Source organism: Salmo salar, chromosome 13, assembly GCF_965601325.2.
Source record: "Salmo salar chromosome 13, fSalSal1, whole genome shotgun sequence".
Classification (NCBI taxonomy): domain Eukaryota; kingdom Metazoa; phylum Chordata; class Actinopteri; order Salmoniformes; family Salmonidae; genus Salmo; species Salmo salar.
In genome coordinates, this window is record NC_138303.1 from 93994677 (window position 1) to 94066765 (window position 72089).

The 72089-nt window shown below is 42.2% G+C and overlaps 1 long non-coding RNA gene across 1 annotated transcript; it reads left to right on the top strand.

Annotated features, from left to right (window-relative positions):
* The first annotated feature begins 27523 nt into the window (after positions 1-27523).
* LOC123726096 (uncharacterized) lies at positions 27524-34732 on the top strand. The gene is made up of 2 exons (XR_006758392.2): positions 27524-27854; positions 33698-34732. It is a non-coding gene; the product is annotated as an uncharacterized LOC123726096 (long non-coding RNA).
* Positions 34733-72089: the final 37357 nt, after the last annotated feature.

Here is a 72089-nt window from a genome sequence, read left to right on the forward strand (position 1 = left end):
CAGATTAGCATTATATAGCAGTATAAGCCTTAAAGACTGAATGTATCACTGAACCAGTAAGACGCTGTAGCCAGTAGAATCTTAATTGACGTAGGTAATCATATGAGAACATTTTTAAGGTCAGAGAATATGCCTGGTACAGTAGATATTCTTGGAGATTTTAATTGATTCTCTTCAAAAGTTTCAAAAAGTGAAAAATGTTTCCTGCCGTCCCTGGGATATTTGTACATGTTTTGCAACACAAAGTTAAATCTGCCAATGTGTCAGTGTACCAAAGCTGACATTGGATATCCCAGCATATTGTCAAACCCATTTGAGCTTGATTATGCTCCTCTCATTCCGTACCCAGCATGGTTTTATCTCCTCAGCCCTTCATTGTCTTCTCTGTCATTATAGTCTCAGAAATGGAAAGATGAAGGTTCTATATCTACATTAAGTTCTCTGTGTGTTGAATTAGAACTATACTGCTAACTGCCGAGCTATCACTAGACTAACTCCTACAGTATGTACCATCATGGGCGATTGCGTTGACATTATACCTAGTTCGGGGTTTATTTGGCCAAATATTATATTTTTGTTGTTTTACTGTAGATCTACTATCAAGTTGTTGAAATTGACCAACTACTTGATAGTTGATCTATGAACCATTCATCTCTCCATTATGAGACAAAAATGACAGAGAAGACAATGAAGGGCTTAGTTGAGTATGGGGGCTCTAGAATATAGAGTAGAGGATAGTGAAAGAGGAGCATGGCAGCCGTCACAGCAGTGAGCAGGACCTGAAAGGACTTGACAACATGAGCTGCAGCACCAGTGCTCTGGGCCGAGAGGGGGTTCTCCCAGCCCTTTACCTCTCCACAGTCATCTGCTCTGGGCACCGATCCAGAGCATGCCTCTCTGCCAGCTGAGAAGTAGGTGAGGCTAATGGGGGGGGGGGGGGGGGGGCTGAAGGGGGTGATGGCGGGGGGAGGAGGAGGAGGTGATGGTGGCGGTGTGAGGGGGGACTGAAGAAGGAGGGGGATGATGGTGGAGGTGTTAGGGTGGCTGGTATTTTGGTATTTTATTAGGATCCCCATTAGCTGTTGCAAAAGCAGCTACTCTTCCTGGGGTCCACACAAAACATGAAACATGACATAATACAGAGCATTAGTAGACAAGAACAGCTCAAGGACAGAACTACATACATTTATACATTTATGGAGGAGGAGGGGAAAAGGGTGATGGTAGAGGTGTGAGTGGGGGCTGGAGGGGGGGTGTAGAGGTGTGAGGGGGGACTGGAGGGGCAGGGGATGATGCTTTGGCAATGTAAACATGTCTTTCCCATGCTTAGACACCGTTGCCCTAGAGCACACAAAAAACGATACATACCTCGGCCTAAACATCAGCGCCACAGGTAACTTCCACAAGCTGTGAAAGATCTGAGAGACAAGGCAAGAAGGTCCTTCTATACCATCAAAAGGAACATAAAATGTGACATACCAATTAGGATCTGGCTAAAAATACTTGAGTCAGTTATAGAACCCATTGCCCTTTGTGGTTGTGAGGTCTGGGGTGCGCTCACTAACCAAGAACGATCCTCAGTGTACAAAGTAAAACACCAAATAATGCATGCAGAGCAGAATTAGGCCGATACCTGCTAATTATCAAAATCCAGAAAAGAGTCGTTAAATTCTACAACCACCTAAAAGGAAGTGATTCCCAAACCTTCCATAACAAAGCCATCACCTACAGAGAAATTAACCTGGAGAAGAGCCCCCTAAGCAAGCTGGTCCTGGGGCTCTGTTCACAAACACAAACATGCCCCAGGACAGCAACACAATTAGACCCATCCAAATCATCAATCAAATCAAATTTATTTTTATATAGCCCTTCGTACATCAGCTGATATTCTCAAAGTGCTGTACAGAAACCCAGCCTAAAACCCCAAACAGCAAGCAAAGCATGTGAAAGAAGCACGGTGGCTAGGAAAAACTCCCTAGGAAAAACTCCCTAGAAAGGCCAAAAACCTAGGAAGAAACCTAGAGAGGAACCAGGCTATGAGGGGTGGCCAGTCCTCTTCTGGCTGTGCAGGGTGGATATTAAAACAGAACATGTTCAAAATGTTAAAATGTTAAAATGTTCATAAATGACCAGCATGGTCAAATAATAATAATCATAGTAGTTGTCGAGGGTGCAACAAGCACGTCCGGTGAACAGGTCAGGGTTCCATAGCCGCAGGCAGAACAGTTGAAACTGGAGCAGCAGCACGGCCAGGTGGACTGGGGACAGCAAGGAGTCATCATACCAGGTAGTCCTGAGGCATGGTCCTAGGGCTCAGGTCCTCCGAGAGAAAGACAGAAAGAGAGAAAGAGAGAATTAGAGAGAGCATATTTAAATACACACAGGACACCGGATAAGACAAGAGAAATACTCCAGATGTAACAGACTGACCCTAGCCCCTGACCCTAGACTCAATAAAGCCCCTTAAATTGAATTAAAATTTAAATTGAATTTCAATTTCAATTTAAGTTAGATTGAAATTGAATTGGTGGTGGAGATATGTGGGGGGGCTGGAGAAGGAAGGGGACGGGTGATGGTGGAGGTGCGAGGGGGGGCTGGAAGAGGAAGGTTATGACGGTGCCAGTGCAATGAGTGGAGCTTGCTCAGGTGTTCAAAAGCACATATCAGATGAGAGCCTAATGCTTCTTATGTAGTTCTTTATCAGTTTTAGTTTAGGAAACGATCTCTCCGCAGAAGCGACAGGGATGGTAAAAACAGCTTGACTGCCATAGCAACATAAGGGAAACATAAGGGAGTGGTCCTTCAAATACGCCACTTCTGCAACATCTTTAATTGAGCCTCTTGCATTCTCCTTAGTTGCCGGCCTTAACTTCTTGAGGGCTTGAACAAAAAAAGTGGTTTGCAATTTCATTCATAGGCTACTGGTGAACCGGTGTTTGAGTTGTGTGACTGCAATATCAAGAGTCCCTTATCTCTGGTATAATTTGGCATGCATCATTCAATACTAAGTTAAAAATGTGTGTAACGCATAATGCACAATGTCTCCAGAAAGACTGTCTGGGTTAGCAATACTCAGTATAGAAAAGAGTCGACCTACAGGCCGTGGTGAAAACATATATATGCATTATTTGGCATTAATAGACGGGTTATATCCACAATAACTTTTTATCCAAGTTGAGAGAGAGCGCGAGGACCGCTCAGTCCGCAATGTTTGAATTACCAACTTTAATTATGATTTGGCATGCATCATTCCAGACTACGTTTAAATTGTGTGCTGCACATAATACACAATGTCTCAGGAAATAATGTCTAGGTTGGCAATACTCTGTATAGAAAACAGTCGGGCCCACAACCTGGACCTAATTGGACCTACTGGTTTTACGCACAACAACTTTCTATCCAAGCTGGGAGAGAGAACGAGGAAGGCTCAGTCATGCAAGTTCAGCTGCAATCTGCAATGTTTGAATTTCCAACTTGAATTACTGAACAAATCATGACATTAGTGCCACCACACAGCAGTATAAACATGGCAGCATTGCTACACCGTTTATAGCTTCGTGAAATTTGTATTTGAATTCATTATGGATCCCCAAGCAGCTACTCTTCCTGGGGTCCTGCAAAATGTAGGCAGTTTATACAATTTTAAAACATTACAATACATTCACTGATTTCACAACACACTGTGTGCCCTCAGGCCCCTACTCCACCACTACCACATATCTACAGTACCAAATCCATGTTATCGTGTGTGGTGTGTGTGTGTGTGTGTGTGTGTGTGTGTGTGTGTGTGTGTGTGTGTGTGTGTGTGTGTGTGTGTGTGTGTGTGTACGTGTCTGTGCCTATGATTGTGTTGCTTCACAGTCCCCGCTGTTCCATAAGGTTTTCTTTATATGTTAAAAATGTTAGGCTTAACATGAGAAAATTATCACCAAATAGGCCTACCAATAAACATGTATCCATTAGTTAAAGGAAAGCTATACATACCCTGTCACCGCAGAAAGTCTATCATCGATTCAATAGGCATGCAGCCGCATAGTCGCAATTTCAGCACGCTGGACAGCGATCAGTAGTCTATAGGCCTACTTTGTGAGTGGCTGTCTGGCTGACACATTCAATATTTATTTATCTATTTTGTGTGGGGGGGGACTACAACCTTGCGGGGTCCAGAGAAACTTCCTTACACCAGTGGGTAGGAATGGTCTTCAGTACTGACTCTGAATCCTGCCTTTGATTCATAAGATTCAGCTGAGTTTTTGAGCGAAAACTGAACTCCAGTGTACTAGGGAACTTCTCTATTTGGTAGACGGGTGGAGAGGATTGTGTAATAATTGTACTATCTATTTGCATGTGTTTGTGGGTGTGCATGTGTGTGTGTGCGTGCATGTGTATGCATACGTTTAAAGATTAATTATCATCTGATTTTATGGTAGAGCTTCAAGTCAAATTTCCCCTTTGAACTTATATGTCATATGAGGCCTTCTGGACATTAAATAAATCCTTTCTTAAAGCATTGATTAAATATACAAGTTATGATCTATTTTCAATGAGAAATTCATCTTTCAACAGTAGAAATTAGGATAGGCACATGTCCACATTGCAGATCACCTGAGATTTGGTTTGGGAACTGAGTTATTTCTGACAGTACATTTAAAGGAAAATATAACTGACTTCTTTGAAATTGTCAGAAAGGACTTGTTTTTCAACAAACAAGTGAAAGGATAACCATCTGTCATTGTGATAGCCTATTACAGTATCCAATTTCCCCCCCAAAATGTAAGGGTAGCTGATACTTGATTCCAAGGTAAAAAATAGTATTAAGAACATTTCAGATCAGGGTTACTTGAATCAATTGCTCTTAATGTCCTTTCCCTTTACTAGCAGATGTTGATGCCTTTTTGTTCCATTTCCACTTTCTCATTCAGAGCATCACAATGACCTCCCAGCAGGTCCCAGTAAAATCATTTCAGTTATCGAACCATCCTGAATGGCTGTATCCTGCTTCACTGACAGCCATGAGCACATCATCAACACAGAGCATCTTTCTCGCTCGCTCTCCCTTCTTCTTCTTCTTCTTCTTCTTCTTCAACCGCTGGTGCAGCCAGGTTGCTTTTCTCTCCTTTTTATCTTGTCAATGAACGACCACAGGAAGTGGCAATGCAGACTCTATCTAGCAGTCCATGGCTGCCAGATCCGATTTTCCATCTGATCATGAAGAATAACCTGCATCATCGAAGGAGAGCCAGTATCATGGGCCTCATCAGCACTGGAGCACGGGCTGCTAATATAAATCCAGATTCATGCATGCTTGAGTAGGCTCTCTCACATTCAAAATCATTGGTAATGATGAAGGCATCGAATGAAAGACATTCTTGATACTTTTCAAACCCAGTGAGGTTTGTCTTCATATAACATTTACTGTTTCAGTATGAAATAACAGACTAGAGTACCTTATGCAAAAATTGCATACCCAATGCACCTGTACATCATACAGTGTGCAAGGCTTGACAATCCTATTTCTCTTACATAGAGAAGTATATGATAGTCTGTATTCTGGTAATATCTTTTGATTCTAAAACTGTTTATATAGACACGTTAGAGAACTTTACAGAAGTTAGACTGCTTGGATCAGAATGTCTTTGTAGAGAGTTGATGAAAAAAGCTGAGCGAGATAGTCAACTCATAGTATGTTGTTTTACAGTATCTGTCAGCAGCCTCTCCCGACAGCTTTGAGCCTGTACACACTGTCATGTACAGTATCTGTTTTGGAAGAATATGTGATGCATACTAATACAGTAGAATCACTTGGGGTAGGTATGAGTTTCACAACTCCCTCAGTAATATCACAGTAACACAATAAGATGTGAGACATACTGCACGTTTCTTCTCACTTCTCCCTTTTTATGGGCAGCCGTGTGGATGCATGGAGCTACCTGAGGGCGTGTGAAATGATTGTGACACTGCGACAGCATGTGAAGTGTGGGGCTTGTGTATGACGGATAGCATAGATTGTTAGACGCCAGAGAGAAGATCTTGTTATTGCATCGGTAGCAATCTCTTTCTCTCTTGAGCTCTGAGTGTGGGAGGAGAAACTCAAAGGCGCAATGATTGGCAAGAAGCAGGAAATCAAGATTTGATTTTGTTTGTGCATCACTCAACGCTACTCAACTCGACCTGCTTTGTTGCTTCCTGCCAGCACATTGGGAAATGTCTAGCAACAGAGACCTCTTTGAGAGTTAGTCTCATGTCTTTCTTTCGAATGGCATTGATATTATCATTATACACACAAAGAAAAACTCTTGCTGTAATAAAGTGAGAGGGTACTGCTAAGAGGCTGCATGGGTGGATTATTCTACAAATAACAATAGTAGTTTAAATGACAGAAATCTATTTCACTCTTCTCTCTCTGTCCCTATAATGAAAAACATCAGTCTATCTCATAATGTCATTACATCCATCTGTCTGTGTTACCTGATTATGCCTGCTAAAGTATGAGCATTAGTACAGTCATGTAATGTAAGTAATTTGCCTTCTAATTCACTGATCAATGATGTGATTACCCCTGAGTGAAATAATGTAGCTGTCAGCTGGCCTGTAGTTTCATATGTTTTTTTTCTCCTTTGTCATACAACAGCTGTGTTTACCTTGCAGCCAATGAGACAAGCATGTAGAGAGGATATCCTATGTAGGCTATTTTGAGTAGCCTATGTGTAATGGTAGGTTCAGTTGGTGATATGGATTTTCTCTATTGAATAAATGCCAACTGCTCCGAATGTTATTTTGTCATTTAGTTTGACAATATTGCAACTAGACTTAGTTGGCATTCATTCAACCAGAATTGTTGATTGTCATGTGGAGCTGCTGTAAACAACAGCACCAGCCTTGTGCAATCCAGGCAAACACTTCAATATCACATCTGAATTTCTGGCTACGAGTGGCGGTAGCTCAATGGGTTAGTGAGGTAGTATTTCTATTTTGTAATTACCTAGTATTCTCAAAACTTAGCCATGACTGCAAGCTGTGTGGTACATTGATTTGAATGCTCAACTCCTGGTTGCAGTTTCCACAAAAGTTCAATTTTTTTTTAATACATCTCAGCAGGAAAATTGAATTAGATGTTTATCTTATGCCCCCCCCCCCCCCCCCCTCCCAAACCAGCATGCAGCACTCCAGCACACATTTAAATTCCCTGTCTGAGAATCATTTTCAGAGTCGAGCCTTAATAGAAGTGAACAGCTGGATTCCTTGTGTGACTCAACTGTAAAAGTATACTGGTTGGCTACTATGAAACAGACATGAATAATCATGAATTTTGAAGACACACCTAGACCTTCAATGTGTTGGTTTTCAACAGATAGTGATTGAATGAAAACAGAGTAAACTCCTCATATGTTGTAGAGTCATAGCGTATTCATTTAATGGGTCTGAGGCAAAAATCTGCATACAAATGTGAGAATTATCTTCGTAGATATTTTGCGTGAACTCTTAGTGGCTGTATTTAGTGGTGGTAAAGGGAAATGAATTAGATCAGAGTTTAATGGAACAGGTTACATCTGAGTTGGACATTTGCTTGCCTTATGTTAATAAAAATGTCTATATTCTGCTTTCTCCACCCTACCCATTAGAGAAATACCAGGAACTGCAGTCGTATTACTTTGTTACTAATTACCTAAATTAGTATTTGCTTTCTGAAAAGCTATTGCATCACTTTGGAAAATACAAAATTATTTTAACTTTGAAAGTTTTAGAAATGCCCTGAAAACGTTCAGCTTAAGAGTAATGTTTGTGTTGCAGTGTTGTGATTTCAAAGATAACTGTTTACACCTAGGCAGGAACGGATTTATTCAACAAATCCTGTAGGAGAGATTCGACAAGGTTGTCATGTACACATTCACCAGCGAGTTTATTAGGTACACCACCCCCAGTTCACAAAATGAATCGCTCCTACAGACAGTGAGTCACGTGGCCATGGCTTGCTATATAAAGCAGGCAGACAGGCATTGAGGCATTCAGTTACTGTTTGGCTGAACGTTAGAATGGGCAAAACGAGCGACCTAATGAACTTTGAGCGTCGCATGATCATGGGTGCCAGGCGCACGGATCCAGTATCACAGAAACAGCAGCCCTCCTGGGCTTTTCACGCACGACAGGGTCTAGGTTTTACCGAGAATGGTGTGACAAACAAAAAACATCAAGTCAGCGGCAGTCCTGTGGGCAAAAACTGCTTATTGATGAAAGAAGTCGAAGGAGAATGGCAAGAAGTGGCACCAGTGGGCACGCGATCACCAACACTGGACAATTGAGGAGTGGAAAAACATCACCTGGTCCGACAAATCTCGGTTCCTGTTGCGTCATGCTGACAAGCAGAGTCAGGATTTGGCGAAAGCAGCATGAGCCCATGGACACATCCTGCCTGCTGTCAACAATACAGGCTGGTGGCAGTGATGTACTGGTGTTGGGAATGTTTTCCTGGCACACATTAGGTCCCTTGATACCAATTGAGCAATGATTGAACGCCACAGCGTATCTGAACATTGTTGTTGACCAAACCCAATAAAGCATCTTTGGGATGAGATGGAATGGGCCGTTCTCAGCATGAATGCACCGCAATCAAATCTGCAGAAACTACGTAATGCCATCCCTGTGGAACATTTCCGATACCTTGTAGAATCCATGCCCCGAAGAATCCAGGCTGTTCTGGAGGCAAAGGGGGATCCGACCCGGTACTAGATGGGTGTACCTACTTAACTATGTATGTGGCCTGTAGACATTGTGGCAATACAGTACTGCAAGGTCAGCTACCACCCACCCACATCAAGGTTCACTGGGTCTTCTGTTCCTGAAGTCCTTTGATAATGCAATGTGCTCAGATGCTGTTGTCCTTGGTCCTGAATTCCAAACCAAAATATGCACTCTGTGGTTCTGGAATTCACATTCACTTATTCTAAACCAACACAAGAGCTTTCCTTAGTGTTTAAATTCACATACATTCAAACTTGAAGGAGAGAAGGTGAAAAGGATGAAAATGAGAAGAAACTGAATAGGCCAAGGCATACATTAGAGAGATATTTGTGATAGTTTATTAAAATCATCACATTTTTTCTTAGTGATACCAACAACAGTGTGTAGAAACCTGAGTTAGTTTGTTTGGTAATATATGTCAATATGAAATATTAATAAGGTTATGGGGTAGTGCTCCTTACACAGGCTCTGAGGTCAAAATGATCCCTGGTGTACTGCTGTAGAGACAGGGAGGAAACCGCAACGGTCATGTGATTACAGATGTCCAAGTGTCTGCACTCAGCTGCCAATCCTGCACACTAACACTTCAGAGAGCTGCCATGTAATGGTAACCTGTTTTCTGCTATCACCGTTTGTGATTAACTATGAAAACATACTACATGACTGTATGAAAGTGGTGGGGCAGAAAAGGTGCTGTTCAGAGCTAGTGTTGCCCCAAAAGACTGTTGTCAACCTCTGCGTAATGGGATGTCGCTACACTCTTTGAAAAAAAGGTGCTATCTGGAAGCTAAAAGGGTTATTCGGCTTTCCCTATTGGAGAACCCTTTGAATAACCCTTTTCTGTTCTGGGTAGAACCCTTAAGGGTTCCATGTAGAACCCTTTCCATAGAGGGGAAAGGGGAAACCCTTTTTTAAAAGAGTGTAGCAGCTAACTGGCAGCTGACTTCAGATTGGGGAGAGCTGAGGTATCGACTCCAGGCATGCAGGGTTGGTATATGAAATGAATGTAACCTAGTTTGTGTAAATTAGATTAGGAGGTCAAAGGAATTTCAGGTAAAGATATTGCATTGGTCTCCCATACCGAAGCCCTATACCACCAACCTGGTCTCATAGACAAGACGTAACATAGTAAATTAAATCCGGTACACCCAAATTAATATGATATGTTACGTTTGGTATGGTTACATATGACAGGTGGTTACTTAGCTTCTATGGGCTACGTGGGACCCACCTGCGGGACACAGCCAGTGAAATATCAGGGCGGCAAATTCAAAAACAACAAAATGTCATAATTCAACTTTCTCAAACAAACAACTATTTTATACCATTTTAAAGATACACTTTTCCTTGATGTAACCACAGTGTCCGATTTCAAAAAGGCTTTACATCGAAAGCAAAACATTTGATTATGTTAGGAGAGTACATAGACAAAAATAATCACACAGCCATTTTCCAAGCAAGGACATGTGTCAATAAAACCCAAAACACAGCTAAATGAAGCACTAACCTTTGACGATCTTCATCAGATGACACTCCTAGGACATTATGTTACACAATACATGTATGTTTTGTTCGATAAAGTTCATATTTATATCCAAAAACAGCATTTTACATTGGCGCGTGATGTTCAGAAAATGTATTCCCACCAAACGTCCGGTGATTGTGCACATCAATTTACAAAAATACTCATCATAAACGTTGACAAAATATATAACAATTATTTAAAGAATTATAGATAGACTACTCCTGGATGCAACCGCTTTGTCAGATTTTAAAATAGCTTTACGGAGAAAGCACATTTTTCAATATTCTGAGTACATAGCTCAGCCATCACAGAGAGCTATACAGACACCCGTCAAGTTCGGGGCAACCTAAACTCAGAATTAGTATTAGAAATATTCTCTTACGTTTGCTGATCTTCGTCAGAATGCACTCCCAGGACTGCTACTTCCACAAGAAATGTTGTTTTTGTTTGAAATAATACATATTTATGTCCAAATACCTCCGTTTTGTTCGTGCGTTCAGAGCACTATCCAAAGGCATAACGCGCGAGTGCGGTACCAGAGACGAAAAGTCTAAATGTTCCATTACTGTACTTAGAAGCATGTCAAACGCTGTTTAAAATCAGTCTTTATGGTATTTTTTATGTAAAATTGCGATAATATTCCAACCGGACAATAGCGTATTCATTCAAGGAGAAAAAGAAGGAGGGGCGCACTCGCGGGATCGAGCATATCCAATCGCTTTGTTGCCAGGCAGTCCACTCAGTAACTGAGCTCCTATTATCTGCCCAGTGACAGGAGAATGCTCAAACCACTTTCTGAAGGCTTTTGACAGCCAATGGAAGCCTTAGGAAGTGCAAAGTAACCCCACAGATACTGTAGTTTCGAAAGGGACTAGAAAGAAGAAATACAATTCTCAGATCCTCCACTTCCTGGTTGACTTTTTCTCAGGTTTTTGCCTGCCATATGAGTTCTGTTATACTCACAGACACCATTCAAACAGTTTTAGAAACTTCAGAGTGTTTTCTATCCAAATCTGCTAATAATATGCATATTCTAGTTTCTGGGCCAGAGTAATAACCTGTTTAAATTGGGTACGTTTTTCATCCGGCCGTGAAAATACTGCCCCCTAGCCCAGACAGGTTAAAGCAAAAACGAAAGTAGAATGTCTAGCAACCCAAAGGTTGCGAGTTCGAATCTCCTCACGGACAACTTTATAATTTTGGCTAATTAGCATCTTTTCAACTACTTGCAACTTTTTAGCAGCTTTACAACTACTTAGCATGTTAGCTAATGCTTCCCCTAACCCTAACCTTACGCCTTTTAACTAACCCTTCCCCTAACACTTTAACCTAACTCTTAAACTTAAACCTAACCTTAATCCTAACCCATAGTCTTGCTAACGTTAGCCAGCTAGCTAATGTTAGTCACCTAGCTAGAATTCGTAACATATCATATGTTTAGCAAATTCGTAACATATTGTACATTTGCAAATTCGTAACAGCTAACGTTAGCCAACTAGCTAGAATTTGTAACATATCATATGTTTTGCAAATTCGTAACATATTGTACGTTTGTCAAATACGTAACATATAATGCAAATTGTAAATCGTAATATAGCATATGAAATGGTTTACGTTCAGAATAATATGAAATGCTCTGAGACCAGGTTGGGACCACAGAAGCTGCAAATTTTGTATAGTGGAAAATGGGAGCATGATATCAAGGAAATACACTATGTGGTATAGTATTGTTACATACCAGAATGACACCTCAGAAGTAAAAAGTTCAAAGTAGCTTGATGCTTGGTAAGCATGTCACCTTTTAGACACCAAATGGAAAACAAATTGTAAAACAATTCTGCACATTCAAATTCTATTATCTGAAGCCGCTTTCAGGATTTTAGGGGGAGACTTGCTTTGATTCTGTTTCAGAGGGAGCCGATGATTTGCGGCTGATGGTATTTGCTTTACTTTGTGTTTGATTTGAATTCTTAATGCACTTCCCCATTTTTGTCTCTTTGAAATGAAATCTGATGCATTTCTTGATCTTTCTCTCTCTCTCTCACTCTTGTTTATCCTGTAGCAGAATGGCGTGGGTGTGGAGGGAACCATGCATTCCCGCTCAGCTCACCTTTAATGGCTGATCCTCTTCTCTCCACTGTCTCCTTCCTTCCTGCCCTCACTGATCACTGTCTCCTCTGTAGGCTCCATTACCTCCCACTCTGTGTCAACATAAAGCAAACCTCCCCCACATTACACATTACACCACCTCACTATGGACAATTTCCACCTTAGACCAATTTATTTTATTATACCATTGTTGGATCGAAGCTAGCATAAAGCAGGATTCTATTAGAGAATCACTCACAGACAGGTAGCAATCTCTTAATTGTAGCTGTGGGTTGAGGTTTGATTTGATTAATTAGGGAAATTACAGCTTGCTTACCAAAGTTTTCAGAACTTGTGGGAGAAGTCTTTCATCAGGTCAGAGAGGCCCTCTTTATAATGCAGTGACTGTGATCCTGGATCTGTGATCAATAAGGACATCCTCAGCCTGTCCATAGATTTGGCTCCTCAAATGACATGAATATCAATGCCCAATGGCACCCAGTCAGCATTCAATAGCTTGACCTCAGCTGTCATTTTCAGCGCTCCGGTCAATCAGAAGTGGCCCCTTTGTCTGAGGGATGTAATATATAATTAATGGACGGACACCGCAGAGCTAATAGATACAGATTATAATTTACAGTGCATTTTACACTCAATTAAAACTTTGCTCACTCATAAACACTTACTTATATTATGGTCTGCTGCCAAACTGGTCACATCATATTCCTCTCTCTCTAACCAGTGGTGAATTACTATGTGCATCTATTTAACTCCTTTCAGTATTGTGCATGATCACACATATACCTCTCAAGAAACAATTATTATTGTCCTTGGCTGCGGTCCAAACACTTAAAAGACACATCCTCCTCCACTTACCCTCGCCTTATGATCTTGGGGCAATCCCCGTCACCATCTTGGAGGGCAGTCCAAATGATTAGCCAAGCAAGGGAAGTTTGCAACGTAAGCCCCTCAGCCCTCGTTTTTAGTCGGCTTTGCAAGTGTACAAGTGTTACGTTCACTCCGGGACCTGAAACTCCCCATAATTCAATTTGCGACGATTGTACATCCGCTAAGAAAAGTCTGTGAAAACTTAAAAACAACATCAATGGAGAAGTCAACATACAAGTGTAAGGAAAAAATGAACGCTAATAAGTTAGAAAAGTAAATACGTTTTTGTTTGGTTATCTTTTGGAAATTGTAGAAATAAAACATTTTCCTTCTTCAGATGTTCCAGCTAGGCAGACTAACGTTAATTAGCTAATTAATTTACTAGCTATCATACAGTAGGCGTTTATTAATAATTATATATTTTATATAAGTAGAAATGCACTCTTAAATGACTGTAGCGGATATAAAGCTACCGGTGGCTGAAAACACAATCATCGCAGGATGAACAAGTGACGAATTTCCGGCCAAGGGTGGTCCATTTAATAATTATTCCTTCCTCCCTCCTCCCCTTGACCTGCAAATGTATACTCGTCAGACGTCATGATACGTCATCAGAAGTGTCCACTTCATTTGAGGGCTGAGGGGATAGGGTGTGTCTTTTAAGTGTTTGGACTGCAACCCTTGTCTCCCAGGGAGGCATACCCTCGGATTTCTCTGGTCCAGCCAGGCCCTTCTGAGTGTGTGTGGAAAAAAGATTGGTTGCTTCCCTGAGGGGAGGCAATCTCCCTGTGGTGTAGTTTGAAAAAAATGGACTTCAAAAAGGAGAGATTTACACAACAAAGGAAGGAATAAGAGGCTGTAGTACACATACTATTTTGCTTCCAAGGGGAAGGGGTTCTCACTTGCAAATTGAATCAATTAGATAACAGAAATTCTAAACCATTTGGCCTTCCTTTTTTCATTTCCAAGATGTAGTGTGTGCATGTTTGTGTGTGTATTTGTTATTATTAGCCCTCACTTTCTGATGCAATTTCTACTGCTGTTTTCTTCCCACCCCTGTTCTCCAAAAATATGCAAATCTACAACGCAGAGTAAGACATTTTCTAGCACAGCAGGCAATGTCAGAAAAAACCCTTCACCCCCTTGCCCTCCGTTTGTCAGCTTTTAAAGACGATATCAATGGAAGTAGATTTAATTAGCAGCACATAAGGGATAGAAGCAGCGTGAGATCACATGGTCACCCTACTAATTACCTGCTTGATACAAGGGGGCGAGGGAAACGTATGGCTGCCGGCTGCGCAGGGACAGGTTCAGTCAAATCCTATTAACTGTGTGCAGAGAATCTGGGTTATAATGGCTCAGCCCAATGATGACCCTGACAGCCCGACACAGACAGAGCAGTGGGGCTCCAGCAGCAGGATGAAGAGCTCAGACCTGAAATCTGATGAAATATTTACTCTCAGGGTGTCTCTCAGAAAGACAAGAACAACTTATATCAACCTGATCCTTAAGCGGATTAGAGGCTAGCAGACTGTTAAAGGTCTGTGGCTATCTCTCTGGTATAGTCACCTCTGAGATTACATTGAAATGGATTCAGGATGCTCTCATCCATGAACTCTCTGTTCTCCAGCTCCCTCCCTTTGGCAGGAAGTTGGAGGGTAGCGAGGTGAATAGGAAATTGACATTTTTGGAGTATTACTGTTCATGGAAGCTGAGGAGACATTCTTGGAAGAAAATTTGTTATGGCTGTGGAAATCCAAAGTAATTTAAATAATGATTCCTGGCAGTTCACGCTTTTTACATATCTGACCAAGTTTATCTTATCTTATTGAAAATAATTGTGTGAACATTTCCTCTCAATAACGCATTGGTATTTCCATCCTGGAGGAAAAAGGCAATGTTTTAAGCTCTCATGAGATTGCACTATCCCCCTAAAAAGTGCACCTCTCTTTCTCTCTCTCTCTCCTTCTCTCTCTCTCCCCCCAAACAAAACAAAGTATGTGGTTGTTGGACAGAGAGTCTCCTAATAAATGGCCCAGGCCTTGACTGGATAAATAATGCAAAACCAATGTATAAAGCTGTTAAAAGGGTACTGTGGTATGGACCATTTATTGAAGAGAGCCCCTGCTTTTCTCCAAGACACCAGTCCAAGCGTGAAGAGTAAAGCAAATCCCGCCCAGCCCCCTGAACATCTTTCAGCTTTTTGATCTTGCAGCATGTTTTATGTTATTTTCTTATTGACACTGAACCAAAATATATGGGGGCAGAGGAGGAGGGGACGATAAGGAAATAGATAGACTTGGACAGTGAACCAGGATATTTGAAGAAGGATCCTGTGGGCTGTTCTGATTCCAATTAACCAGATGCTGGTGTTTGGCTTTAGAATGATATGAGCTTATGAACAGACAAGAGAGAGCCTGACAGAGAGAGACAGAGAAAGAGAGTGTCACGATCGTTATATAAATAAATCGGACCAAGGCGCAGCGTGAGTAGAGTTACACATATTTATTACAGTGAAACTTCAAAACAAAGAATTACATAAGCACTCACACAAACAATATCCCACAACGCAGGTGGGAAAAGGGACACACTAAGTATGATCCCCAATTAGAGGTAACGATTATCAGCTGCCTCTAATTGGGAACCATACACATACACCAACATAGAAATAAACTAACTAGAAATCCCCCTAGTCACGCCCTGACCTAAAACACCATAGAGAACCCCGAGGGCTCTCTATGGTCATGGCGTGACAGTACCCCCCCCCCCCCCCCAAAGGTGTGGACTCCGACCGCAAAACCTGAACCTAAATGGGGAGGGTTATGGTGGGCAACTAGCGTCAGTGGCGGCTCCGGTGCGGGACGTAGCACCCGCTCAGACCGCGGATCTGGCCATGAAGCCGGGCTGAATGCCGTGCCTGGACTGGGCACCGGCGCAGAGGAAGGCTCCGGCCATGGAGCGGGACTGGATGCCGTGCCTGGACTGGGCACCGGCGCAGAGGAAGGCTCCGGCCATGGAGCGGGACTGGACGCCGTGCCTGGACTGGGCACCGGCGCAGAGGAAGGCTCCGGCCATGGAGCGGGACTGGACGCCGTGCCTGGACTGGGCACTGGCGCAGAGGAAGGCTCCAGCCATGGAACCGGCGCAGGAAGCTCCGGGCCGTGGACCGTCACTGGAGGCTCTGGACTGTGAACCATCGCTGGAAGCTCTGGGCCGTGGACCGTCACTGGAGGTTCCGGGCTGTAGACCATCGCTGGAGACTCAGGGCTAGTGACACACTCTTCAGGGCGAGTGTGGGGAGCCGGCACAGGACGTACCGGACTGGGGAGGCGCACTGGAGGCCTGGTGTGTGGAGCCGGCACAGGTTTCACCGGACTGATGACACGCTCCTCAGGGTGAGTGCGCTGTAGAATACACCTAACCAACATCTCTCTCCGATCTCCCTCCTCCAACTGCTCCATCGACTCCCAGACGGTCTCTGGCTCTCTCCTCGGCTCGGCCGACCGCCCCTTGTGCCCCCCCCCAAAAAAAATCTTGGGGTTGCCCTTGGGCTGTTTGTGGCCGTGGACCCCGGCGTCGTCGCTGTCCTCCTATACTCCTCGGCGACTCCCACCAAGGAAGGGTCTCGCATCCACCCAGTATTTCTTCCCATGTCCAACTCTCCTTTACCTCCTGGGCATGCTGCTTGGTCCTGTAATGGTGGGATATTCTATCACGATCGTTATATAAATAATCGGACTAAGGCACAGCGTGAGTAGAGTTCCACATATTTATTACAGTGAAACTTCAAAACAACAAAGAATTAATGAACGTGCAATACGTAGCACACATAAGCACTCACACAAACAATATCCCACAACGCAGGTGGGAAAAGGGATACACTAAGTATGATCCCCAATTAGAGGTAACGATTATCAGCTGCCTCTAATTGGGAACCATACACATACACCAACATAGTTTATTTCTAACTAGAAATCCCCCTAGTCATGCCCTGACCTAAAACACCATAGAGAACCCAGAGGGCTCTCTATGGTCAGGGCTTGACAGAGAGAGAGAGAGAAGAAAAAAAGTTTGATGAGCTTACTGCGGTCTAAATCAAAATCAAGTCAACATTTATTGGTTGCGTACACAGATTTGCAGATGTTATCGCAGGTGCAGCAAAATGCTTGTGTTTTCTAGCTCCAACAGTGCAGTAATATCTAGCAATACATAACAATCCAGTGAAGCAATTGGGAGAAAATGATACAAGGGTAGAGAAACGACAGTAGAGAACAAGGCATGGAGAAAGTATCCTATGAGGCATGATGCATTAAAATCCGCTAGGTAACACAAATAACTCTGAGCCTTACATTACAAGCCCTATACCCTTTCCTTCGCTCCACGTGTCTTCTGTCCTGACCTTATATTCCCTCAGTCAACCCGTCCTTCCTAAAAAAATACAATTATGTCACTCCTGCATCTGAGCAGGGTCACACCCCTGCTGATTTTTTGTCATTCAGTTTCAGAGGCAGACATCCTGCTGCGCCTTTGTCTCCTCTGTGGCTTTGTAGTCCTGAAATGAACACTGAACACTGCACTGCACCATGATACATGCATCCTAGCTTGAAACATGGTCAGTCCAACAGGCAGGGTCTACTGAGAAAATAGAGTGAGAAAAATAGAAATCCACAGACAACCATCCTCTGGTTGTATTACTGTGGGATATCCAGCTGTCTGGTGGTGTGGACAATACATTACATTACAATACACCATAAGTTCACCTAAAGAAAGTCTGTTACTCATTGTAAAATAATTCTAAATTTCCTCTTTATCTTGGCAGAGTCCTTTATGTTTTATCTGTCAGGTTAGGGATTGACTTGAATTGATTTGAATGTGTGACTGCTGCAGAGATGCATGATAACATTAGCATTTAACTTCCCTAGTCAACAGCCAGTGGAATCGCGTGGCGCGAAATACAAATACCTCAAAAATGCTATAACTTCAATTTCTCAAACATATGACTATTTTACACCATCTTAAAGACAAGACTCTCGTTAATCTAACCACATTGTCCGATTTCAAAAAGGCTTTACAGCGAAAGCAAAACATTAGATTATGTCAGGAGAGTACCCTGCCAAAAATAATCACACAGCCATTTTCAAAGCAAGCATATATGTCACAAAAACCAAAACCACAGCTAAATGCAGCACTAACCTTTGATGATCTTCATCAGATGACACTCCTAGGACATTATGTTATACAATACATGCATGTTTTGTTTAATCAAGTTCATATTAATATCAAAAAACAGCTTTTTACATTAGCATGTGATGGTCAGAACTAGCATACCCACCGCAAACTTCCGGTGAATTTACTAAATGACTCTGATAAACGTTCACAAAAAACATAACAATTATTTTAAGAATTATAGATACAGAACTCCTTTATGCAATCGCGGTGTCAGATTTTAAAATAGCTTTCGGCGAAAGCACACTTTGCAATATTCTGAGTACATAGCCCGGACATCACGGCTAGCTATTTTGACACCCTCCAAGTTTGGGACAACCTAAGCTCAGAATTACTATTAGAAAAATTGGATTACCTTTGCTGTTCTTCGTCAGAATGCACTCCCAGGACTTCTACTTCAACAACAAATGCTGTTTTGGTTCGAAATAATCCATAGTTATATTCAAATAGCTCCGTTTTGTTCGTGCGTTCAGGTCACTATCCGAAGGGTGACCATTTTGTGACAAAAAATGGCAAAATATTCCATTACCATACTTAGAAGCATGTCAAACGCTGTTTAAAATACATTTTTATGCTATTTTTCTCGTAAAATAGCGATAATATTCCAACCGGGCGACGTTGTATTCATTCAAAGTCTGAAAGAAAAAAATGGAGAATTCTCATGAACGCGCATCTCCAGTGTCACTCTCCCCAGGCTGACCACTCACAAATTCTCCTGCTGTACTTCGCCCAGAGACAGCAGACACCCCATTACACTTTCTGGCGGCTTTAGAGAGCCAATGGGAGCCTTAGAAAGTGTCACGTTACAGCACAGATGCTGTATTTTCGATATAGATGCAACAGAATGACAACAAATTGTCAGACAGGGCACTTCCTGTATGGAATCTTCTCAGGTTTTGGCCTGCCATATGAGTTCTGTTATACTCACAGACACCATTCCAACAGTTTTAGAAACGTTAGAGTGTTTTCTATCCAAATCTACTAATTATATGCATATTCTAGTTTCTGGGCAGGAGTAGTAACCAGATTAAATCGGTACGTTTTTTATCCGGCCGTGCAAATACTGCCCCCTAGCCCCAACAGGTTTAAGCAGTTCATTAAGGACTGTGGGCAATTAGCTTAAAAAGTCCTCATGTTCATATCACAAAGGCAAAAGATGCATTCTGTGGTGCAGTTTGACACATTTATACCCCACACAGTATCAGTCAGTCAAAGCAGAACATTTGAAAATGAATCAAACTGTAGGGGTTTGGGATGTTTCAGCCCTGAGTAAACAACAGATATGAGGTGTGTGTCTGTAATAAAGCAAACATTCCTAACTAGGACTATAGAAATGAAGATGTGAATTATGACTCTTTGGAGAGGAAGACACCAGAGAGGAAACCATCACCATAATCGTCTCCACGTGTATTATATTTTACTTCTGCCATGTCACACTAAATCAGACATACCTAATAAGATGTTATTACATGTTATGAGTAACGCATTCATTATTAACAATGATGATATGTGCAATAGAATACAGTATATACGCTAGCAACATAGGTGTTTGATATACACCACTTGATGTTTATTTACTAAGGTATGTGGTGTAATAATTTGCATTAAACCCACCACTTAAGCTGTAAAATGAGTAGGACTTCAACTATCAAAGCTCATCTAAATGCTTCAAACAACAATTGTGAAAGACAACATAATTGTCACAAGCGTCGAAAGGATTAGACCAAGGCGCAGCGTGTATAGTGCTCATCTTTGGATTTTAATGAATGCACTTCAACAACCAAAATAATAAACGCTCAACAGTTCCGTCAGGTACAATCACTAAATGGAAAATAAACACCCTTAAAAACCCAAAGAAAAACAGGCTGCCTAAGTATGGCTTCCAATCAGAGACATAGAAAGACACCTGCCTCTGATTGGAAACCATACTCGGCCACACATGGAAAATGAAACATAGAAACAGAAAACTAGAACAAATTCCCCTAGAAACAAACCAACCCCAAAACACACAAAACAATCCCCCTGCCACGCCCTGACCATTCTACTATGGCAAAATGACCCTTCTCACTGGTCAGGACGTGACAATAATATCAAGATTAAATGGAGTGTTCTAGCTATACACTTACGAAAAAAGATTGCAGTCAGCGTGCAGTGTAACTGCAGTATGTTGCAAATACTGTGTCCAAAATAGCACCTTTTTTTTACTGCAGTAATTTTACAGTATTACTGCAGTTAAAGTGCAGTATAACTGCAGTTCAGCTGCAGTACACTGCAGTTATTCTGCAATTACTGTGTCCAAAATATCGCAGTCGACTGCAGTTACTGCACTTTTACTGCATTTTCAAAGCTGCAATCTTTTTTGTGAGGGTAAGACCAATGTTCCCTCTGGTGATGGTTCTATCAGTAGCCGGGAGACTGCCGGCTCCCCCAGGACTGCCACACAGAAGAAATAATAGCCCACAGAGAGAAGCACTAGATTGAACTTCACTCAACTTTCAAGAGCAGTGGTCACCAAACGATTGACTGGTCGATCTCCAAAGCATTCCTAGTGGATTGCCAACATTTCTGTAAAAAAAAAAACAATGATAAAGCCTTGTGTCCCTATTTTTTTAAATTTGTCGTGCTGTTGGCAGTAGGTGCACCCGATTCAGCTGCCTTGCGCGCCGGGTAAGCAACTGTTGCCATTTTGAACCTTTTCATGTGCCTGAAGGTACAAACTCTGCCTTCCTGGCGGGCCTAGAGAGCAAATCAAGTGCACTATAAACCTACCACTGACCAATCGGATGGCTCAGATTGCTGTGTCTGCAGTAATGTAGCAGGCATAAAATAAAGATACACCAAAGTTGATACTGTGAGATTTCAAAACGTTTTAAACCATGACTAGAGAGAGACTGTCAACGAATACAGCAAAGAGCTGCTGTTTTTATGAGTGAGTTCATGTTTTCTTACTCAGCACTGTCAACACTTTGTATTCAACACTTTTATAAGCCATAAAAAGCGTGTTCTTTCTAATATCCACTCAGTGCTACAACAAGCACCACAGCAGTAATGAATGAGTAGGAAAGTGTATCTATAGGCTTGTGTTGTTTTTATTATTAGCAGCTTAGGTCTTTTTTAATATCAAGGAATATTTAACTTGCTCTATTCATAGGAGTAGCAACATGAATTTGTGCATGAGGCAGAAATAATGAGGTGGGATTAGAGTTGGAAGACGGTGTCCCTTTTTGGTCAGTGTCAGTGGAGGAAAGGGAGAGCGGAGGGATGTTGAGAGGTGGAACCTCAGTCTGCTGCTCTCTCCCTCCGCTGAGCCTGACCATCAGATGCAGGCACCATCAGCCCAGTAAAACAAAAATCAAATTATTTAAATGTATGCTCACTCGGCTGTGCCTCAAAAGTAACACAACAACGGATCCATTTCCGGTGTGATCATATAGCCTACCTCAAAATGTTTTATATAATTTTTTAAATGGCTCAAACAACAGGGCAGGGCAATTCAAGCAAAGACAATATGCAGTGATGATTTATTGGGCCTATAGCTTACTGCACAACCCCCACTGCTACAGTACTGTTATTAATGGTTAAAGTTGCATAGGGTTACGTTTTCTAAGTCATGTTAAAAAAAAAGCCAAGCAGTAGATTTTGGCATTCATTTTGACTCAAAGTGATCTTGACTCAGAAAAGGATGGTGACCACTGTTCTAGAGTTTCCCCTGTTAACACTATCAACGTTTCCCTTTACTGTAGTAATTGTGATCTAATCAAAGCAATATTAGCCACTTTCAATGCAACATTAGCCACTTTCAATGCAACATCCGGACACAAAACGAATTATGCAAGAGATTTTGTTGTAGGCAGAACACATCGGAGTAGGATTCTATTGCATTTACACCAGTGGAGGCTGCTGAGGGGAGAACGGCTCATAATAATGGCTGGAATGGAGAAAATGGAATGGCATCAAAGAACTGGAACGTGTGTTTGATGTATTTGATATCATTCCACTTATTCCGCTTCAGTCATTACCACGAGCCCGCTCTCCCCAATTAAGGTGCCACCAACCTCCTGTGATTGACACAAATGACTCAGTCTGTACTCTATACAGACCAGTGCAGCATAAACAATCAGAGCTGCAGTAGGCCTATAGGCAAATAGACCATTGCCTTATATGGATCTGTGCCATTTACTATGAACTTGACTGTGTGTACAGCATGAACGGTCCGTGAGTAGATGCACTTGTTTTGAGATCAAAGCGAGAGCTGCGTGTAGCCACATGTGCACTTTTTATTATATCCTTTGCTAGTTAGTGAGTTATTAGCCCAGTTATAGATAATTTGTAGTGAGCAATTGCTTCCTACAAGAGCACAAAACGTTTACATTTCTTGACAGTCAGGTAAAGAGCTTTCTTTTATCTTAAAGGGGAAATGTTGTATTCTGAGACAGGATTGAATAAGCTAAGTAACCAATAGGCAGAGGGTAGCTCCATTTGTCAGATTCTCTGTAATAGTGGTATGGGAATAATGCATTTTATTTAGTAAATTGTTTTCTTGCATCAAACAACACATTTTCAGTCACCTACTTGTCTGAAGAACAAGTGGATAAACAGGTTAATGTCAAGTCCTGCATGTTTTCTTTTTCAAAAGTCTCATGGAATGTAAGCCTACAATGAACACCACACATTGGCTGGTACTGTAGACTGAATGATAGAACAGCTATTTCTATGTTAAAATGTTATGGGATGCATTTTCTCCATTGCTTTTGATAGTAGACCATTCTGGTAGGCCTACATTATGATCAAATAGCCACAGTAGTCTACTTGGCCACTGTTAAAACTGTAACTTAAGCGGGTACAGCCTCAGTGTTCACAGTAAACGTGTGCTGGAAGTTGCACAGAATTTTCACAACATTCAAGTTTACTCTCAGAAGACCTGCAATTTGCTCAATGCCCCCCAAAATTGGTGGGGGGCAGAAGATGGTGGGAATTAAATGGGACTCAGCCTGTCAAAATCATGTTTCAACTGCACATCTTTGAAGTGGTGATGATGAAATGAGCTTCGAATCGGAGGAAAACTATATATTTTTATTCTCCATAGTTTCTTTTTCCATTGTACAGTATCTCTTCCTCTTCTGAGGGCACCTGCTTGACATGTCACCTGTCAATCTCCGATATGGTCCTTTATTCTTCCTTTAATTCCAACATTAAAGAGTACAATTCTTAATGGCTTTCCATTATAACTAAATATGGAAGGGCTTAAGAAGACAATGGTCTATGTTGTGCGGATGAATCACCTGCCAATATCAGGATTTTACTCTCTCTTTCCCCTAAGTCTCTAAGTCCAGAACAGAATAGAAAAATCCACATTTAGTGGATTTTTTTTTAATCACATTTGGATTAGTTTGTTGACTATTATCTCAAATAGGCCTACGTAACTCACCACAAATGGTGCACAAAGCACATTTTCCTCAACTAATTGATCTTCACAAACTGACTTACAAATTAAACGGAGAAAACCCTCAAGTCACTATCCGACTAATGATCAGTTGAATGAAGCTTTGATAAGGTTTAAATGTAGAAGCAATGATGCAAAGAATCACACAAAATCCCCAAAACAAACTGTCTGGGATCGATGGCCCAACTATTCCCCCTTCTGAGTAGAGTACAAAGCCTGATAGCCAAACAGATTCTCTCAATTCTCAGAGTGATGAAGTGCATGATCCTCTAAGGAGAGAGACCATTTCAGCAGACGCTTCGGTGACCACACAAAATCAATAACGATAATGTGTTAGTACCACCTAAATAAAATGTTTAGGTTAAAAAAAACATACACAATTCAGCTCAATTCTAACTTTGTAACCTGAAGCTACTGTATGTGCTACTATCTTTTTTATTTTCTGAATGAGGATGTGAATCATACATGAAAATAAAAGTTTTTGTATTTCACAGAGAACGACAATGGAGTATACTGTAGCAGCTCTTTGGGAATGCCCAAGAGCTCACAAGTCATTACGTTTCCGACAGTAAAAGGGAAGGGTTACCTTTCCATTCCATACAACTGACACTATCCTTATGGGAGCTCCATGACATCCTGACTGGAATTCACAATGAGATATCAATGCAATCCAATAACCTCAGCAACTTTACAAAAAGGGGATTGATTTATGGAAAGGCATTCCCTGCAGCCTCTCCTCCCACTGGGACAGCAGATCTACATAAAAACTGTGATTAGAGAGAGCAGGAGGAAGAAAGAATCTAACTATGAGGAGGATAGACTGGAACCGAAGCAAATTTAGTGAGTTAATTTGGTCTCCGTCAAAATAGTTGTGCTACAAATGTAGAGTAGAATTCTATTAGTTGGGTGCCAAGGTACTAAGAGCAGGAAATATGTAATATGGATGAACTCCTTTGAAAATCAGGAATCCTTAAGGCAAATTGGTTAGTACTGAACTGGAAACCTGTTCCCCAAGAGAAATAGCTGGCTGCAGAATGATTCAACTGTTATTAATACTGTATATCAGGGTATATGATGATGCGGTTTCTGCTGTTGTTTTTGTTCTTGTTGTTGTAGCTTTACTGTTGTTGCTGTTGTTGTTGCTGCAGCTTTACTGTTGTTGCTGTTGTTGTTGTTGTAGCTTTACTGTTGTTGTTGCTGCAGCTTTACTGTTGTTGTTGCTGCAGCTTTACTGTTGTTGTTGCTGCAGCTTTACTGTTGTTGCTGTTGTTGTTGTTGTAGCTTTACTGTTGTTGTTGCTGCAGCTTTACTGTTGTTGTTGCTGCAGCTTTACTGTTGCTGTTGTTGTTGTTGTTGTAGCTTTACTGTTGTTGTTGCTGCAGCTTTACCGTTGTTGTTGTTGTTGTTGTTGTAGCTTTACTGTTGTTGTTGCTGCAGCTTTACCGTTGTTGTTGTTGTTGTTGTTGTAGCTTTACTGTTGTTGTTGCTGCAGCTTTACCGTTGTTGTTGTTGTTGTTGTAGCTTTACCGTTGTTGTTGTTGTTGCTGCAGCTTTACCGTTGTTGTTGTTGTTGTTGCTGCAGCTTTACCGTTGTTGTTGTTGTTGTTGTTGCAGCTTTACCGTTGTTGTTGTTGTTGCTGCAGCTTTACCGTTGTTGTAGCTTTACTGTTGTTGTTGCTGCAGCTTTACCGTTGTTGTTGTTGTTGTTGTTGCTGCAGCTTTACTGTTGTTGTTGTTGTTGTTGTTGTTGTTGTTGCAGCTTTACTGTTGTTGTTGCTGCAGCTTTACCGTTGTTGCTGTTGCTGTTGCTGCAGCTTTACTGATGTTGCTGCAGCTTTACCATTGTTGCTGTTGCTGCAGCTTTACTGTTGTTGTTGCTGCAGCTTTACCGTTGTTGCTGTTGCTGTTGCTGCAGCTTTACCATTGTTGCTGTTGCTGCAGCTTTACTGTTGTTGTTGCTGCAGCTTTACCATTGTTGCTGTAGCTTTACTGTTGTTGTTGCTGCAGCTTTACTGCTGCTGCAGCTTTACCATTGTTGCCATTATTGTTCCTGCAACTTTACTGTTGTTGTTGCTGCAGCTTTACTGTTGCTGTTGTTGTTGTTGTTGTTGTAGCTTTACTGTTGTTGTTGCTGCAGCTTTACTGTTGTTGTTGTTGTTGTTGTTGTAGCTTTACTGTTGTTGTTGCTGCAGCTTTACCGTTGTTGTTGTTGTTGTTGTAGCTTTACCGTTGTTGTTGTTGTTGCTGCAGCTTTACCGTTGTTGTTGTTGTTGTTGTAGCTTTACTGATGTTGTTGCTGCAGCTTTACCGTTGTTGTTGTTGTTGCTGCAGCTTTACCGTTGTTGTAGCTTTACTGTTGTTGTTGCTGCAGCTTTACCGTTGTTGTTGTTGTTGTTGTTGCTGCAGCTTTACTGTTGTTGTTGTTGTTGTTGTTGTTGCAGCTTTACTGTTGTTGTTGCTGCAGCTTTACCGTTGTTGCTGTTGCTGCAGCTTTACTGATGTTGCTGCAGCTTTACCATTGTTGCTGTTGCTGCAGCTTTACTGTTGTTGTTGCTGCAGCTTTACTGTTGCTGTTGCTGCAGCTTTACCATTGTTGCTGTTGCTGCAGCTTTACTGTTGTTGTTGCTGCAGCTTTACTGCTGCTGCAGCTTTACCATTGTTGCCATTATTGTTCCTGCAACTTTACTGTTGTTGTTGCTGCAGCTTTACTGTTGTTGCTGTTGTTGTTGCTGCAGCTTTACTGTTGTTGTTTCTGCAACTTTACTGTTGTTGTTGCTGCAGCTTTACCGTTGTTGCCGTTGTTGTTGCTGCAGCGCTACTGTTGTTGCCGTTGTTGTTGCTGCAGCTTTACTGTTGTTGTTTCTGCAACTTTACTGTTGTTTTTGCTGCAGCTTTACTGTTGTTGTTGCTGCAGCTTTACTGTTGTTGTTGCTGCAGCTTTACCGTTGTTGCCGTTGTTGTTGCTGCAGCGCTACTGTTGTTGTTGTTGTTGTTGCTGCAGCTTTACTGTTGTTGTTGCTGCAGCTTTACCGTTGTTGCCGTTGTTGTTGCTGCAGCGCTACTGTTGTTGCTGTTGTTGTTGCTGCAGCTTTACTGTTGTTGTTTCTGCAGCTTTACCGTTGTTGCCGTTGTTGTTGCTGCAGCGCTACTGTTGTTGTTTCTGCAGCTTTACCATTGTTGCTGTTGTTATTGCTGTAGCTTTACTGTTGTTATTGCTGCAGCTTTACTGTTATTTATGTTGCTACAGCTTTACTGTTATTTATGTTGCTACAGCTTTACTGTTATTTATGTTGCTACAGCTTTACTGCTGTTGTTGATGGTGATGATTATTTAATTTACACTTTTTTTATTCAGGATAGCACACTGACATCACAGAATCTATTTTTCAAATAAGACAATGATGATGATATTTACATCTAAATATGACTGAAATATGACTATGCATATTCCAACCTTGAAAGGGTTTTAAGGGCATCAGGTTAATCAGTAATAAGGAGGCACTTTAGCCACTCTGTGGCAGCAGGGTTGAAGAGACTCCTGACCTGCCCCCCCCCCCCCCCCCCCACACACACACACTCTCTCTCTCTCTCTCCTTTCATGTGGTTTACGTGACAGGCCATTACAGTCACCCTGTCTCTGGAGACACACACACATGCTCAGTATTCCAGCCAATGTTCAAGGATTCTTCAAAGCATCAGGAGCCCGAGAAAACCACAGAGGTAGGACTGAGGTGCCCAAGCATCGACCGGTTGAAGAACAGAGAACCAGCAGCCAGCAGTCTCAGACAGACAGAAAGAGAGAGACAGACAGACTACTACTGTTCGGAGCCACTGCACGCAACACAATCAACCATCTCCTCAACACAGCACACCCTGCACACACTTTAACATGTATTCCCTTTACATATGATGTAAAGTTGACATCCAGTTCCCACAGTGATATACAGTAAGTGCTTATTAAAACACATTACACACATACATAATTGAGACATTTTCTATTATATAATTCACATTCATAGATGTGTAGTTAAATACTTTTTTTTTCACCAGATATTTTAACAGGCATAACTTTTTGGGGGGCTGGCTATCCTATGTTACAGAAAAATCTCCTACCCCCTTCTTTTCTCACGTGTGAATGCAAAAGCCAGCGAGCACTAATGAAAGCACTGTAATGTTATTTTATATGAGATTCTCTCCTATATGATCCAAAGAGTAATCATGCACCTGGGATGGTACGGTGCCATTAAATGCACAGTGGGATTCTCCTTCTTTTCTCTTTACTTACAGATACAGGCTATACTGTCCACAATTATGGAATTCCTCACAAATTCCAAACCAGGACCCTCCATTCAATAACTGAGAGCAAAATGTTGAATATAAACATTGAGACCGTTATATCTCCTTTATAATGAGTCTAGCACCATGTCAATGTGTCTACAACAGGAAACTACTGATAGTGACTTCTGAGGAGCATGTTTACAACAGCAGTTTTGTTTTCATAAGGTTAGCCATTAGCTCTGTTGAAGGTCACTGAATAAGTATCCTCTCAGGGTTTCGTTCATTTACTCTCGCAGCTCCTCTGAACCTTTTTACTGATTCATGGAAACATCAATGTTCATCGCAGCACCGAGAGAGTGCCTGTGATGCAGGAACATTTGTTTGTCTCAAGTTGTAATGTTCATTCACCCATCACTGTGGAACCAAATCCTTTACAAATAGTTACAGTACTGAGAAGTTGAAAGCAGAGAGCTAAGCCATCAACTGTAAAAGTGTTACTGTTTTTGACAGGTCTAAAGTGCATTGATCTACAGTATATCTGTCAATACTAATCAAACTCAAAAGTACAACATAAAATACTAATATAATTCAATAGACATAGCAGAGTTTCAAGGTTGTAAATTCTTGCTTTTGTGTCTTTCCTGGACATGATTTGTGTACTCTGTTTATAGGTTCAGGGGGTGAAGGCAATTCCACAAAGTCAACTGGAGGCATACAGTATATTAAAATTGCATGAACATTTGAATTGAAGTGTTTTGATAACACAGAGCAAGAAATCACAGTATTGAATTCAAACATATGGTATAGCAACTAATTCTAGGTCTTGAATGGAAGATTAATCGTGCAATATTGTATATTGATAAACGTATTCAGTGGTTTAAAGAAGGACACTGGCAATGCTTTGGTACCTGTGCACTTATGGTTGTATCTTTCAGAAAAATACTGTGGATGAAAGTTCATGGTGGCAAGAGCTTAAAAAGTATGTCCTCTTCTTTAAGAAGTTCTCTTTGCCTTTCATAGAGGTGATTACCTTGATATTTAAACCCAATACACTTCCTGGACTGTTACATAACAGTTTTGAAGATAAGTCAAGAAGTAGGCTAGCACCTCCATTAGAACTGTAGATAGCGTTTTTTCTCCAAGTTATTATTCCTGGTTAAAATGATTCACTTTAGACATGTTCGTAGAGACTTTAACTAGGGGTCAATGCCGGCTTGAGCTTTCTCCAAACACAGGTGACCTTGAGGCCTTTTGAATAGACAGCACTGTGATGTTCTGAAGAGCATAGCCATCTAAAAAGCGGAGACAGTACAGGTGCATCTAAGCTGGGACCGAGAGACTGAAAAACAACTTCTAGCTCCAGTTCATCAGACTGTTAAACAGTCACCGCTACACTCTCAGAAAAAAAGGTGTTATCTAGAACCTAAAAGGGTTCTTCGGCTGTCCCCGTAGGAGAACGCTCTGAAAAACCCTTTTGGTTCCAGGTAGAACCTTTTTAGGTTCCATGTATAACAGAGGGTTTTAAATGGAACCCACAAGGGTTCTACCTGGAACCAAAAAGGGTTCTCCTACGCAGACATCCGATGAACCCTTTTGGAACCCTTTTTTCTAAGAGCGTAGCCGGCCTCCGCCCTGTAAACTGCCCTGAACTTTAGTCACTGTTAATAGCCGACTACCACCCATTACTCAACCCTGCACCTCAGAAGTGTGCTCTTCATGGATGAATTCTGGTTTCAACTGTACCGGGCAGATGGCAGACAGAGTGTATGGAGTCGTGTGGGTGAGCGGTTTGCTAAAGTCAACGTTGTGAACATGGTGGTGGTGGGATTATTGTATGGACAGGCATAAACTATGGACAATGAACACAATTGGATTTTATGGATGGCAAGTTGAATGCACAGAGATACCGTGACAAGATTCTGAGGCCCATTGTTGTGCCATTCATCCGCCGCCATCACCTCATGTTTCAGTTTGATAATGCACGGCCCCATGTCACAAGGATCTGTTCACAATTCCTTGAATCTTGAAATGTCCCAGTTCTTCCATGGCCTGCATACTCACCTGACATGTCAACCATTGAGCATGTTTGGGATGCTCTGGATCAACTTCTACGACAGCGTGTTCCAGTTCCCGCCAATATTCAGCAACTTTGCACAGCCATTGAAGAGGAGTGGGACAACATTCCACAGGCCACAATCAACAGCCTGATCAACTCTATGCAAAGGAGATGTGTCACGCTCCATGAGGCAAATGGTGGTCACATCAGATACTGACTCGTGTTCTGATCCACGCCCCTACCTGTTTTTAAAGGTATCTGTGACCAACCAACTAACACTCTCAAACACGTAGATCCCCTGAACGAATCTCACTTTCCAGCCCACACTCTCAAACTCATAGATCCCCTGAACGCAGCTCACTCTCCAAATACCAATCACCTGAATTCTGATCACCTGTTCAACACACCTGTATGTCATTTACACACACTATTTAGTTCAGTTCTTTGCGCCCCATCATTGTGAGGTATTGTTTGTTTTGATACACATTTCTATTCGGAGCACTGGTTTTTCCTGTATTAGTCCTCCTTTGTATCATAGTTTTGGCCATCCTCACTAACGACGCCATTTTGTCTATTCTCTGCCTGTACTTTTGCCTCGGATTTCCTGTCATCAACCTCTTGCCTGATCTCCCGGACTACGTTACTAGCCTTTTCCCTGCCTGTACTGTTGCCCTTTTGGACCCCGTTTATGACCTTCTGCCTGCCCCTGGACCCAGCTACCTGCCTCCTGAGGTGGTCCTTTACAAATAAACACCTGCTGCGTCCTGCGCTTGAAACCAGCTCTCTGTCTCCCATCGTATTCATTACATTAAGAGCGTTGACGGGCAAAGCTCAACTTCTCCGCTGTAAACAGCCCTGGCTACCACAAGCGGAACCGTGCACATGCGCAGATACTGTGTGTGACTGAGTAAAAGCAACGTCTTGCATCTCACCCATCTCAATATCTGTGGTGCTGCTCGTGGTAACTTCATTTAGCTGAATCTACCTTTAAAATACATTTCATGTTAATTCAATTGAGTTTTATTTTGCTATTTGTGCACTACTGTCTGCAATTTTTGCCTCAATATATTTGATGATGTGTAGCCTAACGTGTGAAATAATGTGTCAAATCTTGATTTAGTGCATTATTATAGGTTAAGCATTAGAATAAGTCACCCCAATATTTGTAGCCATATTGGTGACAATATCTCACAAAGAGCTGATCCGTTATCAGTATTGTGGAATAATTCCAATCTTAAAGTAAGATTTGAAAGGGAGAACGCTGATCCACGATCAGCGCTGCCTTTCTATTGATCACATAATAATCTACACAGAATCTTAAAAGCCATTGATCACTTGCACCATGTACTTTATTGTAATCGCAACTGCAATCCAGGTAATTTGGTTGTGCTGTTAGATGAAGCAGAGTGATAACACATTAAGTTGTTGTATAAATAAACAAAATCGTATTCCCATTTGAACTTTGTTGTGATTTCAAATGGTTGAAAGCTCAGTGATAACACATTGGGAATCAACAAACTGGCTGTCTTTTTGAGTGGGTGAAAATAGGTTAGAATCTCATTGATCAAAGTACAGTATCTACCAAATATTACAGAATCCTTCACGTTGAAATGACATGGTGTTCCCAGTGGGATGTTACATCTTCAGCCGTTGTAGGAAAGATGCAGCATTAAAACACTGATAAGCTTAAATTCAATGACTATTGGGAAACTGGGTCCAGAACAGTCCTACCACCTTTCATCCTGACCTCCCTCCCAGGGGCCGCAGCAATGCGCACAGGAATGTGAGTTTCTGTCCACCCTTCTCTCTGTTTTGTCTCTCATAACCAGCTGGAGTCCCTGACTGAGCCTGGATCCCCCCTTTTTTTGCTGCACTTCCAGTTAGTGGGGGAAAAAAACAGGGAGTAATTTAATTTCTAGCTCGATTGGTTTTGTGATGCTCTGCTCACATTTGTCTGTGTCTGTACAGATGTAGGATCTTAGTTTGACTACTATTTTGTCCATGAGAATTTTCCTGAACAGCAGGAAATGCAAACTGTATTCAAGATTTAAAAAGGCTTATAAAGTTTGTAATTTCCACTTTAAAATGTCAGACTTGATTTGCCCTAACAAAGGATGTATCAACCACTACAAAACATTATTGTTCACATTTCCTGTCGCTGCAGGATTATTCTCCTGCTGTAGCAAACTGACTCAAATGAAGATCCTACATCTGTATGTAATGAGTTAACAGCATGCCATACGCTGGCTGGGTGTTGTAGGATGTTGTTTGACTTGCTCTATTGAATTCATATCAGTTTTTCATGATTCAATTGCATAGTTCAATGAATTGAGGAAAGGTAACTAAAAGGGCCAAATTCAATTTACGATTTTATTGTAATTTTTATTTCCTGATTAAGGAAATCTTGTGCACTTCTGTGGACTCTACTTTGTATGCTTGGCTGATAAGCTCATTATTGGTCTGTGACGATGGAAACAACCTATCACTTTACAATCACTAAAGAATAATGGCCTGATCAAACGGATGTCCTTGTTTTCATTTTCAATATGATGTCTATTCAACAGTCCCTTTAGTCCCATAGTCCCTTTGTATCATACACCAATTAGGCATCATTTTAAGAGTCTTTGTGCTAGCTTTTATCTCTTAATTATCCCATGTTCAAATAACTCAATTAGTCATATCTATCCTCGAATAGCACAGTAAATCCTGATGCATTGCATTCTCAATTTAGATGGGCAAATTTGTCTCCCTCAGATACTTACCTTAATTTGTGCCTAATACTTTACCAAAAGCCTACTGTTTGCCTCTCGGAAGACATCAGGTGATTGAACAGAGTCAATATTTCCAAAGGTTACTCCACATTCCTCAGCTCACTCAGTCCTGGGATGTGGACTAGGATTCTGTCAAAATGTAAAGGATTTATTGCCAGTAACAAATGCTCTGCCTAACAACTGAGTAGAATGCCATTTCAAACTAATTAGATGGAAAGACAAGGCCAGCTTGTCAAAGGCTTATATTAACTGTTGCAACAAACAAACTCGCAGGCCAGGGCATGGGAACAAAGAATATATTTTCCCAGTAAATACTATTAGATTTTTCTTTAGTGTAGATTAAGTTGCCAAACTACATTTTCTATATCAACCAATTTGAAAAATACTAATTTAGTCTCAGTTTTTCATAACCTGTTAATAATGTAACAGTGCACTGTTCTATGACTACAACATTATTAGAAAACATTCACCATTGCAAATATTCAGCTTATATGTTCTCAATTAGGAGAATGTTTGCCGAATGTATTGATTTGTGGGACATCGTGGACTGAGGTTCCTATGTGAGAAAACATTAGTTACTAATGTGTCATGTGTGTCAACTATCCTGCTTTGATGCTTTAAACATGCTTCTAACCCTGCTGGTGTCCCCCATGACTGATATGTATTCTCCATTCCTCAAACAAGGCAGTTCACACCGAGGACATGTTGCAGTTCACACCGAGGACATGTTGCAGTTCACACCGAGGACAACTGGGACTCCTTCATCTGAGCAGAACCTTGGAAGAAGAAACACTGCAGTGACCGCCATGGAGACCTCTACACCTTTCTTAGCTGCCTACAATACCTACAAGGGTGTCTGCAGGTTGTTATAAATACCTGCCCAAATTATTCTCCAGTCCATAGAGAAAGTCTTCAACACAATCCCAAGCTGCTTAAGACTCTGAGTATACAGGACCCGTCTCCAAAATCTAATGGGGCTACTGGAATCCATATAAAGCACGCCACATATAATACAACCGGAAGGCTGCTGAATCTGAAATGCTTTAAAACATGGCCAAGAATAGACTGTAACTCCTCTGCCCACATTTTGGAAGATACTGGATGGACATCTAGAACATGCAGTAAGGTGTCGGGGAATCAGATTAGACCAACATTTATTGGACAATGATTATGAAAGATAACAGATAGATTGAATGGATATGCAGACCTTATTATATGATTATCACAAGACATGCTTCCACATTGTTTTCTGCATGTGGAGTTCTGAATGCATACAACATTATTTGTATTTCTTTCATTCAGCTAGTGTTTCTAACTTGCATGATTCAGTAGGTAAGACTTAATTTAGAACACAAGTTTCCCTACTCCACAGACAAACAAGCCGTTTCAAAGGCAAAATGCTAGCCCTGAGTCTCAGTGGAACTGAGCCGGTACCGAGAGACTGCACATCTCACCTCAACCGTACAGACTGTATTCACTCTGTCTGCTCAGATGAAGTAAATAACCTCTAAACTGTCTGGCTGGGTAGAAAATGAATTGTATTCTTGGTTCAGCATTATTTCTTGTTATAGTCAGTATCGAAATATAATTACAGTGGAACACCCACACAGTCTGACATTTTATTGTTACCTAACCCACCATTACGATGTGCCCTTTGCCGCCTTGGAAAAAACAACAGCAAAACACCACCTTTTGAAATAAAGGCAGTAAATAATTGAAGTCACTATATCTGCACATTTCCACTAAATCTCTAGCAGCACCTAGAGGTCATTGAGGCATTACATCACCTGCGTCACGCTGCCTTGGACCAGACATGTGAAATACATGTGGTGTGTGATAACAATCAAGATTTGTCTGGGACTATGTGAGGTCAAGCACCCTTTATAATTGGCCTCTAACAAACTGGTGTAGAGAGAGCGTATCCATGTAAAGGGCGCAACCAGGAAATGGTACAGTCATATTCTTTAGGCTACAGTGGAGGCTCCTCAAAGGGAAGGACCATCCTCCTCAGTGAATTTCTAAAACATTTAAAGTTATCCTTTTTAGATACAACTACACTAAATATATTCCGGAGGACCTCCTCCAACCTATCAGAGATCTTGCAGCATGAACTGACATGTTGTCCATCCAATCAATGGATCAGAGAATGAATCTAGTCCTGAAAGTATAAGCTACAGCTAACTAGCACTGCAGTACATAAAATGTGGTGAGTAGTAGACTCAAAGAGAGAGAAAGACAATAGTTGAACAGTTTTGAACCCATTTAATTTCTGAGAGAGAGAGAGAGATATGTGGTTGTATTTTTTTAAACTTTCACTTAGCTAGCAAATGCAGCTAGCTAGTTTAGCCTACTCAAACACCTGGCTCAAACAGAGAGTGATGCAATGTCAGCTAACTGGCTATGGCTATCCAACACCGGAACTCTTCCAAGTCAATGTAAGCTTTTGGTATTATTACTTTATTGCCACAGGGGCCCGCCAGTGTAAATGCTAAACTGCTGCATGATTGTAGCAGGTTTACTAACACTTTAGTTCTAGAATTTCTAGTTGACTATGTAGGCCGTCGGTCATGATATGAAGGTTTGGCTTAGAAAGTTTGTTTTGCCTGGTCACAGACAGCTTATGTGTTGTGTCCATAAGTCCATAAGCAAACGGAAAAGGTGAGAAGAGGAGAGCCCATAGATAGTTGCGATAAGGAATTATATATCAAATCAAATTTTATTTGTCACATGCGCCGAATACAACAGGTGTAGGTAGACCTGACAGTGAAATGCTTACTTACAAGCCCTTAACCAACAATGCAGTTTTAAGAAAATACCTAAAAAAAGTAAGAGATAAGAATAACAAATAATTAATGTGCAGCAGTAAATAACAATAGCGGGGCTATATACAGGGGGTACCGGTACGGAGTCAATGTGCAGGGGCACCGGTGTCGAGGTAATTGAGGTAATATGTACATGCAGGTAGAGTTATTAAAGTGACTATGCATAGATAATAACAGAGCTAACTAAAAAGCAGCCTTCGCAAATGGAGGATGGCTTTCACTTCAGCAGTAATACATTTATGAACTTCTTTGAGGAAAAGATCATGATCATTAGAAAGCAAATTACAGACTCCTCTTTAAATCTGGGTATTCCTCCAAAGCTCCATTGTCCTGAGTCTACACAACTCTGCCAGGACCTAGGATCAAGGGAGATACTAAAGTGTTTTAGTACTATATCTCTTGACACAATGATGAAAATAATCATGGCCTCCAAACCCTCAAGCTGTATACTGGACCCTATTCCAACTAAACTACTGAAAGAGCTGCTTCCTGTGCTTGGCCCTCCTATGTTGAACATAATAAACGGCTCTCTATCCACCGGATGTGTACCAAGCTCACTAAAAGTGGCAGTAATAAAGCCTCTCTTGAAAAAGCCGAATCTTGATCCAGAAATTAGAAAATACTATCGGCCTATATCGAATCTTCCATTCTTCTCAAAAATTTTAGAAAAAGCTGTTGCACAGCAACTCACTGCCTTCCTGAAGACAAACAATGTATACGAAACGCTTCAGTCTGGTTTTAGACCCCATCATAGCACTGAGACTGCACTTGTGAAGGTGGTAAATGACCTTTTAATGACGTCAGACCGAGGCTCTGCATCTGTCCTCGTGCTCCTAGATCTTAGTGCCGCTTTTGATACCATCGATCACCACATTCTTTTGGAGAGATTAGAAACCCAAATTGGTCTACATGGACAAGTTCTGGCCTGGTTTATATCTTATCTGTCAGAAAGATATCAGTTTGTCTCTGTGAATGGTTTGTCCTCTGACAAATCAATTGTAAATTTCGGTGTTCCTCAAGGTTCCGTTTTAGGACCACTATTGTTTTCACTATATATTTTACCTCTTGGGGATGTCATTCGAAAACATAATGTTAAATTTCACTGCTATGCGGACGACACACAGCTGTACATTTCAATGAAACATGGTGAAGCCCCAAAATTGCCCTCGCTAGAAGCCTGTGTTTCAGACATAAAGAAGTGGATGGCTGCAAACTTTCTACGTTTAAACTCGGACAAAACAAAGATGCTTGTTCTAGGTCCCAAGAAACAAAGAGATCTTCTGTTGAATCTGACAATTAATCTGGATGGTTGTACAGTCGTCTCAAATAAAACTGTGAAGGACCTCGGCGTTACTCTGGACCCTGATCTCTCTTTTGAAGAACATATCAAGACTGTTTCAAGGACAGCTTTTTTCCATCTACGTAACATTGCAAAAATCAGAAACTTTCTGTCCAAAAATGACGCAGAAAAATTAATCCATGCTTTTGTTACTTCTAGGCTGGACTACTGCAATGCTCTACTTTCCGGCTACCCGGATAAAGCACTAAACAAACTTCAGTTAGTGCTAAATACGGCTGCTAGAATCCTGACTAGAACCAAAAAATTTGATCATATTACTCCAGTGCTAGCCTCCCTACACTGGCTTCCTGTTAAGGCAAGGGCTGATTTCAAGGTTTTACTGCTAACCTACAAAGCATTACATGGGCTTACTCCTACCTATCTTTCCGATTTGGTCCTGCCGTACATACCTACACGTACACTACGGTCACAAGACGCAGGCCTCCTAATTGTCCCTAGAATTTCTAAGCAAACGGCTGGAGGTAGGGCTTTCTCCTATAGAGCTCCATTTTTATGGAATGGTCTGCCTACCAATGTGAGAGACGCAGACTCAGTCTCAACCTTTAAGTCTTTACTGAAGACTTATCTCTTCAGTAGGTCCTATGATTAAGTATAGTCTGGCCCAGGAGTGTGAAGGTGAACGGAAAGGCTGGAGCAACGAACCGCCCTTGCTGTCTCTGCCTTGCCGGTTCCCCTCTTTCCACTGGGATTCTCTGCCTCTAACCCTTTTACAGGGGCTGAGTCACTGGCTTACTGGTGTTCTTCCATGCCGTCCATGGGAGGGGTGCGTCACTTGAGTGGGTTGAGTCACTGACGTGGTCTTCCTGTCTGGGTTGGCGCCCCCCCTTGGGTTGTGCCATGGCGGAGATCATTGTGGGCTATACTCGGCCTTGTCTTAGGACGGTAAGTTGGTGGTTGGAGACATCCCTCTAGTGGTGTGGGGGGTGTGCTTTGGCAAAGTGGGTGGGGTTATATCCTGCCTGTTTGGCCCTGTCCGGGGGTATCATCGGATGGGGCCACAGTGTCTTCTGATCCCTCCTGTCTCAGCCTCCAGTATTTATGCTGCAGTAGTTTATGTGTCGGGGGGCTAGGGTCAGTCTGTTACATCTGGTGTATTTCTCTTGTCTTATCCGGTGTCCTGTGTGAATTTAAATATGCTCTCTCTAATTCTCTCTTTCTCTCTTTCTGTCTTTCTCTCGGAGGACCTGAGCCCTAGGACCATGCCTCAGGACTACCTGGTATGATGACTCCTTGCTGTCCCCAGTCCACCTGGCTGTGCTGCTGCTCCAGTTTCAACTGTTCTGCCTGCGGCTATGGAACCCTGACCTGTTCACCGGACGTGCTTGTTGCACCCTCGACAACTACTATGATTATTATTATTTGACCATGCTGGTCATTTATGAACATTTTAACATCTTGACCATGTTCTGTTATAATATCCACCCTGCACAGCCAGAAGAGGACTGGCCACCCCTCATAGCCTGGTTCCTCTCTAGGTTTCTTCCTAGGTTTTTGGCCTTTCTAGGGAGTTTTTCGTAGGGAGTTTTTCCTAGCCACCGTGCTTCTTTCACATGCTTTGCTTGCTGTTTGGGGTTTTAGGCTGGGTTTCTGTGCAGCATTTTGAGATATCAGCTGATGTACGAAGGGCTATATAAATAAATTTGATTTGATTTGATTTGAGAGTAGCAGCAGTGTAGAAGAAGGTGGGGGGGGGGGCAATGCAAATAGTTTGGGTAGCCATTTGATTAGATGTTCAGGAGTCTTATAGCTTGGCGGTAGAAGCTGTTTAGAAGCCTCTTGTACGTAGACTTGGCGCTCCAGTACCGCTTGCCATGCGGTACTAGGATGGTTGGAGTCTTTGACAATTTTTAAGGCCTTCCTCTGACACCGCCTAGTATAGAGGTCCTGGATGGCAGGAAGCTTGGCCCCGGTGATGTACTGGGCCGTATGCACTACCCTCTGTAGTGCCTGCGGGCAGAGGCTGAGCAGTTGCCATACCAGACAGTGACGCAACCTGTCAGGATGCTCTCGATGGTGCAGCTGTAAAACCTTTGGAGGATCTGAGGACCCATGCCAAATCTTTACAGTCTCCTGATGAGGAATAGGTCTTGTCATGCCCTCTTCACGACTGTCTTGGTGTACTTGGATCATGTTAGTTTGTTGGTGATGTGGACGCCAAGGAACATGCAGCTCTCAACCTGCTCCACTATGGCCCCGTCGATGAGAATGGGGGCGTGCTCAGTCGTCCTTTTCCTGTAGTCCACAATCATCTCCTTTATCTTAATCACATTGAGGGAGAGGTTGTTGACCTTGCACCACACGGTCAGGTCTCTGACCTCCTCCCTATAGGCTGTCTAATTGTTGTTGCTGATCAGGCCTACCACTGTTGTGTCATTGGCAAACTTAATGATGTTGTTGGAGTCGTGCCTGGCCATGCAGTCATAAGTGAACAGGGAGTACAGGAGGGGCTTAGCACGCACCCCTGAGGGGTCCCAGTGTTCAGGATCTGTGTGGCGGATGTGTTGTTACCTACCCTTACCACCTGGGGTCGGCACTTCAGGAAGTTCAGGATCCAGTTTCAGAGGGAGGTGTTTAGTCCCAGGGTCCTTAGCTTAGTGATGAGTGTTGGTGTTGAACGCTGAGCTGTAGTCAATGAAGAGCATTCTCACATAGGTGTTCCTTTTGTCCAGGTGTGAAAGGGCAGTGTGGAGTGCAATAGAGATTGCATCATCTGTGTGTCTGTTTGGGTGGTATGCAAATTGGAGTAGGTCTAGGGTTTCTGGGATAATGGTGTTGATGTGAGCCATGACCAGTCTTTCAAAGCATTTCATGACTACAGACGTGAGTGCTACAGGTCGGTAGTCATTTAGACAGGTTACCTTAGTGTTCTTGGGCACAGGGACTATGGTGGTCTACTTGAAACATGTTGGTACTACATGTTGGTACTCCCTCAGTCAGGGAGAAGTTGAAAATATCAGTGAAGACACTTGCCAGTTGGTCAGCACATGCTCAGAATACACATCCTGGTAATCCGTTTGGCCCTGCGGTCTTGTGAATGTTGACCTGTTTAAAGGTCTTACTCACATCGGCTGCAGAGAGCGTGATCACACAGTCGTCCAGAACAGCTGATGCTCGCATGCATGTTTCAGTGTTACTTGCCTCGAAGCGAGCACAGAAGTTATTTAGCTCGTCTGGTAGGCTCGTGTCACTGGGCAGCTCTCAGCTGTGCTTCCGTTTGTAGTCTAATAGTTTGCATGCCCTGCCACGCCTAACTGGCTCGGCGGTCTCAAATGGAGGCCGCTATTGAACGTTTCCAGCATTGCAGGAGCTGTGTTTATTTTGTTTTGTTCCCAGACAATGTGGGCCATGCTGACTTTCAATGTAGCAACTGCTTACTTGCATAAGACTACAGGAGCGAAGTCGCTACTCTTAGCAAACAAGTAGCAAACCTACATAAGCTACTGGGGAACCCACGCCCAACTACTTTTCATTTTTCTTCCACCCCAGTAGCCAGACACCGCTCTGTTCTGGTGGAAGTTTCGCCGCAGTGTCGGCTCTCCACAGCCGACTGGCCGGTACTAGGCGGGATTCCATCCCCGAAGTGGTCTCCCCCTTCCCTGGAGAACAGAGCTGTTATCGACCCAACCAATCAGCCATGGAGGTACGTCACTCACCGTGGAAGTCGAAGAAGGCGTCCTCTGGCAACGGGGTTCTCCATGGAGATGTTGAGCCCAGAATTGACACAGACCAGAAACAACTTTGCCGCCCTGGATCCAGAGGTTCCGGGGCCTTCGTCCTTGGTAGCTTCCCAATCAAGATCGGATCCAGAGGTACCTGCGTCTTCGTCCTTGGTTCTGTCTCCCTCTCCGGTGGCTTTTTCCTCGGGTTCAGGTCTTCTGACCTCCCAGCCTCACCAGACCGTGAGGCTGCCTGAGAGACCGGCCCATTCAACATCACCACCTGTCATCATTGGTAGCTCTATGGTGAGAAACATCTCGGTCTCCAAGGCAAAAACCCTGTGCTACCCAGGAGCAAGAGTACAGGACCTAACAAGGCTGCTTCCGACTGTTCTACCACAGATGCTGGGAGCTGACATTGTTGTAGTCCATGTGGGGTCAAACGACGTCAGGAGGGCTAGCTTGGAACATTTGAAAAATGGATTTTAAAGAACTGAGTTTAGCATTAAAAGACTCCAAAAAACTGCCAATAATTTCAGGTCCGGTACCATCGTTGGGCCGCGGGTGTGAAAGATTCAGCAGACTGCTGGCATTACACATCTGGCTAAAAGACTACTGTAGCTCTGCTGGAGTCACTTTTATTGATAACTTTGACACCTTCTAGAAACATAAGATACTCTACAGGAATGATGGAGTTCATCCAAATCATCTTAGCTCCAGGACTCTGTCCACGCATTTGAAGGCTGCGTAGAAACAATAACTGGTAAATGATCCAAGACCTGTTCAGTTAATCCCTACCATTGTGACAATGAGTCGTCATAATGCTGCATCAAATGTACATGATCTTAGGGGCATTGGCAAACACAATGTAAGTAATTTAATTTATGTACCCCTAATTGCACCAAATACATCTGTTTATCCTACAGCTATTGTAAGCAGTAATCATGAACCTATAAACCAGAGTTACACTGTTAGCACTGAGGCGGTGTGCAATAGTAGGAAGACCACTTTATGCAGCTCACCCTGTACTATCAGCTCCAATGTAAATAACATGAGTAAGTCTACCTCTGATAAGCTTCCCAGTAAAGCATTAAAAACAAGTCCATCCAAATCATCTTGGCTCTGGAAAAAATTGTGTTTGACCAGATACAATGCTATTTCACAGTAAACAAATTGACAACAGAATTTCAGCATGCTTATAGGGATGGACACTCAACAAGCACAGCACTTACACAAATGACTGATGATTGGCTGAGAAAAATTTATGATAAAATGATTGTGGGGCTGTCTTATTAGACTTCAGTGCAGCCTTTGACATTATCGATCATAGTCTGCTGCTGGAAAAACGTATGTGTTTTTGTTTTACACCCCCTGCTATAATGTGGATAAAGAGTTACTTGTCTAAGAGAACACAGAGGGTGTTCTTTAATGGAAGCCTCTAAAATATAATCCAGTCAGAATCAGGAATTCCCCAGGGTAACTGTTTAGGCCCCTTGGTTTTTTCAATTTTTACTAACGACATGCCACTGACTTTGAGTAAAGCCAGAGTGTGTATGTATGCAGATGACTCAACACTATACACGTCAGCTACTACAGCGACTGAAATGACTGCAACACTCAACAAAGAGCTGCAGTTAGTTTCTGAGTGGGTGGCAAGGAATAAGTTAGCCCTAAATATTTTTAAAATGAAAAGCATTGTATTTGGAACAAAACACTCACTAAACCCTAAACCGCAACTAAATATTGTAATAAATAACGTGGAAATTGAGCAAGTTGAGATGACTAAACTGCTTGGAGTAACCCTAGATTGTAAACTGTCATGGTCAAAACATATTTATGCAGTAGTAGCTAAGATGGGGAGAAGTCTGTCTATAATAAAGCGATGCTCTGCCTTCTTAACAACATTATCAACAAGGCAGGTCCTACAGAACCTAGTTTTGTTGCACCTTGACTACTGTTCAGTCGTGGGGTCAGGTGCCACAAAAAAGGACTTAGGACAATTGCAATTGGCTCAGAACAGGGCAGCACGGCTGGTCCTTGGATGTACACAGAGAGCTAATATTAATAATATGCATGTCTATCTCTCCTGGCTGAAAGGAGAGATTGATTTCATCACTACTTTTATTTATGAGTGGTATTGACATGTTGAATGCACCGAGTTGTCTGTCTAAACTACTGGCACACAGCTCGGACACCCATGCATACCTCACAAGACATGCCACAAGAAGTCCCTTCACAGTCCCCAAGTCCAGAACAGACTATGGGAGGCACACAGTACTACATAGAGCCATGACTACATGGAACTCTATTCCACATCAAGTATCTGACGCAAGCAGTAAAATTTGATTTAAAAAACAGATTAAAAAAACACCTTATGGAACAGCGGGCACTGTGAAGCAACACAAACATTGGCACAGAAACATGCACACACACACACACACACACACACACACACACACACACACACACACACACTATGTATATACACACATGGATTTAGTCATGTAGATATGTGGTAGTGGCGGAGTAGGGGCCTGAGGACACATAGTGTGTTGTGAAATCTGTGAATGTACTGTAATGTTTTTAAAATTGTATAAACTTAATTTTAGCTGGACCCCAGGAAGAGTAGCTGCTTCTTCGGCAGCAGCTAATGGGGATCCATAATAAATACAAATGCAAATACATCCGACGAGCGTCGGAGCCAGTGTACTACAATTTGATACAACGAGCAAAGTGATCATGGTGTTTTTATGTGGCTGCAATGAAAGTGAAAGTGCAATGGAAGTGATCAGGGGTGTATTCATTCTGCCTATTCTGTTGAAAAACGTTTCTTTAATGGAAGCAAACGGATCATAACAGGGATAAACATACCTGAATTTGTCCAATAGAAACTCTTATTTGCAACTGTTGGACTAATGATTACACCCTAGATCAGCTAGATGCAGGCAAGAGTGTGCTAGGCGGTTTTTAATGTGTCACTCTCTGTCACATTGATTACTCAAACTTCTCTCGACCTGTGCACCTACGTTGTAAACTTTCATTCATAGGCTAGGTTGTAGCAACCTCATGATGGGTATAGGGAAAATGTGTGTGTTATGTAGTAGCCTAAACCTATCAATGTTACATTGAGCTGGGTGAATGGAATATGAACGACAGTCATCCAATATGCTGTAATAGAAATAAGGCCATGCTCATAAAAAACGGCACTGACCGCAACTGCTAGGCTACCAACATCTCTCACAAACTCTGCAAAACTGTGTGTGTGTGTGCAGCTGCCGCTTTCCTGGCTGCACCTCTACAACCTCTGCCTGGCTGTCCTCCTCCATCTAAACCGATGAAGGAACCAATTGCTTTTCAGCTTCCATTAACCCTCTTTCTGTTCGACCTCCTGAATCTTTTACAGTCCCTGAATTATCCATGTTGATTTTTATGCTGCCAGTGTTATTCTGGTCGGTGTTATTATACTATTTCTGAATGGGTAGTGCTGTTGTCTGCTGATTGAGGGGACATTATTGATGGTGAGGGTGAACACAAAATACAGGGGGGACTTTCGTGATGTGACCCATTCAAAATGGATGAGCATTTGTGCCACTGTCATCCTCAATTTTACTCCCGGAATGTAGTTTATTCATCATCATCGAGCATTGTGTCATGGCATACATTATTCAATTACTGTACTGTACGAGGAAAAGTATGAAAATGTATACACTCTAGATAAAATGTAAGTCGCTCTTGATAAGAGTGTCTGCTAATTGTCAAAAATGTAAAATGTATTTAGATTAATCTTTTCTACAGCAACTAAAACATGACAACTTTATTCTAGTATTTAGATCAGGGTATTTTGTTTTAAGCATCTTAATTTATCATTTTACTGCAGTTGGCTAAATCAGGGTCACACAGAGTGTTTCTTGGTAGTCTTAAACAAATCTACTTTGAAACAAAAGTATACACCTCACACACATGGTTATGAGCTTAAAAAAGAAGACACCTATACCATGTCAGATGTACAGTATAATTGAAATGTGTTAAATTTTGAGTTTGCATCACCATATTTTACACTTTATATACATCACAGAATAATTAAATATAACATTTGACATAGAAATACTGGATTTTCTGCGGCTTTTCAAAAATAATGTTGATTAATTATTAACAATATTCATAACATTCCACCCATGAGGCCACTAGGTAATTTGACTGAAGGAAAGGGCTACACAGATGAATGGACTAGAAAGTTGATCGACTGATCATGATGCCATGGAAATTATAGAAACTTGCTGATATTGTATTAAGACCAAACTTGAGTAACACTGAAATGGATATAAACAGTAACATTACTGCTAGAAGTAGGCTTACTGTATATCGACAGAAAGCACCAAACCTTGGTTCTAAACTGGCACCCTGACTAGACCACCATGGTCATAAGACAACACAACACAAGGTCACACACCAACATTATTCCCTCACTGAAACCCAGAGGTGAAGCCACGGCATGGCCTGGCAATCAGGCTGGCTTAAAATATATAAAAAACTATATATATAAAAAAATGAAACAAATGAATTTGATTTGTTGTTTGTATTGTCATCTGACTAATCAGAAGTGTTGAAAAATGCGGTGCGACGTTACTGGGATCTAATTGGCTATATCACAATCAAATGGTAGCTAGCTAGTCACAAGTTATGGCGAAACAAAGTTCACTCATGCGCTTTTTCTAAAAGCCACAGATGGAGAATAAAGACATAACACCTGCTCCACTACCTCCATCGGCCGAGCCCGATCTGGTCAGAGTCGTCGTCAGCCCATGAGGAGGTTGCATGGCTACTGCTTAGAGTTCCGAAGGCCAACTAGCTCACCATCGCCTGGCGGTGCCTCGTCACGGTGAGCATGACTTTACCCGTCCACCTGCGCGTTTGTCTGTAGTTGACGAACCACCCCCACACTACCAAACATGCGAGAGTTCCCCACTACAGTGGTCAATGGGAAATCGCAGTGTTTCTCATGGAAGTGGTATGGACAGTTATGTTTCACTATATTGGATCACTCCAATATATTGGTATCACTCCGCGGCAGAGGGATACATCCGAGGGGAGGATTTACAGATTTACTCCCGTGTACACCTTTGTCACGGCTGGGGTCCGCCCCTATATATAGACCCCATGGCCACGACACACGTTTAATTTCATTTTCTTGGCGGACATCCGAATGGTTTGAGGTACAAACTTTCTGAAGTTCGCTTGGTAAGTGTAATATCTTGCGAGGAAGCATACTCACTGGCTGTTTGCAGCCTGGAGCAGCTGGCCAGCCCCTCCTCGTGAGTGCTCCACTCGCTGCGTGTGGTTGATCTGTATCTTCCACCCGTGGTTTGTCGTGCTTGTGTTCCGTTCTCTGCTAATTACCCTACACGGGTTCTCTGCTAATTCCCATACAGGGTTTTCTTGTTCTTTCTCCTGCAGAATGTAAGAGTATGGTGGTGGGCTGCCACTACGTTGAGACATTAACTTTGGAGTTCCTTAAAACCCTTTCATGCGTGAGTTACAAATATCTCTAACGGTCGCCCCAGCGTGAGTTTTTTTATGCATGTGATGTTAGAACGTTCTCTCCATTCCAGAATGTGATTGTTACTTAACAGTACATTTATTCCGCGCTGCCCTCAAACCAAAGCATGCAGACTGTTTTCATTTGTATTATGTTTTCAACTTGTCAAATTTAAATAATTTTCTAACAAGTTTTTTTTTTTTTTTTAACAGTTTGAATTGAGGTTATAGTCAAGCACGCAGTCGGGTTTGATGTTTCTCTGTCTGGTTTGTTTCTCTCCCGTCAGGTGGTCCACCTTCCCTGTGGCCGACATGGTTGCTGTATGGACAGTGGAGAGGACATGGACTTCTCGTTTGTCATGGCACTTTACTGCCAGCTGTTAACATTTCTTATTTTGTATAACGGGTCATTTAGGATGGCAGTAGCGTTGTTGATGAAATGCAGTCATAGCAGCAGAACTAGAAAGTAGTCTTGGGAAAAGAGGGTGGCAAAGAAGGGAGTTGCAAACATAGGATCTCTGCTCCAGTATTCTCTTAGGGAGTTCTTCTTTATAATCCCCATGAGAAGGACTGTCACCAGGAATGTATACATTTCACTAATTGTGGTTGTCCCCCCCCACTCCTGTCTCTTTTCTCCTGTAGCTCCAAGGCATAGTGATTGGTCTCTACTATGTCTCCCACCAACTCCTCTGTCAGAAACAACTTGAAGCACTCTGCCTCAGATGGAAATGGCAAGGGGTGTTGCACTCCAGACTGGGACTCCTCACAAACAGCAGGGCCAGGAGGGGTGAAATGGCTGGCAGCCTTCCAGCTACCACAGAACTCCTTCATCCACTATCGGTCAGCCTCCATCACCACCAGCATCTTGAAAGGGAACTGGGACTTTGTCAGTGGACAAGGGGTCCTCTGTCACTGTCAGAATCTGATTCCTGGCTTTCAGACTCAGACTCGTTGTCAGATTTTTTTTAAATCTCCAGAATTTCTGCATTTCTGAGTTGTCTCCTTTTGAAATACATTGTTAATGCTACAGCTTAGCTCACTTGCTACATACATTAACAACAACACTGAATGGCTCAGAGTGGGAGTGAGAGGTTACCGTGATTGACTGCCTGCACGCGCCATTTGTATCAATAAATCACTATCAGAATTTTTGTTGTGCTATTATTGATATATTTACTATTTTATTCACGTTTTTCAATTACTGGTGATAAATCATGCATTCCGATTTTTGCATAGATTTTAATGGGCACATAGTATGTGTGTAAAATAATGTTTTTAAGGTTGTACTGATAATGAGCTAAGCTAATTCCAGCTATGTGTGTGGAGCCATGTTTGTTGACACAATGCATTCTGGGTTTCTCTTGATCGTCTGTCGGACCAAAGATGCTATAACAAAATGAGGTGAGTAAGGGTTCACTCATTTTGAGATCTTCAGGAAGTGAATGTGGGATGTGAACGATGGTAGACGACACACCCCTTCAACATGCATACTATAAACAGACCAAACTAATCTTGTCTTCTCTTATCTTTGGTTTCTGAGGTAAAAAAGCATGGCTGCGCGCTGAAACTAATCATCAGATTACTTTCGATTTCTAGAAAGTGTTTTACTCAATTATTTTGATCAATGGTGAGCTCATCCATGATGTGATTAATTATACATAGTAATTGCTATTAGCTAATTCATAGTATAGTTTACGTCAGCTTGTGTTGCGTCAATCTTTCCTCAGCACTAGGACAAATGTAGCCTACATTTTTCTGGTTAGGATGATTGTGTTATGCTATAGATACTTCTGTGAACATCTGAACATTGCATCCAAAAATAAACTGCTCACATTCTGGACATAACTTTGTAAGGACTGTATTTGTGTAAATAGTTTCTGAAAAAAGTGTGGCCAGCTCAAATGCTGATTGTTGCGTCATTCGAAACTGGCCGTTCTAAATGTGTTCTAATCACACGGGGTGTGATCGTATGCTTCAGGGACCACTGTAGAACGATCACACCCGTGTGATGGTACGTGTGAAAGGGTTAACGGAGTTACTCCATCATATGGTGCTGTTTTTTTGTTTTCTGCTTGGATATTAAACCTGATAGGTAAAATCGCAGTTGGAGAAAAACAAAAAAACACATAAACCAAATCCATTACCTGGTTGCTGTTTTTTTTTGTCTGCCTGTTTTTCCTACATGGGTCTTCCTCTGTGTTTGCAGAGGTACTGGCTAATTTATCCCTCACCGGGATCCTATTCCTCCAAGCGTGTCACGACAGCTCTCCCAGGGCGTTGGACCCCTGCTCCGTGGACTTGTTGGCTTGGCTGAGCTTATGGCTTCCCTTTGTGACAGGTGTGATGGTGTCAACCTTCACCGCCATAGGGACGTGCCTGGGGGACCCATGCGCTCGGGGCGACAGAGGAGAGACAGGCCCCGGCAGGTCCCCTGACACACCCTTCCCCGGCCTCGGCCGCTTCTCCTGGTCTCAAAGGGCAAAGTGGGAGGAGTGTGTGGAGTCCACAATGGTGCTGTCCTCAATGCTCGAGGGATACTGACTCCAATTCCGGTACCAGTCTCCATTCTTCAGGGACCTTCGTGTGACCACGGTGGCCGACCCCCTGAAGAAAGCCCTGCGGCTGGAGATTTCCTCACTCCTGGACAAGGGTGTCGTCCGATGGATTGAGACATCAGAACGGCTAGGTGGGTTCTACTTCCCTTATTTTGTGGTCCCAAAAAGAGATGGAGGGTTTCTACTGATTCTGGACCTCCTCAACCTCAATGGGTACTTGAAGGTACTGAGGTTCCACATGCTGACCCCAGCCCGCGTGTTGCAGGCCATGTCCAGGGACCAGTGGTTTGTGACACTGGATCTGATGGATGCATACTTCCATGTTCCTGTTCACCCAAATCATTGACGAATTCATGATTCTTCCCTTCAGCCTCTTCTTGGCATCCCGCACTTTCACAAAGTGCATGGATGCTGTCCTGGCACTTCTCACGTTCCGAGGATTTTTGATCCGCAATTACCTGATTGTGCCCCGACCAGGACCCAGGTCTAGTTAGACAGAGATGTGCTCTTGACCCACAATGGTGGGCTGGGCATTACTGTAAACAACAGGAGTCATCTGACACCCACGCAGAGGGTGGCCTTCATTGGCATGGAACTGGACTCAGTCCTCATGAGAGCACACCTGCCCACCAGAAGGGTTCATTACATTTACATTTTAGTCATTTAGCAGACGCTCTTATCCAGAGCGACTTACAGTAGTGAATGCATTCATTTTTTTTCTCTCTCCGTACTGGTCCCCCGTGGGAATCGAACCCACAACCCTGGCATTGCAAACACCATGCTCTACCAACTGAGCCACACGGGACCAGGCGATCTTATCTTGCCTCGACTACTTTCGGCATGGGCCGGTTGGTATCCGCCCTAACCTGCCAACGCCTGTTTGGCTTGCTGATGGCGGCCTTGTTGTTAATTCCCCTGGGCCTGCTCCATCTTCGGCCTCTTCAATGGTGGTTCAACTCCCACCAGCTGCACCCAAAATGTCACCATCACCGCCAGCTGCAGGTGACCTCACAGTGCCTCAGGGCATTGTTGAGGTGGCGCTGTCACTCCTTTCTCTCAGATGGGGTGGAGATGTTGAGAATGTGCCACCGAGAGCTGGTCAGCACAGACGCCTCCCAGATTGGCTGGGGGGGGGTGTGACCAAGGGCAGGTTGGCCAGCGACTGTTGGCAACACCTTGGAGCAGTAGGCACATCAATACACTACCTCTCCGAGCTGTACTGCTGGCCCTGCAGTCTTTCCTTCCACATCTGAAGGGAAGACATGTCCTGGTGAGAATGGACTACACCTCAGTGGTGGCTTACATCAACCATCAGGTTGGACTGGGGTCCCACCTCCTCCAAATTATGGCACGGGAGCTCCTTCTCTGGGCTGAGGGACGTCTAGCGTCTCTACATGCAGCGCACGTACCTGGCATCCTAAATGTGGCAGTCAGATATGCTCTCGAAGGAGGGGCGCCACCTTGGGACTGGAGCCTACATCCCCAGGTGGTGCAGCACCTGTGGGACAAGTTCGGGAGGGTGCAGGTGGACCTGTTTGCCTCCCTGGACAATGCACACTGCCCCCTGTGGTACTCCATGTCGGAGCCAACAGGGCCTCTGGGCTTGGATGCTCTGGCTCACGATTGGCCAAGGCTGGAGCTTACGCATTCCCCCCCTTTTCCCCTGATCCAGGCTGTGCTGGACAGGATCAGGATGGCAGCGCAACGTCTGCTTCTGGTGGTCCCATACTGGCCCAGACGACCCTGGTTCAGCCTTCTCCTGTCCCTGTTGTCTGGGAAACCTTGGCAACTTCCCCTGAGACCGGACCTGCTGTCTCAGGTCGGGGAAACTCTGTGACATCTGAGGCTGCACCGCCTCAGTCTGTGGTCTTGGCCACTGAACGGCACCAATGGTCCAGGTTAGGACTACAGGAGGGTGTAATGAACACCATGTAGAGCGCAAGGGCGCTGGTTACAACAGTGGCATACCAGTTGCGCTGGCGGTTGTTCTGCTCTTGGTGCACTGGTATTGAGGTTGTGCCCGAGTCATGCGGGGTGCAGTATGTCCTCCAATACCTGCAGTCTCGCTTGGATGAGGGCTTGGCAGCCTCTACACTGAGAGGGTATTTGGCCGCTATATCGCCTGCCATGCGGGGTGGATGGACAGGCCAGTGGGGCGCCATCCCTTGGTCTCCAGGTTTATGAAGGGCGTTCGTCGCCTGAGTCCAGCTAGGACCCACTCAATGGCGAGCTGGGATCTGGATGTGGTCTTGGCAGCTTTGGCAAAGCCGCCTTTCAAACTGTTGGAGTCTGCTTCCCCGAAACACCTCTCTATGAAGGTGGTTTTCTTGGTAGCAATTACTTCCATGAGGAGGGTGGGTGAGCTCCATGCTCTTTCGGTGAGTTCTGAGGGCTAGCGGATGGACCCTGGGGGGAGGAGTATATCTCTCCGCCCCAACCTTCATCCCTCCCAAAGGTTCTGTCAGACAGGCATGTGAACATCCCTTTTTATCCTGTCTGCTTACGACCCCCCCCCCCCCCCCCCCGGCCATAGCGGGGGAGTCTATGTGGAGCGGACACGGTCAGTGAGAACAACAGACCAGCTCTTTCATGGACACGATTACGACGGCATACCTTCTGGCTTGCAGGTCAGTCCTGGGATCTGTGGTGGCACATTCAACACGAGGTGTGGCTGCATACTGGGCTCTACTGAGAGGAGTGCCCCTCGCTGATATCTGTGCTGCGGCCAGCTGGGCTTCCTCTGGCACATTTGCTAGGTACTATTGGGTAAATGTGGTAACTCCCTCTGCGGTTGGTTCAGCGGTCCTGGGCGTCGCCTCCCCTTCCGGGGGCTGTGCCGGGACCCCCCCTTCCACATTGACGGCCCCTGCATCTCGGTCCCGCGCTGGGACTTTGCCGCTGGCTGGCCAGGTCCCTCTAGCACCTAATCTGGTACAGGTATACCAATATATTGGAGTGATCCAATATAGTGAAACATAACGAAGGTTACGTATGTAACTACGGTTATGTGAGCTGTATGGATCAAGCCAATCCTCTACAATGCTAGAGGCGCCTCAAAAATTATGTAGAGAACGTGTGTCGCTGCCATGGGGTCTATATATATATATATAGGGCCGGACCCCAGCTGTGGCACAGGTGAACACGGAGTAAATCTGTAAATCCTCACCTCAGATGTATCCCTCCGCCGTGGAGTGATAGCAATATATTGGAGTGATCCATATAGCTCACATAACCGGGGTTACTTACAAAACCTTTGTTTTCTTGACTGGAATAAAGTTTGACAAGGAACGCTGTTTTCTATAAAATGTGTAGACATTTCCCCGAGGCTACTATGGAAGGCTAATTTGTTAGAGATGTATATGAGGATTGGAAGCACCTTTGCGATGCATGTTTCAAGCACCTGACCAGGCTAGAAAACCTTGGAAGGCAGGCATGATATTACGTATAATGATTTCATTATTTTCATGCCTGAATTCCAATACAGTAGCATTTGTTCATTCAAAGTGAGCTATTCATTTCATACATGCCATACAGTTTTCCAGTGCCGAGCTGGTGTCTGGTCGATGCTCTGACCATGGTCCTGAATCCACCTGTTGTGCCTGTACTGTACTGTAGATCACTGCTTTAAGTAGGGGGTGTCGATCTGATTTGATAATGTTGATTATTTCATGAGGTTGGACTGTCAGACTGAACACTTCATCCATTATCCGTATATTGTGACAGTATAATTGTATCACTGCACTTGCCTGCTGCTGTAGATTGTCTCTCACTCTTTATCTCTTTACTCATGCCCAGCCACACATACATTTCTGCCTGTGTCACTGCTTAAACCTATAGTAATGTAAAGCCATATTAAATACTGATGATCCATGAGAATTAGGTATGCCACAAGGATACTCTCTCTGCTCTAGTTTTTTACTCCAGCTCTTCTCAGTACAGTCAGACAAATCAAACGTAAGTGGTGGGGATTGCATTCCCCAAGTGCCCTGAGCGTTTTGATCTGGGTCTTGAGTTGTGGACATGCCTCCTTCTGATTGGACGATCCCTTGGTAGTGGTGTCATGCTTTATTAGCTCAAAGCAGCAGAGATTTGCATACTGTTAAAGCCATTGGGGTTTTAGGCTGGGTTTCTGTACAGCACTTTGGGATATCAGCTGATGTAAGAAGGGCTTTATAAATACATTTGATTTAATTTTAAATTTGATTTGTTACATTTTCTCCAATTAAAATAGGCCACTACAATGAAGGTGAGTAGACCACCACTACAATTTTAAACAAATATTTCTGAAATAAACTAAAGTAAAAAAATCTAATCAAATTACACAATAACGAGGCTATATACAGGGGGTACCGATACGAGTCAATGTGTGGGAGTACAGGTTAGTCAAGGTAATTTGTAAAGTTACTATACATAGATAATAAACAGCGAGTAGCAGCAGCAGTGTAAAAACAGAGGGGGGTCAATGTAAATAGTCCAGGTGGCAATTATTGTAATTTTTCAGCAGTCTTATGGCTTGGGGCTAGAAGCTGTTACGGAGCCTTTTGGTCCTAGACTTAGCATTCCAGTACCACTTGCCGTGTGGTAGCAGGGAGAACAGTCCATGATTTGTGAGTAGAGTCTTTTTTTGGGACCTTTCTCTGCCTAGTATATAGGTCCTGGATGTCAGGAAGCTTGGCCCCAGTCATGTACTGGGCCGTATGCACAACCCTCTGTAGCGCTTTAGTCAGATGCCGAGCAGTTTCCATACCAGGTGCTGATGCAACCGTACATGTAGGTAGAGTTAAGGTGACCATACATAGATAACAATGCCAGGTCTGACCTCTTCCCTATAGGCTGGCTCATTGTTGTCGGTGATCAGGTCTACCACTGTTGTCATCAGCAAACGTAATGATTGTGTTGGAGTCGTGCTTGGCCACGCAGTTTTGGGTGAACAGGGAGTACAGCAGGGGACTAAGCATGCACCCCTGAGGGGTCCCAGTGTTGAGGATCAGCGTGGCAGATGTGTTGTTGCCTACCCTTACCACCTGGGGGGCGGCCTGTCAGGAAGTCCAGGATCCAGTTGCAGTGGGAGATGTTTAGTCCCAGGGTCCTTAACTTAGTGATGAGCTTTGTGGCACTATGGTGTTGAACGCTGAGCTGTAGTCAATGAACAGCATTCTCACATAGGGGTTCCTTTTGTCCAGGTGGGAAAGGGCAGTGTGGATTGAGATTGCGTTATCTGTTGGGGCGTTATGCGAATTGGAGTGAGTTTATGAATTCCGGCATGATGGTGTTGATGTGAGCCATGACCAGCCTTCCAAAACATTTCATGGCTACCGACGTGAGTGCTATGGGGCGGTAATCATTTAGGCAGGTTACCTTCACTTTCTTGGGTACAGGGACAATAGTGGACTGTTTGAAACATGTAGGTATTACAGACTCAGTCAGGGAGAGGTTGAAAATGTCAATGAAAACACTTTCCAGTAGGTCTGCGCATGCTTTGAGTGCACGTCCTGGTAATCCGTCTGGCCCAGCAGTTTTGTGAATGTTGACCCATTCAAAAGGTCATTCTCACATCGATTACAGAGAGCGTGATCACACAGTCGTCCGGAACAGCTGGTGCTCTCATGCATGCTTCAGTGTTGCTTGCCTCGACGCGAGCATAAAAGGCATTTAGATAGTCTTGTAGGCTCACGTCACTGGGCAGCTCGTGGCTTGGTTTCCCTTTGTAGTTCATAATATTTTTTAAGCCCTGCCACATCCAACGAGTGTCAGAGCCAGTGTAATAGGATTCAATCTTAGTCCTGTATTGATGCTTTGCCTGTTTAATGGTTCGTCTGAGGGTACAGCGAGATTTAATATAAACGTCCGGATTAGTGTCCCGCTATTTGAAAGCGGCAGCTCTAGCATTTAGCTTGGTGCGGATGTTGCCTGTAATCCATGGCTTCTGGATGGGAAGTGTGCATACAGTCACTGTGGGGTCGATGTTGTTGATGCACTTATTGATGAAGCCAGTGGTATACTGTGGTATATAGGTGGTATACTGATCATTGCCATTGGATGAATCCCAGAACATATTTCAGTCTGTGCTAGCAAAATAGACCTGTGGCGTAGCATCCGCGTAACCTGACCAGTTCTGTATTGAGTGAGTCACTGGTACTTCTTGCTTTAGTTTTTGCTTGTAAGCAGGAATAGGAGGATAGAATTATGGTAACATTTGCCAATTGGAGGGCCAGGGAGAGCTTTATGTGTGTCTTTGTTTGTGGAGTAAAGGTGGTCTAGAGATTCAAGTTTGCCTGCATTAAAGTCCCTGACCACTGCTGCTTTAGGATGAGCATTTTCTTGTTTGCTTATGGCCTTATACAGCTCGTTGAGTGCAGTTTTAGTGCCAGCATCAGTTTGTGATGGTAAATAAATGGCTACGAATAATATAGATAAGAACTCTCTTGGCAGATAGTATGGTCTATAGCTTATCATGAGGTAGTCTACCTCAGGCGAGCGATACCTTTTAATATTAGACATCACTCACCAGCAGTTATTGAGAAATACACACATCCCCACCCCCTGTAGCTGCTCTGTCCTGCCGATGCACAGAGAAACCAGCCAACTCAATATTATCCGTGTCGTCGTTCAGCCACGTCTCGGTGAAACATAAGATATTACAGTTTTTAATGTCCCGTTGGTAGGATAGTCTTAATCGTGATCAACCAGTTCGTTTTCCAATGATTGCACATTGGCCGATAATACGGAGGGTAGTGGTGGTTTACCTACTCGTCGGCAAATTCTTACTATGTACCCCGCCCTCCTCCCCCTTTTCCTATGTCGTTTCTTTACGCTGATGACGGGGATTGGGCATGGTCTTCACAAAGCAGTATATCCTTCGCGTCGGACTCATTAACCTGTTTGGGATAGGGGGCAGTATTTTCACGGCTGGATAAAAAACGTACCCAATTTAATCTGGTTACTACTCCTGCCCAGAAACTAGAATATACATGTTAATTAATAGATTTGGATAGAAAACACTCTTAAAGTTTCTAAAACTGTTTGAATGGTGTCTGTGAGTATAACAGAACTCATATGGCAGGCCAAAAGCTGAGAAGATTCCATACAGGAAGTGCCCTGTCTGACAATTTATTGTCCTTCTGTAGCCTCTCTATCGAAAATACAGCATCTGTGCTGTAACGTGACATTTTCTAAGGCTTCCATTGGCTCTCAGAAGGCGCCAGAAAGTGGAATGAGAGGTCTGCAGTCTCTGGGCTAAGTACAGCAGCTCTGTTTGTTACTGGCCTGCCTGGGGACAGTGACACTGGAGATGCGCGTCCACGAGACTACTCCATTTTGTTCTTTCAGTCTTTGAATGAATACAACGTCGCCCGGTTGGAATATTATCGCTATTCTATGAGAAAAACAGCATAAAAATTGATTTTAAACAGCGTTTGACATGCTTCGAAGTACGGTAATGGAATATTTTGAATGCTTTTGGTCACGAAATGCGCTCGCGCGTCACCCTTCGGATAGTGACCTCAACGCACAAACAAAACAGAGCTATTTCAATATAACTATGGATTATTTCGAACCAAAACAACATTTGTTGTTGAAGTAGAAGTCCTGGGAGTGCATTCTGATGAAGAACAGTAAAGGTAATCCAATTTTTCTTATAGTAATTCTGAGTTTAGTGAGCACCAAACTTGGTGGGTGTCAAATTAGCTAGCCTGTGATGGCCGAGCTATCTACTCAGAATATTGCAAAATATGCTTTCGCCGAAAAGCTATTTTAAAATCTGACACCGCGATTGCATAAAGGAATTCTGTATCTATAATTCTTTAAATCATTGTTATGTTTTTTGTGAACGTTTACCGTGAGTAATTTAGTAAATTCACCGGAAGTTTGCGGTGGGTATGCTAGTTCTGAACATCACATGCTAATGTAAAAAGCTGTTTTTTGATATTAATATGAACTTGATTGAACAAAACATACATGTATTGTATAACAATGTCCTAGGAGTGTCATCTGATGAAGATCATCAAAGGTTAGTCCTGCATTTAGCTGTGGTTTTGGATTTTGTGACATATATGCTTGCTTTGAAAATGGCTGTGTGATTATTTTTGGCAGGGTACTCTCCTGACATAATCTAATGTTTTGCTTTCGCTGTAAAGCGTTTTTGAAATCGGACAATGTGGTTAGATTAACGAGAGTCTTATCTTTAAAATGGTGTAAAATAATCCCTGTTCTGATGTCCAGAAGCTCTTTTCGGTCATAATAGACGGTAGCAGCAACATTATGTACAAAATGAGTTACAAACGATGCGGGGGAAAAAATAGTACAGTTAGTTAGGAGCCCGTAAAAAAGCAGCCATCCCCTCTGACACCATTATCACCAGTTCAAATAACGTTCTAAGAAGGCTATTTAAAAACATACATTCTGTTCTCAGCGTCAACAAAACTCTATCCTCTATCTTGTTAAGTGTGCTCAGGTGTGTTGGCCACGCCCATTAATTGGCCACAGCAGAACTTAATAAGAGCTTGTTTCCTTTGAAATGGGGTCTGTTTGAATAGACAAAAAAAACAGCTTTGTATGAGTCAAAAACATGGCATGCTATCTCCAGCCTGGTGGCGCAGTGGGCTAAATCAATGACTAGAGAACAGAAAATCATAGGTTAAAACCTCACTGATGCTGTGCCACAGAATAAAAAGCTATGTGTTTGCATGATTAATGCCTAAACAAATACATTTCCAGGTGTCCTATCTGTGCTTGGAGTTCAAAACAGTTAACCTAAGTGTTATTAAAAGTCTTCCTTAACTTAAACTGAATGTTTGTTTCAGTAAGTTATTCATAAACCTCCAGATGACCTATCATTTCCATTCTGAAATCAATAATAAAACCTCCCAGTAAACCATATTAAAACGTTCTCAGAACCCCCCTGCAACCTAAAAATGTACGTTCCCAGAACAGGTGAAATGTTCACTTCCGTTGTCAGAATGTTGAAAAAACGTTCCTTTTTACCAGTTAGGAAACGTATGGTTTTGCTGGCAGAACCAATGAGCAACCAAAACATACATTCCCACAACTTCCAAGGAACCAAATGTGCTAGCTGGGATATTATTGTACATTTTTTTTAAATCCTGGGCTGAATTTAAACCATAGCTGTTGATGACTTCCAAATGCTATATTAGCCTAAATAGCATCATTGATAATATATGATTGCATGGTTACATTTCATTTGCTCTGTTGAACCTACCTTGTGGAATGGCTTCGATAGCAACAGTGAATCTATTCAAGTGGAGATTTCTCAATATTCGTTCTCACGATAACTCATGGTTATAGTCAATGACAAATATCAAAGCTAAGCAGGCTTGGGTTTGGTTAAAGCCCTGGATGGGAGGCTGAAGGGATAGATCAATTCTCCAGCAGGAGATGCTGTTCAGCCTGTTGTTTTTCTTATAGTGGATATTTCATTGAAGATCTGATTTTGTTTCAAAGGTACAAATTCAACATATTTTATACAAGGTTCGTCCATGTTGAAAATTGGTTACCACGATGACATAATCCTGTGGTTGAAATTTGACCCTCAAAACAACATTTTAAAAAATCCAATGTATTTTCCATGTCACAATACGATAGCAAATGAAGTTGAAACAACGTTGATTAACCAGTTTGTGCCCAGTGGGATAGCTCATGTTCCTGCAGCCCCCCGCATGATACAGTATTATTGCGACTCCCTGAGTCTGTGTGGCTGGGACAGATGTGCTGCAGTGCTCTGAATGCAGAACAACATGGATCAAGGAGAGCCTAGCACATCTGATAACATGAAAAACAACACCCACACAATCAATACCCAGAACCTGCTTCATGTCACGAATAAGCAATGACATCAACATACTGTGCACACGTCATGTTAAAAGGATTATTGAATGAATGAGAGCTTGATTTCTATACCTGACTTAAAGCTAGATTTCTTTGATCTGTTTCTTTCTAATGGTGAGGAGGGGTAATTAAATATGTGTATATCTTACCCCCGCTCTGCCCCACCCCCTGGCATCAGTGATTAGGAAACACCACCTCACTCTGCTTGCTATTCCACTCACAAACACTTATATTTGAACTTTCACTCTGGATAAACAAACCCCCAGCGCCCATCTCATTTTATAATTCACGGCTAGCGATAATGATGCTCTTCAGTTAACTGCTGCCTCTCTCTCCTCTTTTTCTCTCCTTTACACTCTCCCCTCTCGTTCTTAATCCCCCCCATCTCTCTCTCCCTTCCTCTCTCCCCCATCCTATATATGTCCCTATCTCTCTCTCCCCCATTCTATATCTGTCCCCATCTCACTCTCCATTTTATATCTGTCCCTTTCTCTCTCTCTCTCCATTTCTCTCTCTCTCTCCCCCCATTCTATATCTGTCCCTATCTCTCTCCATTCCCTCTTTCCTTTCTCCTCTTCCTATCTTGTGACAGTTCTAGCCAACAGCAACCTTTCCAGTGAGTCCTCTCCCTTTTTAACACTGCAAGCCCAGGCTGGACTTTCACAGCTTGATAAACATGAGTGTGATTCAAGGGGTTTCATATTTGTCACCTCACACTTCTACTGAGGCATGGTTTTCCCCAGTTCCCCAGGGCTAGTTAGGATGAGAGAATAGAGGAACGGCTTCAGTTGTTTCTAGGCAGCAGAGCCGCAGGTTCTGTGATGTTGGCCTGGCCATGAAATCTATCTTGAAGAAGAACCAGAGGATGTCTGGAGGGAAGTGTACAGTGTTTAAGACCTAACACTGTCTTTGATCTAGATTTCCTTAATGAGCATGTTACAGTACCAGTCCAAAATTTGTACATACCTACTCATTCAAGGGTTTTTCTTTATTTTTACTATTTTCTAAATTGTAGAATAATAGTGTAGATATCAAAACTATGAAATAACACATATGGAGTCATGTAGTAAGCAAAAAGTGTTCAACAAATCAAAATATATTTTATATGAGATTCTTCAAAGTATCCACCCTTTGCCTTGATGACAGCTTTGCACACTCTTGACATACTTTCAACCAGCTTCATGAGGTAGTCACCTGGAAAGCATTTCAATTAACAGGTGTGCCTTGTTATAAGTTAATTTGTGCATTTGAGCCAATTAATTGTGTTGTGACAAGGTAGGGGTGGTATACAGAATATAGCCCTCATTCGTAAAAGACCAAGTCAATATTATGGCAAGAACAGCTCAAATAAGCAAAGAGAAACGTCAGTCCATCATTACTTTAAGACATGAAGGTCAGTCAATACGGAACATTTCAAGAACATTGAATGTTTCTTCAAGTGCAGTCGCAAAAACCATCAAGCGCTATGATGAAACTGGCTCTCATGAGGACCGCCACAGGAAAGGAAGACCCAGAGTTACCTCTGCTGCAGAGGATAAGTTCTGAGTTACCAGCCTCAGAAATTGAAGCCCAAATAAATGCTTCAGAGTTCCAACCGCTGTGTCTTTGTGAGACGCAGAGTGTGGTAACGCATGATCTCCACATGCGTGGTTCCCACCATGAAGCATGGAGGAGGTGTGATGGTGTGGGGGTGCTTTGCTGGTGACACTGTCAGTGATTTATTTAGACTTCAAGAAACATTTAACCAGTATGGCTACCAAAGCATTCTGCAGCTACATGCCATCCCATCTGGTTTGCGCTTAGAGGGACTATCATTTGTTTTTCAACAGGACAATGAACCAACACACCTCCAGGCTTTGTATGGGCTATTTGACCAAGAAGGAGAGTGATGTAGTGCTGCATCAGATGACCTGGCCTCCACAATCACCCGACCTCAACCCAATTGAGATGGTTTGGGATGAGTTCGACCGAAGAGTCAAGGAAAAGCAGCCAACAAGTGCTCAGCATATATTGGAACTCCTTCAAGACTGTTTGAAAAGTATTCCAAGTGAAGCTGCTTGAGAGAATGCGAAGAGTGTTCAAAGCTGTCATCAAGGCAAAGGGTGGCTACTTATATATTTGGATTTGTTTAACACTTTTTTGGTTGCAACATGATTTCATATGTGTTATTTCATAGTTTTGATGTCTTCACTATTATTGTACAATGTAGAAAATAGTACAAATAAAGAAAAACCCTTGAATGAGTAGGTTGTTCCAAAGTTTTCACTGGTACTGTACGTGGGTGGCAATGTCAGCTTTTTGTCTGAAGGCCATCATTGGTAAAAAGTATTAAAAAAACATACTGTATAGCAGCAGTGGTTGCGCTTATGCAACTTGCGACACTGTTGTTGTTTGGTCATAAATGATTTATACAAGAGAGATAATGAAAGAGTGTTCTCACCTTCAATCTTATGGAAGATGTCCATAGCTCTCTAAATAGCACCCCCTCAGAGTGTGGGTGGGAATTGATTAACTTCAACACCTGACATCTCAATGGATACCAGGTCTGGCGAAGGGACATACAGATGTAGGATCTTAATTTGACCAGTATTGACGTAGAAAAATAATCCTGCAGCAACAGTATTTGAACGATTAGGCTTTTAGCTGGGCTACATGAAGTAGGCTACATGAAAAGTGCAATACTGTTAAATTAACCGTGTGTTAGTGCAGGGTTTTCAGTGAATTTAAATCACAAAGCACAACTAAAATGTTATCAAATTAACATCCTACATCTACACTTAATGCAGAAAAAATGTGTGTGTCAATCTTATTTGAAATGCAAAATGAAATCCTTTCTAAACCACCAACCTGTTAACATCACAAGTGGTCCAGCATGAGAAAACATGTCATTTCTAGGAAGGGCAGAAGCCCTTAAGGAACAGCTTCTTTGAATTCAGCATAACCTGGAGAAGTGTGGCTTCCTAGAAAGCTCTCTCAACTAAATTACACTTTCTGTACCCTCTGTAACATCTTTAGGCATTTCAGAGAAAAACATTTAGTGAGGCTTGGGCTGTCAAAGGCTACATCAGCAACACAACATGACAACAACATGGTAGCAGCACAACATGGTAGCAGCACAACATGGTAGGCACAAACATTATTGGGCATAGACAACAGCACAAAGGCAAGAAGGTAGAGTCAACAATACATCACGCAAAGCAGCCACAACTGTCAGTAAGTGTGTCCATGATTGAGTCTTTAAATGAAGAGATTGAGATAAAACTGTCCAGTTTGAGCATTTGTTGCAGCTCATTCCAGTTGCTAGCTGCAGCGAACTGAAAAGACAAGTGACCCAAGGATGTGTGCGCTCACAGAATGTGACTGGCAGAACAGGTGTTGTATGTGAGGGATGATGGCTACAGTAGACATCTCAGATAGGGGGAAGTGAGCAGTTAAGCAGATGTTTCCAATACATTTTCTCAGCTGCAGTGTTGGGCAGTACAAATATAGTCTTAGCACAACCAGCCAGTGAAACTGCTCTGCTGAGCACATACTATTTAATCATTTAATGCCCTAGAGTCGATTGACGCACCAGTGCATCAATCTACACTACATGACCAAAAGTCATGCTCGTCGAACATCTCATTCCAAAATCATGGGCATTAATATGGAGTTGGTCCCCATTTGCTGCTATTACAGCCTCCACTCTTCTGGGAAGGCTTTCCACTAGATGTTGGAACATTGCTGCGGGGACTTGCTTCCATTCAGCCACAAGAACATTAGTGAGGTCGGGCACTGATGTTGGGCGATTAGGCCTGGCTCGCAGTCGGTGTTCCAATTCATCCCAAAGGTGTTAGATGGGGTTGAGGTCAGGGCTCTGTGCAGACCAGTAAAGGTCTTCCACACCAATCTCGACAAACCATTTCTGTATGGACCTCGCTTTGTGCACAGGGGCATTGTCATGCTGAAACAGGAAAGGGCCTCCCACAAACTGTTGTCACAAATTTGGAAGCACAGAATCATCTAGAATGTCATCGTATGCTGTAGTGCTGAGATTTTCCTTCACTGGAAATAAGGGGCCTAGCCCGAACCATGAAAAACAGCCCCAGACCATTATTCCGCATCCACCAAACTTTACAGTCGCCACTATGCTTTGGGGCAGGTAGCGTTCTCCTGGCATCCGCCAAACCCAGATTCGTCGGTCGAACTGCCAGATGGTGAAGCATGATTCATCACTCCTGACAACTGCAGAGTCCATTGTCGGCGAGCTTTACACCCCTCCAGCCAACACTTTGCATTGCGCATGGTGATCTTAGGCTTGTGTGCAGCTGCTCAGATATGGAAACCCATTTGATGACGCTACCAACTAAACACTTCCTGTTCTTATGTTGCTTCCGGAGGCATTTTGGAACTCGGTAGTGAGTGTTGTAACCGAGGACAGACAATTTTTATGTGCTACGTGCTTCAGCACTTGGCAGTCCCATTCTGTGAGCTTGTCTGGTCTACCAGAAATTTGAGTTACTGACTTGTTGGAAAGGTGGCATCCTATGACGGTGCCACATTGAAAGTCACTTAGCTCTTCAGAAAGGCCATTCTACTACCAATGTTTGTCTATGTCTCGAACACAGTGTTCTCCTGACAAGTGTTAGGAGACTCGTCTGAAATGGGTACCGTCGATGTGCCAACTTCTGTTTGGTAGCGTCCGAACCGTTTGGGCTACTAACTAATGGCAAAGGTGAGATTCTCATGAACATAATGGTGTTCTCCGTTTTGCTCAACGACCCACACAAGTGTCAAGGAACACATCTGAAGGTAAGCAGTACCGGTTTTAAAAAATGAATGGAAGTATTAATAACCTCTTGAGGACCCCTTCGAGATAAAATCCCGTAAACGGGATTGGTTGGACAACAACCAGTGAGATAGCACGGTGCGAAATTCAAAAGAAAATAATCTCAAAATTAAAATTCAAGTATTATACGGCATTTTAAAGATACTCTACTCATTAATCCAATCACATTGTCCGATTTCAAAAAGGCTTTACGGTGAAAGCAAAACATTAGATTATTTTAGCATAGCACCTTAGCAAAAAAAAAAAAAAAGCAATTTTCCAAGCACGGATAGCCATCACAAAACCAGATATACAGCTAAAATTAAGCACTAACCTTTGACAATCTTCATCAGATGACACTCCTAGGACATCATGTTAGACAATACATGCACTTTTTGTTCGATCAAGTTTATATTTATATCCAAAAACCCAATTTTTACATTGGCGCGTGATGTTCAGAATTGCTTTTCTCCCCATAACTTCCGGTGAATAGGCACATTTAATTTACAGAAGAACTCATAAACGTTGACAAAATGTATGACAATTATTTAAAGAATTAGAGATAATCTACTCCTTTATGCAACCACTTTGTCAGATTTCAAAATAACTTTACGGAAAAAGCACATTGTTCAATATTCTGAGTACAGAACTAAGTCTTCAATGCTAAGCTATACAGTTAGCCTACAACCACGACGTCGACAAATCTCTAAAAATATGTTCGAAATATTTACTTACCTTTGCTGATCTTCGGCGGAATGCACTCGGAAGGGCTCCCACTTCCACAAGAAATGTTAATTTGTTCTGCAAAGTCCATCATTTATGTCCAAATATGTCAGTTTTGTTGACCCATCCAGAACACTTTACAATGCCATGTGGCGTGGATGCAAATCCATAGACGAAATGTTCAAAGTTCCATTACCATTTGTAGAAACACGCCAAACGATGTTTACAATCAATCCTTTAGGGTATTTTTTTACGTAAAATTGCGATAATTTTACAACCGGGCAATAGGTATTCATCCCAGAAGAAAAATAAAAAACAACGAAGGAGGTGCAACGTAAATCCTATGTCACTGTATTTTTTCAAGGGATTCAAAAGAAAAACAACATTTCTAATTTCTCCCACTTCCTGATTCAATCTTTCTCAGGGTTTTTGCCTGCCATATGAGTTCTGTTATACTCACAGACACCATTCAAACAGTTTTAGAAACTTCAGAGTGTTTTCTATCCAAATCTACTAATAATATTCTATTTTCTGGGCCAGAGTAGTAACCTGTTTAAATTGGGTACGTTTTTCATCCGGCCGTGAAAATACTGCCCCCTAGCCCAGAAAGGTTTTAAGGTAGTTTTGTTCCTACCCTAAGTAAGTGATTAAATATGTTTAAAAAAAGTATCTATCTATCTATGTCTTTAAAATCAATAGTTCTCGATAGTTGTCATTTTAATGGCCAATAGATAATACATTTCAACATATTAGGACATAATAAAACAAACATTCAAATAATAGTCTAACCGTATTAGGAAAATAGCCTATCACTCTAGAACATTCTAATTATTGAGCGTATGGATTGGGATGTCTAACATCATTGTCACAAACTGTCTTTCAAAACAGTCAAACCTTGCCACTGGTATTGACAGCTCATGCAGCTAGATACTAGGACAAATCTCAGAAGTTATATTTGACCATAGTCTGATTTTACACACTTTTTTATAGTAATGAAGAAAGAAAATAGTGGGTGATCAGGAATATGAACCGTTGAGACTTCTGGTGGCCTTTTGGCAGAGATGCACGTGTAGTTCTGAGTACCATCTCAAAAGTCCAAAATCCATCATACATTCCTGACAGCTGGCCTCTGAACCTTCAAAATGATTAATACCATGGACCTATGTGACCGTGGACACTCAACTAAGGCACAGGGAAGCCTAAAAACATCCCAAACAAAGAAAGACACTGAGCCAACTAAGACCAGCGAGGATACATTCAACTCCGCGATATTGAAGGCTTTGAATCAACAAACTTTGATGCCGGCAATGGTCAAACAAGCAGTTAAGGAATCCCTATTTAAATTAAATCACTTAAGGAAGTATCCAACATGTCTATCTTAACTATCTATCTCAAATGACATTGCCAGCCAATCGGTCACATGCAAGTATCTGGAGCGGCGCTGTGATGAGATGCAAGTTGGTGCCAGGGCTGGTACAGATGACATAGCCACCTGCCGGGATGCAGTGAAGCAACTGTGGGAGAAAATTACATCGCTTGAAGACAGAGAGAGGAGACTGAACGTACGTCTGGTGGGCCTGTTAGAAACCGCAGAGGGTTCTGACCCAAAAGGTTTTCTTCAGGAGAATCTACCAAAATGGATACCGTTGCTACAAGGGAGGAAGATTGAAATTCAACGGGCACACCGGATCTACAGTGGCAATAATAACCGTGGCCCTCCTCGCACCCTCATATTCTGCCTGTTAAGATATGAGGACCGAGTGGATATTCTGCGGGGAACCAGAGCCCTCAAGAACCTACCGAGACGCGGGAGATCCAATCTGGCATTCTACCCAGACTACAGCAACGAAACCACACTGAAGAGGAAATCCTTTGACCACGTCAAACAACAGATGACAGCAAGTGGACTTCGACCATTCCTGATATATCCAGCTATCCTGAAGATCAGGAAAAATGGAACACTCCAAGAATTCCATACTGTGGAGGAAGCAGAGGCATGCCTTGAAGCTGAGGACAACTGCAAGAGAAGGAGCCCAGTCATCACCCCCCATTCCTCCAGATTCTCCCCACTGCAGACGGAAGAAACAGACAACTACGGCCCTCCTCCTTCCTTGGATACCCCATCGCATGAAGGCCAATCTTAGCTAGTAAGATGGACACAACTAATGCTAAGCTAACAAGCTAACGTCACCTATATTTAATGTAGTTAATTTAGTACGAGGGGCATGATGAATTTGTTAATTTGGCAGTTAGCATTCTGGTTATATGACTAATAGGCAGCTGGCTGGCACGTGGCTAGCTAGCTGAGTTGGCTGGCTGGTTAGGTTAGCTGGCTGGCTGGATAAGTATTTGGGTCAGGCTGCAAACGTTAGCTGGCTAAAATATTTAGCCATCAGTAAAGCAGTCCTGGGGTAGGGTAAACATCATGGGGATTAACATAGAGAGCACTCAGCTTGGTATGAACGTGTTCTGTGAAAAGCAATGTTGCCACCTGTTCATGTCATGTTGGATAAAAACAAGAGGCTGACATAATGGGACTGGACTTGGGACCTGCGTCGCTGTTTGGGAGCCTCCTGAATTTGAGTTCCTACTAGCCAAAGAGAGCAGTTGAAGCTATAGACTTCCTCTCTGGTGGGTGGTTACTGTTTTTTTCTATTATTGTTCAAACCCAGCTGTCAGAGTTTGTTCACAAATATGTATAATGGTGCACAAATATTTTTTCCTGTTTATATTGAAGTAGGTGTTTTTTATTACATTTATTGGATATTTTGACATACACTTATCCATACATTCTATATGACAAAGGTTTTAAATGAAACATGCTTTGAATTCCGCTATCAAGCGTACCAAATGTTTAGAATACATAAAACGCAAAAAGGTTGATATCACCCTAATACAAGAAAACCACCGAAAACAGATACTATAAATGTGTTGATCACTCCTCAGCGACTAACAAAATGAAAGGTGTTTTAATACTATTTGATAGAAAACTATGTGTCCAGGTGGATGGTTCTGATAATGATGATGCAGAACGCTTTGCATTTGTAACTACGGTTATAAATCACACTAAGACGTGTTTTGCCTCAATCTACTGTCCAAACATACTTGATTCTAATTTCCTTAGTTCTATCTCAAAAAGACTATAAGATCTTTCAGAATACCAACTTGTTATGGGAGGAGATTTTAATCAAGTATGTCATTCTCAGTTAGATAGGTCTCATGTTTCGTCGCACTCTCAAACTGATCAGGCCTCTGATCTCATCTCATTTGCTGCAGAGCTTAAAAGGAATTTGACTGTCAAAGACTATACTTTCTTTTCTTCAAGACATAATACATTTTCATGGATAGACTACATATTTGTATCTCCCTATATAAATAGGTGTATTCACACAACCAAGCTGCTCCCCATAGTCGTTTCTGACCATGGAGCTGTCCTGTATAGTATCTTGCTTGACAGCTCCAAACAGAAAGGTGCCAGAAGATGGTGCTTTAACACATTGCTGCAGAATAAGGCTTTTTTGACACAACTTTCAGCAAAGTTGAAAGAATTGTTATTGTTTAATACCATTACAGCCACATCCCCTCTGTGACTTTGGGAGGTGACAAAATGTTTTTTTAGGGGAAACTGTACCTCGTTTGCCTCACATCTTAATTCAACTCGCAGAAAAAAGTAATAGACCTGGAAAAACAGATCACTCTTTTTGAAAATGAGCAGAAACAAAAATGTACAGAGCAAAAGGGGAAGATTTTAACAGCATTAAAACACAAGTTTAACACTTTACTACAATCTAAAGCAGAATTTATAATGCATCGCACAAGAGTAACATACTATTCTGAAGGGGAGAAAGCTAGTAGACATTTGGCTGCAAGGCTTAAGCAAAATCAGGCCCGTTCTTGTATCAATACAATTCAAACACCATCTAGTAAGATATCACATGACCCTACAGAAATTAATGATATGTTTAGGCAGTTTTATTCTCAATTATATATGACAGAGGCAGTCCCTGATCATAGTAAGATGACACATTTCTCATCACTGGACCTTCCCAAACTCGACAGAGAGCAATCTGGATTCCTTGACTCCCAACTTACTCTTGAAGAACTCAGGAGTGCATTAACATCTATGAAAAAAAGGCAAATCACCAGGACTTGATGGTATCCCTCCTGAGCTGTTTCTTGAAATATGGGATACTGTCAGGCCACTAATTCTTGGTTCTATCAATCATGCATTAAAACATGGAGAATTCCATAGAGACACACAAGGGTGTCCATTATCACCAACACTCTTTGCACTGTCTTTGGAGCCCCTTGCTCAAGCGATTAGAATGGACCCACTTATTTCACCCATCAAAATTAAAGGTACTCAGCATAAAGTGTCACTCTATGCTGATGACTTCTTGTTTTATTTCTCAGACATTTCAATTTCCCTTCCACAGATTATGACATGATCTACTATTTTTGGTTGATTCTCTGGATATAAAATAAACTGGGAAAAATCTACACTGGTGCCCCTTAATAGCCATGCAAAATTGATTACTTTGCCTGCTGCATCTCCGGTGCAGTGGCATGAGGCAGACTTTATTTATTTGGGCATATGCACACCCACCAAATTTTCCCAAGTTTGCAGAAGGAACTATGTCAAACTAAAAGTGGAGATCACCTCTGATGTGCAAAGATGGTCCTCTCTTAAAATCTCATTACAAGGAAGGATTGCTATAGTAAAAATGAATGTACTCGGTCGAGTGAATTTTCTTTTCTCTATGCTGCCTATACCTCCTCCGCCAAAATACTTTGAGGAATTAAAGTCAATGACCTCAAAGTTTATTTGGAATGATAAAAAGCCACGCATTTGATTTAATACTCTCACACGGTTAAAGGGAACAGGAGGTCTGTCTCTTCCAGATTACAAATTATACTACTGGTCTTTCCAAATAAAATCCTTGAGAATGATCCGATGATTCTATTGCAGCTGCATGGAGAGGCATAGAGGAAGCACTTGGTGCACCGCATAGACTTACAGATCTATTTTAAAACGGCATTCAAAAAATGTGGTTTAATCATTTCCAACTCACTACAAGTATGGTACAATGCTGAGAAACATGTAGGCAACACTAAGAAGTTCTGTGAATCTTCTCCCATATGGCATAACCATAATCTGCTGACAAACAATAAGCCTTTTGTGTACCCATTGTGGGCAGATAAGGGTGTGCATACCTTGCGAGACATGTATAATGATAAGGGGCCAATACCTTCCAGGGACCTCAAACAAATGTATTCACTTCCAGGCTTTTGATGGTTTGTTTACCTACAGTTAAGATCTTTGTTAAAATGTTATGGTGTACCATTATTATTTAGAATAATATTGAATATTTTGTATTCTACACTTTACTTCCTTTCTGTAAATGTCATTGTGCTCTCAAATAAATGACTCCTGACAGTATGTAAATAGTTATATTGTATGTTCGTGTCGTCAGTTTGGAAAGTATTTGTAACGCGATCCTGCCTCGTGAAATAATAAAAAATGTTGATCACAAAAAATGTGAATGTTATTATAAAATGTTGTCAAATTCCTTAAATGTGCTGAGAACGTTACAAAGTCAAGCAGGTATCCTGCACCATTCCCAGAACATTTTGGGAATGTTGTATGCAAAATAACCATAGGACAACCACACTCTCACTAAGAAACGTATGGTTCTCAGAACGTTATGTGTTAGCTGGGATAGATTTCAAGCTTTGGTTGATTTCAAATGGAATCTACAGTGCAAGTTAATAATAAATATTTTGGACTCACATCTCCATCTCAACCAAACATCTAAGTTAAAAATAGGATTAAATCAAATCTAACTGTATTAAAAGTGCATTTAAAGTTTAATTTGATTTATTCCTATTTATTGGGTTTATTCCTATTTATTTATTCCTATTTATTTTATTAATTTGTAGATAGTCTGGAATTAAAGCCAGAATCAGTGGCATAGATGGAACTATCCAAGCAGAAGAACATTTCCTCCTTCAAATGTTGATATTTGGTTACATTGACAACCAAACACAGCTCAATATCACTTTTGCAATACGGTAAATAGCCTATTAACTTGTCGACAAGTTAACAAATGATGTTTTGGATTCGCATCTCTATCTCAATAAAAGTTAAAGAAATAAAATAATAGGATTAAGCCAGTGGCTCAGATCTAACTATCCAAGCAGTGGATATATCTCTTTTACATTTTTTATATTTGGTTGCGTTGTCAACCAAACACAAGTCAATATTACTTTTGTACGACAGCAAATATCCTAATGTTACGGCTATCTTACAAATTAATGTAACAGTATTTATTCAACCTTAAATTAGTAACATTTGAGGTTGCTGTGTCTACTTATGTAATCATAAAAAGTTTGAATGTTCAGGTTCGCAGATCTGTAAAAATCTTCACAATTACTATAATAATCTGCACAGAATCTTAAATGGCATTGATCACTTGCACCATGTACTTTATTGTAATCTCAACTGCAATCCAGGTCATTTGGTTGTGGTATTAGATGAAGCACAGTGATAAGACATTAAGTTGTTGTATAAATAAATAAATAAACAAAAAAAATATCTGACATCGTATTTCCATTTGAACTGTGTTGTGCATTTAAATGGTTGATCACATCTTTACTAATGCTGCAGAAATTTGCTTGAAAGCAGTATCCAGATCCATCGGATGTAGTGATCACAATATAGTAGCCATATTTAGGAAAACAAAAGTTCCAGTGGGTTAACTGCCTTGTTCAGAGGCAGAACGACAGATTTTTACCTTGTCAGCTCGGGGATTCATTATTGCAATGCTGGCCCAATTGCTCTAACCAAACCAAATCAAATTTGTATTCGTCACATGCGCCGAATACAGTGAAATGCTTACTTACGAGCCCCTAACCAACAGTGCAGTTTAAAAAAAATACAGATATGTATAAGAGATAAAAGTAACAAGTAATTAAGGCTACCTGCCACCTATAAGCATGCACCCATTAAGAAAATGACTGTAAAAACTGTTAAATCCCCGTGGGTTGATGAGGAATTGAAAAATGGTATGGTTGTGAGGGATGAGACAAAAGGAATGGCAAATAAGTCTGTCTGCACAACCAATTGCAAATGTATTGCAAATTGAGAAATCATGTAAGTAACTGAATAAAAAGATGAAACTACACTATGAAACAAAGATAAATTACATAAATAATGATAGTAAAAGCTTTGGAGCACCTTAAATTAAATTTAGAGAAAAAAATGCAAACTCAGATGGCTCATTCATCACAAAACTTTAATGATTTTTTTTCATTGGCAAGATTAGCAAACTTGGGCATGACATGCCAGCAACAAATGCTAACACTACACATCCGAGTATATCTGACCAAATTATGAAAGACAAGCATTGTAATTTTGAATTCCATAAAGTGAGTATAGAAGAGGTGAAAAAATGATTGTCTGTCAACAATGACAAGCCACCGGGGTCTGACAATTTGGATGGAAAATTACTGAGGATAACAGCGGATGAAATTGCCCCTCCTATTTGCCATATTTTCAATTTAACTTCTTCAGGATCGGTCTCCCTTCCACAGGACGGTTAAGCTAACATAGACTAATGCGATTAGCAAGAACATTTCCCAGGAAATAGACATATCTGATATTGTCAGAAATCTTAAATTCTTGTTAATCTAACTGCACTGTCCAATTTACAGTAGCTATTACAGTGAAATAATACCATGCTATTGTTTGAGGAGAGTGCACAATTTTGAACATG